Here is a 60,948-nt window from a genome sequence, read left to right on the forward strand (position 1 = left end):
TAATTTGAAATTCCATTCCTATGATTTCTTTTGGTCTGTCTGTTGTTAGAGTTCAAGTCAAGGCCCATCAAGTCAGCTATATTTTTATTCTGCTAGTGGTGTGGTTCTGGGAAAATAAAAGCCATTCTGTGGTCCAGACTGAAATATCTTATCAACGATTTGATCAACCGAAATGAGATTGTGCAGATATTCACGGTCCCCAGAGGATCAGTCTCACTGACTTTAGTTATCCTCTGGCTTTTCATCTAGTGCCACCAGCAGCTCAAAATTCTCACCTACAAAGTTAGGATGCTTTCACATCTGCCCTGTTTGGTTCAGTTCAATTGAACTCAAGTTCGTTTGCCCCCTAAGTGCGGTTCGTTAGGGCAGGTGTGAACACAGCAATCGCACTCAGGTGTGCACCAAAACAACTGGACCAAAGACCTTCTTGAAGAGGTGGTCTCAGTCCAGTTGCAAATGAACTCTGGTGATGTTTGTTTATGGTGAGAACATGTTCTGACTTCAATCTGAACCAACTGCAGTCACAAGGCAAGGCAAGGCAAGGCAAGGCAATTTTATTTATATAGCACCATTCATACACAAGGCAATTCAGTGTGCTTTACAAGAGAAATACGTTAAGATAAAACATTAAAGGAACAATAGATCATTAAAAACAAAAGCTAAAAGCAAGAAAAACAGTGCAGAAAATGTATTTAAAAAGCAAACATAAAGCAAAAGCAACAGCAGACAAATATAAAAACAATAGCTACAGATTATCCTAACAATAAGTTACATATCTAGTTCACTGGTAAGCTGCAGTAAATAGTAATGTTTTAAGCCCTGATTTAAATGAGCTGACAGTTTCAGCCGACCTCAGATATTCTGGAAGTTTGTTCCACAGGCGGGGAGCATAGAAGCTAAAGGCTGCTTCACATTGTTTGGTTTTGATCCTGGGAACACTGAGTAAACCTGTTCCAGATGATCTGAGGGGTCTGGATGCTTCATAACGTACAAGTATATCAGAGATGTATTTAGGCTTGAGACCATTTAGTGCTTTATAGACAAGTAACAAGATTTTAAAGTCTATCCTTTGACACACAGGAAGCCAGTGCAGTGACTTAAGCACTGGTGTAATGTGCTCCACTCTCTTGGTGTTGGTGAGGACTCTGGCAGCAGCGTTCTGGACGAGCTGCAGTTGTCTGATTGATTTTTTACTCAGGCCTGTGAAGACACCGTTACAATAGTCCAGCCTGCTGAAAATGAAAGCATGAACACGTTTTTCTGCATCTTGTTTAGACAGAATTTTTTTTATTCTTGCTATGTTTTTAAGGTGGTAGTAGGCTGATTTAGTAATTGTCTTAATGTGACTATTGAAATTTAGGTCTGAGTCCAGAACTACACCAAGATTTCTGGCTTGATTTGTAGGTTTTAGTGTCATGGCTTCAAGGTGAGCACAGACTATTGATCTTTGTTCTTTGGGGCCACGTGACACATTGTTTGGGTTAAACATGAGCATGTTACAGTCCCGGCATGATGAAAAAAAAATTGTTACTTTCTTCCTCTGAAGCTGTCAGAGTCAGATGTCAGAGTTAGAGTCCATTTCTTGATTGCCTGGTAAGTTATTCATATTCCTCTGGTCCTTAAGGGTGCACTTGTCAAAAGAATGGAAAGGTTAAAGGGTTTTTCATAATTATTAATCCATGTTGTGAATAATGTTTTAACGGGATAAAGTGGTGTTGGGTCGGTATGTCGGGGGCCGTAAGCCTCAAGTGCTGGGAAAAGAGTGTCATAACGCTCTCTCTCTGATGTCCTGTCTGTCGGAGCTAGATTAAATTAATGCTTTGTAATTCATATGTTATGTTATGTTATGTTATGTTGAAGCCTAATTTTTATACAAGTCAGTTAAGCACATAATAGCCCGGGCCATTAAGTTTTTATATATACATATACATTATATCTATTAAGTTTTATGGGTATTCGTCCAAAGCAACTGGCGTTTTTTGGTTGTGATGTCATTATTCAAAAAACCTCTTGAACTATTTGGATACAGTGTTAACCTAGGTAACTTGTATTTGTGTTCTACTTGTTAACAGTCTCAGTCTCAGTTTCTCTTACAAGCAGTGAGTCCCAGTATTGATTGGAACGCTGAAAGTCAAATGGCACAGCTGCCCCCACATGCAGGGGTGAGCATCACAGCATATGGGGGCAAGTATAACAATGCACATAATACCTTTTTATAAATACTAAGAAACACAATTAAATCCCAAGAATGCTGGTGTTCATCCCACATCGTTCATAACCTGTTTGAACTGTTGCCTTCAGGAAGGCATTTCAGGGCCATTAAATCACCGACAGAGTAAAAAACTAATTTTATCCCAAGGCCATTGCTGCACTCAGTATGAACACTAGAACAATACGAACACTGTGTACTCTGTGTGCAATATGATTGTAGCACCCATCAGCATAATGTGCAATATGACATGAACTTCCTTTTCATAGTTATATTTTATTGATCTTATTTTGCAGACATGCTCTTTTATTTTGGCTCTTTGCACCTGCAAGGACAGCCATTCAATTTCATTTTACTTGTGCAATGATAACAAATGCCTATCTATCTGTTTAAACAGTTTGGTATCCATTTACAATTGATTGTGGATCCCCAGATTGAAAGGAGACTCAAGCACTACTTTCTGAGGAAAAGAGTATGCAGGGATTTAAACTGAAGGTAAAACTTTACAATAAGGTACACAACAAATGAATAGTTCCCTCAGTCATTTTCAATTAACAAATCAATAACTAAGGGCACAAGTATACTGGCTGCGTGGCCAAACGTACACGTACATAGTGTGCTGCGCCTGTGTGTATACTTAATGCAGCGCCGTCGTTCATCGACGCAGCCAAAACGCTACTTTGATACTGGTGGTCTCCGCTAGGGGCAGAACACAGCACTCAGACACAGAGGTCGCGAGAAGTGAGGAAGGCAGAGACACTGTATTTCCGGATGTAGTAGGCTATTAGCACATGCATGCTTGTCGCTATGCATGGGCGAGGAGGTATCATACAGATGCCTGTAATTGCGGACAAGTTCCGACAGCCTTTCTTCAAAACTATTGTCCACCATTGTGATGACCTCCAACCTCACGTTCACGGTCTCTAGAAGTCTAGTTCGCACGAGCGCCTCTAGTGTTCATGTCAGTATTGCATCTCGCACACGCGTCACGTTACCTCGCGTCAAAGTGAGTGGCCTACGTGCCAAACGACTGCAAAATACGCATGGCAGCCGTGATGCGTACGTGCATGCGTTGTCAGCAGCAAGTATACTTCTCCTCTAAGGATTAGCTACTCTATCACATTTGATTGGGAGTTACTCAAGAACTGACCATTAACTAATGGTTACTAATTTATTCGTTCCTCATTAGTTCCTTAGCAACTACTTGTTTTTTTGTGTACTTTATTGTAAAGTGTTACTAAAACACTCTTTTTAGATGAATTTTTTATCTTCATGTTGTTACTAACCTGGACACCATTTTGATTGCGTCTGGGTGCATTGTAATACAGCGTTACAGTCACCCCCGACTGTACCACCCATGACACGAGCTATTCTGCTGCCTGGAAGCTAACATTTGACAAAGATATAAAATGTTAGACAATAGTATGGTCATTTAAACTAGACAGATTTATATTACATTAAAGGTCAAGACAGTATGAAGAAAACACGGTAGGTGAAAAAAATTACTTTCATATCTTAAAAATTAGTCTAGGTAGCCAAGTATTACGAGACACCAGTTTGTCCTTTTGCAGCAGTGTTAATTTTAACAGCCATTTTAGATTTAGTCAATTCAATGTTGATCTTTCATCGTTATAGTCTGGTTTTAGTTGATGAAAATTCATGACATTTTAGTCATTACTTTTTGCCAATATGATTTCTATATGTTTTTTAGTCTTTAAACTAATCCAGTGAGGCTAATTCATGTATCAGAAAATCAAATCAAGGTGAGAGGTTGTATAAAATTCAACTCAGACATTTTTTTCTTCAGCTATAAATAATTTCTACAGACTCACAAACTTTCAGCATTTCTCCGGCAGTGTTTGACAGGTTTAAGGGCTGAGCACACACTGACTGATCATCATTTGAAAAAAGCTCAACATCTCTTTATTTATGCTCTCAAAAACTTTGACACCCCACATAACTAATCTGAGACAACTAGGATTTGTTCCCAGGTTCATTGTAAACTCTGACTTATTGATCTCGCTGTTGAGAAGCTGAAAAATAATTAAAGCCTGATTTCCTCCTTAATCCGCAGCATGATAGTCTGGAGGTTTAAATTCATGTCTCACAGAGTTGGTGAAAACTAAACTTTTATCTCTGTCTGAGAAAACTGATCTGAGTTCAGACTGTTCACATACAGCACAGCAACACTCACAGATAACTGAGTCTCCTACCTGCCTGTCCAACAGCATCAACCCATAAACCTTCTTGACTGAGACTAAGTGGAGTCCTGTGATTAGCTGTGAAGTCCGGCAGCTGTTGGCTGCTTGCTCCGCTGCCATTCAGTGGCTAGTGAAACATCCTTGCGCCGACTATTTACTGGAGTTTACCAGCCATTTGGAGAATTACTAGCATGGCAGTTCTTGGCTTTCAGTGTCCAATAGTCCACTGCAAACATTTTCGTCATGTCTCGTCTTGTAAACGATAATGAGATTTCGTCTTAGTTTTTATTAGTATCTATTTTTTTTAGCTCGTCATCATCTTGTTTTTGACATGGAAAAAAGGTTGATGAAAAATTTTCATCATAGTTTTCGTAAACGAAATTAACACTGTTTTGCAGGCAGAGAGAGAGATCATCACAGACCATGTGCATTATTAGTTTCATGCTTCTGTACCACTTCTGATTGGTGCAGTATGTTACAATTGCCCATTGACCCTCCCTACTCTTGAGCTCACCAGTAACTCTTTTCTTTTTGTTATTTCATTCAGTCTCAAAAACAGACTGTATAAAAATAATAGATTTAGCTCCCGTGATGGCACTTTAGAGTCCTGTTTTATAGCTTGAGTTTGGCATTTTGGAATTTTTAGAGCCAGAGGTGACCATATACAGTTGTCATGAAGGGGGATATTAACTAAAGCAACACATTCTCACTCTGACCTTGTCACATATCGACGTTTGGTCATGGACCTTCCACATCCAGATATGATGTGCAAGGTACCCTGGGTGTGTTGGTTGTTGATGTTCTGGGGCGCCGTTGGTACATTGGTCCAACACTGCAAATTGGCAGTTTTTTTCCTTCAACCACATACGCAAGCAGTTAGGTGCTGCCAACACACACGTGATTGGGTTTAGGAAAGAAGAACAGGATTTGGCTTTACAGTCTTACGGGAAGCAAACACTGCCCTCCTGTATAAAAGCCAGTGGTTGTTGGACCCATCCAACACCCCTCCCACCCACTAGCCCTACTTGGACTTTCACCACCTTTCATTCTTGTCCCACCGCGTTTCCGCCTGATGCTGCTGAGTGCCGTTAAAGGTATAATATGTAGTTTTTCCACATAAAAATGCCTAAAAACAACTAAACCAATATTATATATTTTGTTGAGTTGTGTATTTTGATTATCAGAAATGTTTCCAACAATTTTTCAAACCCAGATAAATATGAAATATTAATAAAAGTTACGGACCGTGTCATTAGGTCGCATGTCAATGGCGACATAACTCCAGTTACCATAGCCATTAAATGAAGGAGAAGAAGAAGAAGCAGACCGGATGAGTCGTCAGAGAATGAACGTTACTGTTGCTAGGGTAAGCTAACTCGTCATGGATCATGATTATGCATTGACGGTTGCTGCACCTTCTGACACCAAAGCTGTCCAGGTAAACAAGCCGGTAAAATGGAAACGTACGGGTCAACCAAGTGATCCCAGAAGAATCTGGGATAAGAAGAGAGCTAAATCAAGGATAAATATTGGTGTGGCCTTTCCGAGATGGAGAGAGCTTCGTGAAAATCTAGGACTACAATTTGACACTGACCTCGCGTGTGTTCTACTAGACAGGTAAGCAAACATCTGGCTGATGTTATTGAAATATTAATCATTTCCACCAGTGTATTGCAAGCACTGCTGCCCGCTGGGGCACCAGCACTTCGGCGAGCTGCCTCCGCTGCGGAGCACATATATTATATATATTATATATTATATATATTACATATTGCACGTTTAAACTATAGCGGTGCCCAGAGGCTTATGATGCTGATGTAAAAGGACAGCTTTTTTCATAGATGTCTGACACCAGAAGTGTTCTAGATTGAAGTGCCAGATTTCGATGACTTTGGAGTGAGACTGGGTTGACTAAAAAGACCAAAACTGTTGTTTGTACCAGGCTGTGAAAATTTTTATTATTGTTGTAAAGGTGGACATTTTAACACGGGGGCCAATGGGGATAAACTAACTTCTGGAGCCAGCCTCAAGTGGCCGTCCAAGGAACTGCAGTTTTTGGCACTTTCACGTTGGCTTCCTTTTTTAGCCCCAGAGGTTGCGGTGGGTCTCTCTCCTTTCCCTCACCCTGTATAGATTCTTAAAGCCCCAGGGATAAGTGCAGATCCATCACTGAAGTTGAAACATTTAAATGTGCGTAAATTAGCCTTTGCCTCTGTGTGCGCCACCCTGGGCAAATTTGCCTTTATACATATCTACTCATGTTTCTAGATTGATTCCATATGTAATTGTACGATGCTAAAATTTGCCTCTACTTCTGTGTGAACACACCGTAAAATAGTGAACAGGGTATATAAACACAAGTGACGCTGGCATTTCCTGTAAAGCAACTAAGCACAATACGGCAGAGCTGCACGGCTGTGTTGTATCTTTAAATTGAGCGAAAAGGCACAATATTAAGAGAATAAAAGCCTGTGCTCTCATCTGTCTGCCCTTCTTTAGGTGATCTCAACCTGGTTTGTCGCTCTGTGTGTGTGTGTGTGTGTGTGTGTGTGTGTGTGTGTGTGCTAGCGTGAGTCAGCGAGTGCTGCTGCACTAAAGCTCAGTGGCCTTCCTCGGTCCACAAGCAAAAAATGTGATGTGACCATCTGACTGGATTTACTGTGACCCAGTTAAACTGAATCCTCGGCTGCCGCTTCCACGCAGACAACCTGGCTTTGCTTTACTAAATTCCTTCTTAATTGAAGAGACAGCTTAGCAAGGGAAGACACAACAACTTTCAAAAGGCATTTAGGTAGGTAGTTTATTTTCACTGGAGGTGAGCTTAGTCACCGGCTTAGTCATCAGAAACGAGACTTCGCCCTGCTCCCGTCTGCTCCGAGTGCACTGAGCCTCGGACTGGGATTACTACAACAGTCATTACTGTGGCAGACATATAAATCTAATCTAAGTAATCGACAGTCTGTGTCTTCATCTGCTTATTCATTCTGCTGGTGAATGGCGTTCGGAGAGATGAATAACTTGTGATTTTGAGACATAATTACTACATCTAGCTGAGGTTTTCGGGAGCTGTCCTTGGATATGCCAGTTTCCTCTCAATAATTGGACGCAGGATTCCCGGCTGTGAGATTGCTGTTTGTCCAGTTATGGCAGCTTCTGCTTTCCAACAGTCCCCACAGGCTGAAAAGTGCTGATTCCGACTGCTTTCATAAGAGAACTTATTCTCTCTTAATCGCAAAAACGGTCTCCAGATGCCTTTTTTTTTTTTTGTGCGAGTCAGCCCCAGTTTGATTAATGTGATCGGGGAGCGCTGTAAGTGCTGCCAGGCTCAGAGGTGTCACCCAACACTGCTGAATAAATGAACAGAACTAATTGTTTGTTTATGATTTGAAATATTAATAACATTGAATAGATGAGGCCGTCAGTTGAAATCACCATTTGGGACAAATATGCGCCGTGGCTGGTGTAGCTTCGTATACCCATTAACAGTAACAGCAGCGGCCGCCTTGGCATTAGGGCATTTCATAAAAGAGGCTACATTAGTTGGACTTTGATGTAATTATATTATTCCCTTAAGAAAGAGAAACTGTGTCTATTTATAATTAAAGTAGCTTACATAATGTTTTCGGGAAGTTTTGGGGGGTAAACATTTGAAGGGGAAACTGCTGGAGATGGCAGCAAAGATAGTGGCTTCTGTTAATGAGGTGATGAAATATTCTCCAACAGCTTACTGCACATTGCACATCTTCACTTTACTAATATGTCATTCACAGAGAAAAAAACAACCAAGGGATACGTATCATGGTTATACTGCCATAGGGACCTTGGATGCAAGTGAAAGTGGTCTCGACGATTATCATTAAGTATGATTGCACTTCAAGGATCCTCAAGTTCCAAGCTGACAAGTATTCCCGAGTCACTGATTAATGGACTATTATACAGTATGTTCTGCTCTAGAGCCAGTTAGAGGACGCATCAGGGTTTCTACAGGCGGCAGGATAATGAGTACAGAGACAGTGCATGTGTACGAGCCCTGGAAATCCAAACCGAGTGATTTTGCTCAAATGTTGCCGTTTGGAGCCTCGTCAGGATTTCTGCACTCTGCCTCTCTAATGCTGCGAGTTTAAAGAGGATGACGCTGAATCTGGAGCCTAAATCCCATCTCCCTCGTGGTGCAAACCCCAGGCAAAGTTTTGTTTACGCTGTGCTTTATCAGTGATCTGGGAAGCATTGTAAATCCTTCACATCTCCTCTTTCATCTCCATACAGCACCTTGATCCTCGCTGCGTCATTAGCGCTGCGGCGATAATGAGAGAGTGGGGTGAAGAATTGCAACCTTCTGGTTGCGTTGCTTTTGTACAGAGTGTGTGTGTGTGTATTATATGTGTGTGTGTGTGTGGAGAGGATGGGGGGGGGGGGGCACCGGCAGTACTCATTATAGAAAGACTTTATGTAAATCCAAAAGCCTCTGTTGTTGTTAATCTTGGTGAGGAAGCGATCCCCAGCATTTTATTGTGCAGCACGCAGCTCTCAAAATGAAATAAGATGATGATGTTGATTATGGCTGATGATAGTGGGGAGCAAATAGCCAGGTCTGAATTATTCTGAAGGATCTAATCAGTGACTTCATTTTGTTTTATCGCACAATGGACAATCTTCCAGAGTAGCAAAACAAACCAAAATATTGGTTTGCAGATGTATAGGCTGAATACTTTCCATTTTCTATTAGCATTCGATGTCCTCATTAGAGTTTCCTCCTCTCGAAATTCCCTAAAACCTAAAATGTGTTGAGATAACGTCTGCAATTTGGACCTTATTTAAATACTTATGTCAGATTTCTCCCTGACACTAAACGTCGGGGTTGTCACCCTGCCTTTCCAATTGATTTCATCACTCCATCAGTCTAGGTTATTTTGTGCTATTTATAGAGTCAAAAGATGGTCTAGGGTTGGTGCTGATTGAGAGGATTTTCCACCCTGTCAAGAGTAAAATCCTTCACATCACTACTATTTTTGACAGAAAAATACCCACATTTTATAGACACATTACTGACAGTGTGTCCGCAATGTACAATCTGTAATTATCCGCCACTAGGGGTCTCTCGGTCCAAACAATAATGAAAGACGGAGCAATGCTGTCACTGCAGGTAGTTTATCCTGATAATGATTCCTCCAGTGTTTATTGTTCGGGAGGTTTTTCCCAGGAGCCGAATCATCCGCAGAGGTCTCTTACTCTCCAAAACAAACCGACCAGGTGATTTAAACCGGTATAAATATTGAATAAACAGTTTAATGGTAAAATCAGTGTTTCTCCGTTGCTGTTGGCTCATCATGGGGGGGCTGCTAGCTCAGCTCCTGCTATTCTGTGCTCACCTCTCTTTCTCTGAGAGCTAAAGCTCCAGATGTTCAGGGGTTTTTTATAGGGAGCCTAATTATTCACAGAGGTCTTCTCCTCTCCAAAACAAATGGACCAGGTGATTTGAAGACACTGAATAAAGCACGTTCATGTTAAAAATCAATGTTTCCTAATCACTCTTTGTGGAGAGGTTGTTAGCTTAGCTCCTGCTAATGTGTGCTTACCTTTTTTTCGCTGATAACTTAAGATCCAGACGTGTAGAAGGTCTTCACCAAGAGCGGAATTATTAGCAGAGGTCTGTTCCTCTATTTAACAAATTGATTGGGTGATTTAAACCGGTAAAAACACTGAATAAATTAGTTTGACATTAAAAAAAATCTGGCTTTCTCCAGTGCTGTTCTGCAGGCTGGAGGCTGGAGCCAAGATGCCACTTAGTTTGCTCAGTTTATTTCTCTGATAACTTAAAGAATAATAACACCTATTTTAAAAATTCATACAAGTTATATCTATGGTCTTAGACAGTCTAAAAACATAAGAGTATAAAGCTTGGAGTTGCTTCATAGACAATGAATGGTACATGACACAGAGCACCCAAGAAAATGTTCTGAGTACACAGACACATTTTTTATTTCAAAACTGAGGACACAAAATTAAAATAAAGCTCATTTGGGTATAAAAAAGAAAACAAATATTCTCTGGGTCCACAAAATCAGTCCGATATTTGTCCAAGGAGCAGCTCCAGACTTTTTACCCCATGACATTTACAGGATCTGGTTAGTGCCAACGGTTTCTATTTGGTGACATTTTAAATGAGCCAAGTGATCTTTATGGAAGCGTTCATCAAACATGATGTGTTCAAGGACTGTCAAAAGTGTTAAAATCCAACTATAATTTTTGTGTTCACAATTTCTGGCTTTGGTAAAAGGGCTGACAATGGTGACTTAAAAAAAAAAACCATATCTTTCAAGCCCACTTGCAGGTTTTGAGGTTCTTAGGGCATTTAAAATAAACACAAAATACGACCATTTAAAATTGAATTCCCCCCTCAGCCAAATATTGTGAACATATCCTTGGCAATGGAAATAACACTGGAATTCTTCATTTAGCTGGTGTTACTCTTTGAGATCCAAGATTGATGTCCAATGATTTAAAATTTGTCATACAGTTAAAATATATAGTTAAAAACAAGTAAGAGCTAAAAAGTGTATCGTAAAACTGTGGCTTGAACTGGATAAAAAGTTATTTCTTGACAGATACTAGCAAACAACCACACCTTTGACAAATGCACTAAGGGGATATGATGCCTCTAACAGACGAAGGCGACCAAATGGCATATGGCAAATGGCTGTGTTGATTAAAATTACATTCCTCTCACTTTGAACATTGTTGGAAACATTTGGGATCATGTAAATGCACAAATCAACAAATTGTATAAAATGAGTCTAGTTGTTTAAGACATTTGAATGCAGATAATTTACATATTACATCTACACAAGTGTAGGAATGTCATTATTGCACTGAGAAACCATCAGTCAGCTATTTCTGAATTCTTACCTGGTAAAATAGATAATGGCTTCAGGAAATTGGCAGATAAAGGGCTAATTAGTGTGGATCAGCTTTTCTGTGAGGAAACTTTGAAGTCAGATACAGGTACAGATACAGGTACAGATGATGATTGGGAGCAGATGTGTAAACTGCCCTCTAATTTAGAAAGGATCTTCCTGCTGACTGCGGAGGGAATGATAAAAAATAATCTGATTGTCACTTACACAGAGGACTTCAAGGGTACTTAACAGGAAACACTGTGGAAACGAAACAGATATTGGATTAGAAATGAATATTATTATTACAGATGAAATGTGGAAAAAGACGTGCTGGGAGGGTCACAAGCTAACAAGCAGCCCTACCTGGAGGGAGTCTCAGTGGAGAGCTAAAATGAGAGTATTCGAGACGCTGTGAGATACAGCAGCACTTCTGAATTATGCTGGAGACAATGTGAAAGAATTGGCAACCATACCCATATTTTTGGGGGATTTACCCAAATTAGATAAATATTGGAGAGACATATTGGAGATTAAGACAATCATGGAGGTAGGCTTACCTTTAGAGCCAGCATTCTTTATACTGGGAGAGACTCCAGGGAACACGGACACCAAAAAACAGACGTATTTGCTTGGGGTGTTGCCGTTGATTGCAAAAAAAATAGATCGCAGTATTGTTGAGAAATGTAAAGCCAACTGTCCAATAATGGAGGGAAAGATCGAAGAGGGTATATTTGTAGTATCTAGTTCCTAAAATGTTGAGGCAGAGGGTACTTATTGTAGCTCTGGTTGAGAGTGAGAGGCTGTCAGCAGATAGTTTGTTGGGCACAGGGAAACAGAGATCTGTGTGGGTACATGAGACCCTAAAAAAGAGGGTGGATCATGGGGAGTACCACCAGCTGGTCCAGGAGCTTCACCCCGATTTTAGGATGACTCAGGTGCAGTTTGACAACCTGCTGTCTATCTTCAGGCCGTATAGCTCTGGGTATCCATCAACCTCTACCACCAGTTTCTCCTCCATTGTTTACCAACTGTAAACTTGTTGTCATGACCACCACAGAAGGCCCGCCTCTTAAATCATCTGATTGGACAATGGGGAAAAAGAGATGACGTGGAGCGCTTTTCTGCTCTGATTTGAAGTTATTTCAACTCGAGGAGTTCAGAACGCTGTGGCAAATACGGCAGGTGCTTGGAGCGCAGAAACACAAGGTGCATCACAATGCAAAAATTGCAAGCAAAAAGCTTCATTGTTTTTAAAAACAATTACAAAAAAAACGCCAGCTGCTAAAATGCTTTCTGTGTGATCGAGACCTAACTTATGTTGTTGTCCGGCTGCATTTTCACCTGATACCATTATGCACCATTACACACTGATGTGAAAGGACCTTTTACAGCCTATGGAAAGGATGCCTTTTTTCATTAGTGTCTGATGTGGAAGTGACTGCCCACTATTTAACCACTTCTGAATGAGACTGGGTTGTCAAAGAGTTTGACTGACACTGTCCTCATGTAACTGACACCATAAATACAGGTGTGTTTGTGATTGTGTAACAGTGCAGATATAGTGGTGGTACATTTTTCTGACCTTTCTGTCTCTTCCCTTCAGAGTTTCCCAACTGGTGTTTGAGTGTCTGGTTAAACATATGGATGACTGCATTTGAGAATTAGGTTATCTGTGTGTCTGTATCTGTGTTGCCTCTGTGAACACAGTGTGAACAAGACAGGTCGATGCCAAGCTTACATTTGTTGTGCGATACATCACGTTTGTTCACTGATATATATGATTACATTTGATTGAATCTGAAAAACTCAAGTGCCAAAAAAAAGAAAAGCCATCAGTAAACTCCAACAGAGATCTGATCTCTGGCGATCATAATGTTCAGGTTGGATATCCTCCCAAGCTGTGACACCATATTCAAACAGCGGTGTGTCAGATCTCATTTGATTTGCAAGTGTCGTATTACACTGCTGGATTGGTGTCACATTATTTGATGTCTCATCATTATTCCAGTCTACATTAGACCCCCTATTACCGCTGGCAGAATAGCCCCACTCTTAATTTTCTAAATTAACATGTCCTTATGCTAATTGAATGGGGTTTTAATAGCTCTCAGTAGACTGAATTTAGAGCGAAAGAGAGGAAAGCTATATGAATGCCCCCATTGCCCACCCACATCTCCAGTAGACAGAAGATTTTCTTATTAAGTACTGATGGCACCTGCGGACGTCCATTAGGATATGAAGCAGACAAACGGTGTCCGAGCAGCGGGAGTATTCGCAAGCGTAAAGTGATTTATTTTGTGCATTAAAATACAAATGTGAAACACGTGCCATGATCGAAATCCTGTTTCCTTCTCCTTTGTGTGCTCTGCTTATTGTAAAAAGGTCTAGAAAGAGGCAACACTCCACAGTTAGTTTCCGAGGAAGGTCTCCCTCATGGCTTTTAAAGCAAGCTGTCTGGGTTGTTCTGACGTATCGTCAGCTATTATTCCTGATGCCTCCCATGGGGTCGTCCTCTCCATAAACTCTTCCCCTTCACTGAGCCCCTGCCTCCCTTCACCAGCATGCTTGTTAAACAGACACACACATTAGTCTAACTCATGTTTCCTCCGAGGCCCACAAGCCTGCCAACCCAAAGCTCCTGCTTATCACTCAGCCTCTGCCCCATGTGTGTGCGTGTGTGTAAATAAATGTGTGTGCATAGCTGCTTGAACACATTTATACTCCTGCTCTGCCCTCAGATAAAACCTCTCGAAGTATATGTACTTTCTTTATCCCAACATCCTACCTCTTAATCGCCGAGTGTGTTTGGTTTGTTTGGCTTGAACTGTAGAGGATTTGACCCAGAATCTATTAGCAGAGGAGCACATATGCAAATGTATCCACTTGAGTAAAAATAGAGGTAACCTGCTAAATAAAGTATCGTATAAAAAAATATTTTGATATATGGTTTAACGTATCATCGCAACATATATTCAGACTCATCCGTGCTAAGAGGAATGCTGCCTTTGATGCATAAATCTCTGCAGGTCAAATGGAGTTTGAAGGCTGACACATCGCTGCATCTGCATATGTAGAAGTTCCTCAAAAGTGTTGAGGTCAAGCACATCAGAGCTATTCTCAAGCATCAGATAGAGAAACATACCCCTGGGTAAGCTAAGCAACTGTAAGGAAACCCAAATCAAAACATGAGTGTGGGGAACTTAATCTGCAGAGCCAACAGACCGGATGTGTTACAGGATCCAGGCCTGTGCAGTGGAGCATCCTGTTTCCTATAGGACTATAAAGACATCAAGTCAGCTCCTGCACGAGCACAAACAGTATGCTCCTGCTAAACACCAGCAGCAGGCCATTACATCGCGATTAGTGAGAAAATAAACAGAGCAAGCCCTCACTGTTCAAATCAAATCTTCTAGTAATTTAAACTAAAGATTTTCTTATTAACGTCTCACTTGTGTCCAGTTGTTAGAGCAAGTTCACATTCAGGCTGTTATTTAAAAATCAGCTCTTGTTAGTTGTTTGTCGGCAGGTCATTTTAGGAATAGTCCCCTGGGCATGTTTTCTTATTAATAATTTCCTGACTTCACAAAGAGGATTTTCAAAATTGCACGCTGTGAAAAGCCCATTTGCCGCATTTGTTTCGGGGGAAAGTGGTGACATATGATGGTCATGCAGCTTGTCTAAGCTAAAAATGAAACTCAAATGAAGTATTCCATCTAAGGACAAAATGAAAGGAGAAAGCCATTAAGGTTTCGCAAGCCTCAGTGGTAAGTTTGGCATACACAGGGGAGGACAGGTAAGACAAACAAGCACAACCTAAAAATCATTCATTTAAGCTATAGGGTTTGTGCTGTCTATTTGGATGTAAAAAGAAAACTGGATACAGCACTTTAGATGGGAACTAATTTATTCCTACGGAAGTTGCCCAGAAATGCATGTAGCCAAAAAAGTTTGACTTCCCGTGTGTAAAATTGCCTTTTACTCTGTGGGGCTCACAAAGGAAGCGTACCAGAGACTTCTGCTGGCTGAGCAGCTAGCTTATGGTAAGCGCTCCGCTAACTTGACTGGGGATAAATTGATTTAATCGTGGCCCACCCCTACAAGGTACCCTTGGTGCGTTGGTTGTTGACATTCTGGCATGCCATGTCAAGTTCTGCCTGTTAAATGTCTTGTCTGCTAACCCTAGCAGCCCCTTGGCTAACTTTAGCTTAAAGACTTGAAACAGGGATAACAAAAGCTACAATGACTTTCTAAATGTCACCAAATGTGCCTGCTAACAAGTCTAAAGCTCACTAATTAACAAGTTGTACATCGTAATTGTTTGATTGCTAAAAAAAATTAAAATCTTATAATGACATGTTAGTTTAATCTTTGTGCAACACTGAGCAAACCGCTAAAGCTGCAACAGTTGTCAACTATTAAATTAATCGGCAACTAATTTCATGTATGATTAACTGGTTTAAGCAATTCCTAAGCAAAAAAAAAGTGAAAAATTTTGACTCCAGCTTCTGAAATGTGATTATTTTTTTTTATTCCTATATGACAGTACACTGAGTATCTCTGGGTTGTGGACAAAACAAACATTTAAGGATTGTCGTCTTGGGTTTTGGTAAACACTGACTGACATTTTCACATTATTGTTTTTTTGACATTTTATTGACCAAACAACTAATCGAATAATCAAGACAATAATCAACAGCTGATAATAATCGTTAGTTGCAGCCCTATAAGCATTCCCTAGCTTTATATTCAGCATACAGACATTGGCAAGGAAGTGAATAAGTCCGCTTCCTAAAATGTTGAACTATTGCTTTAATGATGGTGAAGCTTATTTTTTAACCTTGGTTGTAACTTTTTTCTTTGTGCACTTAATCCTTGAGGTTTTAGTGAAGCTTTCAAAAGGTTTGTTTCAGATGCTTTTTGGCCCTAATTAATGGTAACCCTTAAGTGACACTAAAACTTCAGTTTTAAGGTACTTACTTTCTATGTAATTACTTTCGCTAATGTGGCTTCCGTGTTTTATCCAAATCAATTGAAAATAAAGAAATAAAGACACCTCTCTTTAAAGTGTTAAGTCCATTAACCTCTGACAGAAATGCAGTCTAGGATGATGTCTTCTTTATATTAAAAATCCTTTTCAAGCTGATCTTGAGGAGGAACATGCCAAACCAAACCCTGTCTTCTAAACCAGTTCTGCTCATAACAACAATCTCCTTCCTTCTCTTCGCTGTGTCTCACCCCAGAGGTAAACTGGACTGCTTCCAATTACACTGCACCACAGTTTCAGACCCAGATGCAGAATATTTGCTTGTTAAAAAGATTTTAAAATCACACCAGATGCTCACTGTTTAACCACTAGAATTAACCCTTTCTGGGATGGGATCCAGATTCAATATCTTTCTCAAACCTTTCCCCTGCAGTCATTAAAAAAACCCAGTGCAGGTTTGTAGATTTTTGGCATGTTAAATGTTACTACAGCAACTGCTTCCAGTGCATAAACTGCTATAAAGTGAAATAACTTATAAAATGAGAGCATTAGAAAAAAAATGAAAAGGCAGGGTTGCATAAAGGGAATTTAAAGGGTGATTCTAACATGATAACTTGTTAATACTATGCTCTTGTGATGTCTCGGCTCAGTAAAAGACTTGTGTTACAGCCTAGAGACGGCGCAGCTGTGTCTTAAAATTGTTCAATAACATTGTAAAATCAATATTTAAGCTCAAAGGCAGCCCTGTAGAAGATACTTGTAATGAAATTAATGCCTTGAGCACCATTTTAAACTTTGAAAATGTAGCCTGTGCCACATATACTGATTAAACAGATTTTTTACTGTAACACTGCATCATGGTGCATCATACAGTAACCTGAATGACAGCAGGGGCGGTGGTAGTGGTAGTATGCTCAGCACCTCATCTCACAATCACAACGGCATCAACAACCTCTTCGTATTCATTCTGAATGATAGCATCAGAGCAAATTGTGTCTGGCTTTAATCTCAGGAGAAACATGTCAGGTGAATCTTGATGAAGCTACGTCTTTGCTACAAGCTCTTTAGATGCTCGTCTAATCAAAGCCGCACCATGCTGCTAGCCCGCGGCTCTGCTGTCGAAAACCCCTGGGGGATTAAAGTTGATTTCCCTTTTGGTCAGAGTCGCTCTTGTGAGGGTCCAACTCACTCCGGTGCGGGGCGAGAGCACTATCCTTGCCACTGATACCTAGCTTACTGTTGTTTGATGCTGGGCATGTCTCTGCGGCGCCCCAGCTCATCTATCACAGTAACTGTGAATGGCGGACGGGGACGGCAAAGGAACAGAGGCAGGCTGCTCCGACCCTCCCTTCTCTCACTATATACTTAGTAATCTGTGCCGAGGCTATTCCCTCAATGGAGAATGGAGACCTTGTGTTCTGAGGCTCCAGATGGGCAAAAACAACACAGCACACAGCACTGAGACTTTCCAGTGAGATAACTAGGAAGGCTGGGAGGATATTGTGCATGCTACCGTTTTGTGTGAAAATGATTAAATTGTAACGTGATAATATTAACAAGTTATTTTTCTCTTTCTGCTTCTTACTCGGAGCAATGGACTTGTACATGAGTACAATATTTTCTGGAACAGTTTTGGTTATCTCACATGAGAGATCTCTGGATTTGTCATTGTTTCCCTCGCTGATTTCAAGTTGGCAAATTTGGAAAGGATGATGTCACGCATTTCTGTGCCCCACTCAGAGATGAGCAATACTTGTATCAGAACACAGTGACAGTTGGCAGGTTGTTTGCTTGTGTTGTCAGTCCACTGTCAGTCAGATCTGATCAAAACACACCCACACTGTCGTGATGAAGCAGATTATCATATGTTGAACTATGAGGCAGAAAACATGCCAAGCAGTGGAAATAGTCATATTTTGCTGTGGCTGGGTGGTGTGTCAGTGTCTCTCAGGCAGGAAGAAATTCTGTCACATAGGTCAATGTGTCACAGGAGTTGTAGGACCCTGTTTACTGTATCCCAACTTAAAGTTTGACAGCATACAGGCAATTGCACAACAGCTCGCCGTAGGTCACATCTCGCTACTGCTATGTGTGTTTTTGCCGTTAAAGCTGTAGTTGGTAACCTTTATGAAATTAGCTTTTTGTCATATTTGCTGAAACTGTTACTGTAATCACAAGGTACATATCAAAGTTGCTCTTGGAAAAAATCCTATTCTTCTGCCCTCTAGAATTGTTTCTAATGGTATTACTACATGTTAATGAAAACAGCCATTCAGAGCAAAGTCGTTTATGATGTAGCATTTATCATGGCAATCACTGCTCGTAAACTGCGGTCAAACTGTTAAACTAGGCAGTGCTGATCAAATATGAATTCAGATTCTGTAACTGCAATACCTCAAATGTTTTTGAAAACAAATTTTAGTGTACTGTTTAGCTGTAAAATGAGGACGTTGGTCCGGGCGGTGGGCGGTGCGGTTACCAGCCAACCCTACCATTTTTCCCGGGAGAATCCTGTTTATCATTGCCCTTTCCCGGTTTGCTCCTGGGGTCACAGTTCTCCCATACTTCTCCTGATTTGGCAAATTTTCTCACCTTTTTTTCCTCAATGATATCACAACCTGTTTTTGACACTGCACAGAATGTATAGGCCCTGCGACTCTAAAAGTCTACTGTTTTTGCCCCTTTGGTGCTCCCCCCTCTCTACCTCCTTCTTTGGCCCTCCAGGACTGCAGAGGGGCACCCGTTGGGCCTGCATGAGTCTGATGTGGCTGCCAGTGGACACCTCGTCTTTGTGTTGACTGTGTTACGCATAAGGGGCGGGGCACTTTTTCAGGGGCTTTGAAGGGTGTCTTAGGGGTTGGGAGGATCCTGCTTTGCCCTCCAAAGTGGGGTACCCAGCTGTCTTCCAGAGCTGGGCCTCCCATTTGCCTAGCTCAGGCATCTACAGTAGGCTGTGGGTCCCTGGCCTTGTCTAAAGGCCTTTGCACACTGAGGGCCTAATTCACAAAGAATGAACTGCGGCCGCTGATAGCACCTTGAATTGCACTTCACTTGCACCCGCAGTTTGCTCCGTTTTAACGTCCTATTCACAAAGGATATTGCGCTAATGATATACCAGCGCAAACACGCCCACAAAGTTTGGCAGCTGAGTGCAGTTTGCCCCTGATTTGCCCCTACTGCAATTAGCCACATGGCATGGTAAGTGTAGTACTGTATACCCTCATGTAGTGATGTCTGCTGGTGAGTCAGTCTAACAGTGCCGGATGGGTTGAGGCTGTGGATTTGACCAAGTTTGACCATTTTGTCACTATTCCCTCTCAATTGTAGCTGTTTTTTGTTATCTTTTGAATTTAATATGAATTATGGAACCGTTTTTGTTCACGTTTGTTTCCCCCGTTTCGTAAAAGAAATTATTGAAAGTTGCTTTTGAAGTGCATGACAGAAGTGCGTTTTGAGAACGACCGCAGACTGTCACCTGTTCAAAGCAACAATATCTTCGGATGCCATTAAAGTAATAATGATTAGAATAATAATGTCAAAATATTATTTACAGACTGATTTAACAGATGATCACTGCTGCCATGATCACTGGAAAGTCTGGGCTTCCACAGAGGAGCGCCGAGTTTGCAACAGCTTTCTAAAGACATTATTTACTTCACTCAAACTGCGTGTGGCTATTAGCGCTGGTGTTAGTGAATTAGACGTTTATCAATGAGGCTCATTTGCATAGAGAGGGGCAATTTTTTTTTAAATACGTGCAAATAACACCGGAGCATCGAGATGCAATCTGCTTGGCAGTGCAGTTAGTGGAGCATTTCACCCTCTGCGCGTGCTTTGTGAATTAGACGGTATCTGTTTGCTCCATTTTTACCGGTTTAGCGGCCGCAAAAGCCACTCAATCCTTTTGTGAATTTGGCCCTGAGTCTTAAATAGCTAAAAATAAGTAGAATCTCACATTGTGTCCGCCATGTTTGCACATTGAGTCCGAAACTTTTATCCGCCATAAAAAATTTTAGGAACAGGTTCGATTTTCTGTTTTTGTTTTTTTTTTTTTTTTGCCTAGATTGACCGCAGTTCACGAGCAGAGATTGACATTAGATAACACGATAATACCGGCACGTCATCAGTATTGGCCGATACTGGCTTTAAAATTAACTATTAGAATCGGCCAACATGCTTTGTCTTATTTTGCACAATGAATGAATATTGCATACATTCTAAAGCATTGTATTTCATGTCTTCATCTGCTGGTGGACCATCATGCATATTATGATGTTAATTCCACTACAGAAGAGACTTGATGATCACTAAAATTAGGTGGTGAAAAAGTAGATATATCAATATTGGTATTGGTTATTGGACAAATAAGTTACATATTGGCATACTGGAATATGGCAAAAAAAATCCAGTGTTGTGCATCCCTTTTACATGGGCCATGGTAGATCTAAAAAATGCCACTAGAGGCAATAGGAGGAGGAGGGAAATTTCTTGTTTTTTTGTATCTGTCTCAGGTACTACTGTGTGTATGAAGTGACAATTTCAATGTTGCTTATTTTGTCACAAATTTTTAATATTAAAGTGAAATACTTAAGATCTGAAACCAAGTTTTTAGGGGCTTTAATCCATAAAACTACACTGAAATTATGAAAACATCAAATTTAATTGCACATAGTGTATGTACAACAAAGCCTTGAACAACAAACCACACACTTGACACAAATGGATCCAGCTGACAAAGGATACAGGCCTGTCTGTGGCAAGGAAATAGTACAAAACATCAAATAGTGGCCTTTAACTACACAGTTTGTTTGCCTCGTACTCCACGTAGTTTGGTTGTCTGGCACTGAAAGCTTGCAGGGCAGTGAGTATCCTGGTCACGTCTGCACTGGACAGTTTGAGTCTGTGGCGCAGCAGACAGGCGAACAGATCCACGTGAGGGGCCCCTGGAGGCGAGAGGCGGTTAACCCTGTAGCGCAGCTCCACCAGCTGCAGCAGGGCCGAGTCCTGTGATCCCTGAGTGTACGGGTAGTCTATCTGCAGAATCAGGTCCTGGATCGCCTCGGGGTCAAAGTGCACGCTGTATCCGAACAGCTGCATGCTGTTCACTTTCATGTAGCCGATGTTGTTAGACGGCTCTGTTGCCTCCAGAGGCTCATAGTACACCGTCATGTTCTTGTTTCCTCCTGTCACTCCCACGGGGTCCCTGATACGACTCCTCAGGTAGAAATGAACTGTCTCAAAAAAGCTTTTCCATCTGTTTCCTAGAGTTAAAGTCCAATTATAGCAGTCCAGGGGGATATCCAGCTTGGTTCGCTCCCAGTCTGGGTATCCGTGCTGACCTATAGGCATGGTCCAGCTCTCTGAATGGCTGCCCCCGAAGGGATTCACAAACAGAGACAACGCCGGCTCCAAAGTGCTGTTTCTGGTGAGGCAAAACTGAAGGGCGAGTCCAAGGAGCATATGAACGCGATTGGACTTCACTCGATTGCTCTTGAGGGTGAGCAGCATTCTTTTCCTCCAGGACGGGTCAAACCAAGTGTTTACACGCACATCATTGCTCACAAACACAGCATGCAGAGCGATGCGTGGGTCTCGCCGCTGGAGCAGGTAGCGCAGCTCCAGATCCTGCAGGTCTCGGTCACTCTCTAAGCCCAGGTAGGGGTCCGTAGGGTCGGGAACAGCGGGCCGACAGGCTCCCTGGGTCAGGGTGAAACCGAGGTTGCAGCTGGAGCATCGTGTCCTGTTCTCTGTGGAACAGGAGGCGCAGCGGACACCGTCGCCCACAGAGCAGGGAATGAGGCCTTGACAAGGTGGATGGTTGTAGGGGCAGGAGCAGCTGCGGCTCTCATCACTGTAAGCACCAACCTGGTTGTTCTCACTGCAGTATAAAATGGAGAGGGCGTAGCTCAGCCAGAAGTGCAGAGGCCTGAGGACGAGATGACAGCTGTGTTAAACACTTCAGGTTTACAGACACGACGCTTCTGTATTGGCTATTACAGAGTGATTCATATTTGTTTCTTTGAGTGTTTGTCATTGTTTTTTGTGAATATGCAATGAAGGAAATATTTTGACCATGAAGATTAATCCTGTCTTTCACAAAAAATATGTGTTGTTTTGATGTGCGGCAAAAACAATTTTAGTCAAACTCCGACTCAGCTGGAGTTCCAGAAGAAAAAAATCAGATCAAAATGAATATTTTAATCTACTGAATTCCCCCTCTGTAGTGCAGATGGGTGGGGATGACACACATACAAAAAGATGCACATATATACTTATTTTCTTCTTACTGTGTCTTCTTTTGTTTCAGGTTTATACTAATTTTACAGCAGATACAGCCCAATGAAATCATAGTCAAGGTGCTCTATGTAACTCTGGAGTTTCATTCTCATGTTGTCAAATACCGGTGCTTTGGGTCAGGTTGTTCTCATGCACTATTTGCATATACAGTACAGGCCAAAAGTTTGGACACACCTTCTCATTCAATGTGTTTTCTTTATTTTCATGACTATTTACATTGTAGATTCTCACTGAAGGCATCAAAACTATGAATGAACACATGTGGAGTTATGTACTTAACAAAAAAAGGTGAAATAACTGAAAACATGTTTTATATTCTAGTTTCTTCAAAATAGCCACCCTTTGCTCTGATTACTGCTTTGCACACTCTTGGCATTCTCTCCATGAGCTTCAAGAGGTAGTCACCTGAAATGGTTTTCCAACAGTCTTGAAGGAGTTCCCAGAGGTGTTTAGCACTTGTTGGCCCCTTTGCCTTCACTCTGCGGTCCAGCTCACCCCAAACCATCTCGATTGGGTTCAGGTCCGGTGACTGTGGAGGCCAGGTCATCTGCCGCAGCACTCCATCACTCTCCTTCTTGGTCAAATAGCCCTTACACAGCCTGGAGGTGTGTTTGGGGTCATTGTCCTGTTGAAAAATAAATGATCGTCCAACTAAACGCAAACCGGATGGGGTGGCATGTCGCTGCAGGATGCTGTGATAGCCATGCTGGTTCAGTGTGCCTTCAATTTTGAATAAATCCCCAACAGTGTCACCAGCAAAACACCCCCACACCATCACACCTCCTCCTCCATGCTTCACAGTGGGCACCAGGCATGTGGAATCCATCCGTTCACCTTTTCTGCGTCTCACAAAGACACGGCGGTTGGAACCAAAGATCTCAAATTTGGACTCATCAGACCAAAGCACAGATTTCCACTGGTCTAATGTCCATTCCTTGTGTTTCTTGGCCCAAACAAATCTCTTCTGCTTGTTGCCTCTCCTTAGCAGTGGTTTCCTAGCAGCTATTTGACCATGAAGGCCTGATTCGCGCAGTCTCCTCTTAACAGTTGTTCTAGAGATGGGTCTGCTGCTAGAACTCTGTGTGGCATTCATCTGGTCTCTGATCTGAGCTGCTGTTAACTTGCGATTTCTGAGGCTGGTGACTCGGATGAACTTATCCTCAGAAGCAGAGGTGACTCTTGGTCTTCCTTTCCTGGCTCGGTCCTCATGTGTGCCAGTTTCATTGTAGCGCTTGATGGTTTTTGCGACTCCACTTGGGGACACATTTAAAGTTTTTGCAATTTTCCGGACTGACTGACCTTCATTTCTTAAAGTAATGATGGCCACTCGTTTTTCTTTAGTTAGCTGATTGGTTCTTGCCATAATATGAATTTTAACAGTTGTCCAATAGGGCTGTCGGCTGTGTATTAACCTGACTTCTGCACAACACAACTGATGGTCCCAACCCCATTGATAAAGCAAGAAATTCCGCTAATTAACCCTGATAAGGCACACCTGTGAAGTGGAAACCATTTCAGGTGACTACCTCTTGAAGCTCATGGAGAGAATGCCAAGAGTGTGCAAAGCAGTAATCAGAGCAAAGGGTGGCTATTTTGAAGAAACTAGAATATAAAACATGTTTTCAGTTATTTCACCTTTTTTTGTTAAGTACATAACTCCACATGTGTTCATTCATAGTTTTGATGCCTTCAGTGAGAATCTACAATGTAAATAGTCATGAAAATAAAGAAAACGCATTGAATGAGAAGGTGTGTCCAAACTTTTGGCCTGTACTGTATAACTATGAAAAGTAATGCACCACAATTCGTAAATAATGTAATCATGAGCCAGTAATGTGTGTATAACCCACTAATCGGGAAGGCTGTGATCACATGACCAATGTACTGGCAAGAGTAAAGAGGAAAGTAATATAAAGAGCAAAAGTCTTCCTAATGAGGCAGGTTGGGGTGGATGGGTCAAACAAGAACATGACTTTGCCCCAGGAGACTAGTGTTCATGTGCCATGTGAAACCTTTGAGTTATTTTAGGCTACATTGTCACCATGTTTCTTTTCCTTAACCCAACATACACAACTTAACTTTAAACCCAGCCTACGTAACCTTACTTGCCTAGACCTAACCTATGAAATCTTCAGTTCATACGTTGACGTGATGACGCCATTCTTGGGATGGTAATTCGTGGGATGCTTATTTGTAAGGATATCATATGAAAAACAGACAATTTTTTTCCAGGAAATCAGTGCTCAATAACCATGTGAAACCAAGTGAACTGAGTTATTTTAAGGGACCCATTTTCTTTTCCTGAACCTAACCCACATATCTTTATTTGCCTAAACCTTACTGTACGTAATGTGTGTAATTTTATGTGAAGTACATAACGCAACAACACCCAACCTAAACCATCTAAACCTAACCTATGTAACTTTACTTGCCTAAACTTAACCTACATAACTTTACGCCAAGTATGTAACTTTATGTTAAGTACGTAACATGACAACTAGGGCTGTCCCCACTAAGTGGAAGATTTGAAACATCAGGCGAAGACCCCTCAGTCGACTGAAATTCCTTCAAGTTGAGCAGTCCTTTCCCTTTTTTTTAATGTATTTTTTGATCATTTAGTGTGCAGTGTACTTCTGGAGACACTTTGGTCCCCAAATTCAGCTGCAGAGTGAGCGCTCCTCACTTTCACGCTGCTCTTTGATACAGACAGCTGCAGACACAGAGGCAAGCTGCCCGTAGGAGGAGAGGTTATCTTCCGCCTTCTGTGTAGAAGTGGTGAATTTACACCTCACAGATACCGCCCCTGGCTTTTGTTTGATATCTAGTGTTGGCAAAAGATGTTGTTGCCATTGATGTAATAAGAGACCTGGATACAGCATTGGCGGTGGGCCTTGTTCATTCTTCTGAAAGTTGCTCAGTGGCACATGAAGCCAAAATTGCTCTATTTCTGCAGTATGAAATTACCCAGATAATCGGCACTGCTATCACATCATTGGGGCCATAGAGCAGGCGCCTGAGGGACTTACGGCAGCTGAGTGTGGCTTCGAGGCCAGCTTCTGTCGGCCGAACGGCTGACTTCCAGTTTCTGGCTTCGCTAACTTGTATGGGGGCAAAATAAATCAATTTCGCAGCTCTTTTAAACTTTAGAAATGTTCTCGGACCAAACAGATTAAATCTTGACAGTGGAATGAGTCATGTTGATGGGGTTGTGACACTCAAAAAAACGTATCCACGGATTTATAGATGTCTCTTTCTTTATGTAAGTCTTTGGGAAGAAGTCTTTCTGGGCCCAGTGGCATCACATGACAGACCCCGGAAATTGTAGTACCATTGTTTGGCCACTATAGAAATTGGCTTCAAAGCCCGGCACAGTTCCTGGGGGCCTGGTTGTTCCACATTTCTGATCAGTCGTTAGCGTAGAAAGCTTGTTTATTATATTACGTGAAGGTCACTGTCACATTGAACATTCTGCTGAACCCTGTTTAAACTCTCAAACACTATATGGGAAAAAAATAACGAATAATCGAATTTTGGTTTTGAACAGCCAAATCTGATTCGACTGGCTTAATTCTGAGTCAGGTACAGCCATAGTGATGATGACATTCATGGGGCGCTAATTTATTGGATAATATACGACCCACTGTATGAGGACACTTTGTGTATGGTAGTCAGATCAAATCACCAAACCAAAGTGTCAGTATTTGACGACCTGGGAATGAGACTTAACAATCAACTCCCTTTCTCCAGGGTTACATACCACGCTTTAAAAATACAATTACGATGAGAAAATGAAAACCACAAATACTCAGTTTTATATGGACAAAAAAAACAAACAAAAAAACAGACTTAACCACTGACCCTAAACCGCTATTGAATTCTTTTTTACAAGCAGAGGGGGTGTGATAAAGACGTGTAATTGGATTGTGGACTGAGGAGGCAGTGCCTGCACTTGACTAGTGAGCTGATGGATTGTGTCATTTAGTTAATTTCCCTGCCAGAAATAGCTATCAACATAGAGTGCACATGAGAGAGACATAAATCTGAGTGAAGTTATGACCACAGTGGTCTCTGATAGACTGCTAAAATAGAGTATCCAGGTGGGAGTGCTGCTGAAGCAGCAGCTGTAACAGTAAAAAAAAAAATACAGTCATAAATATAAGCAAAGTCGTCATGTATTACTGGCCACGGCAGCTTAAATTCCTGGATGTGATTCGGTTAAAATAAATGGATTATTATATGAGGATTTTTAAGGCGCTGGATTGATTGTGATGCTGTTCAAACCTGCAGACAGTGAAATGCGTCTCTTTGGCCAAACATGATCCCGTTTGTCTTTCCCCCGGGTGGAACAGAGGAGCAGCTTTGCTCCTGTCAGCACTTTTCACCTCACTCCACAACTACTTTTCCTCAAGTGCCTTCTAATAAGTACCGTCCCGCTCTGCTGCTTTCTCCCAGCGCCCGGCGCATAAATCATTTTCATAATTATAAGTTTTGGGGAGCACCTTGGGTTAACAGGCTGCAGTATAAATATTCTCCTCTCTTGTTCTCGCCTTGCCTCTTACCTCGGCCTCTGCAGGACTATTTTGGGCTGTTTCCGGCACCTCTTGCTGAGGCCGAAGAGCTTGTTAGCGGTGCGGCGAGCTTTGGTGAAAAGCTGGGCGCTACTGGTCTCAAGCTGCTTGTAGCGCTGGAGCAGGCTGGCATCCGTCCTCCACATGTGTTCCACGACAGATGTGTTTACAGCGTAATGGGTTGGCAGTTTCCCAACAAAGCTTTGGAACTCCTCTGGTAGGGAAAAAGAACATGAATAAGTAAACTCTGCCTGTGGCTATGAGCCGCAGGGTAACAATATCCCAAAAAACTGTCGACTCCTCATTGTTTGTCCCAGAAAAGCAAACAGCTCAAGAGGAGAAATAACAGCTGCAACATGCCAAGAAAGCCTGTTTTGATTTTCTTTGGAGGAAGGAATGCTGATCTCATGAGCATGTCAGAAAACAAACTCCTTTCATATTTTGTTTCTGTGAAAAGAAATATATGTTAATCACCACCTGTTACCTGCTTGCAGTACTATACACCATCAAAGCAACTGGTCTCTAATTAGGCATGAGTGACACTGAAAGCAAAATTGCTATTCCTGCTTTCAAAAATGTGAAGTAGGGAGGGACAGGCACAGTGACTTAAATCACATGTGTCAAACATAACAAAAAATGATGTGAGTCTGAAAAGTTGCCTGACATTTTCTGATACAAGAGGAAACTTTTCTAACGGTGACACATCTGTGTTTCATCCGGTACAAATTATTTCACATACGTGCACACATTAAAGCATTCCAGTCTCTGTCACTATCTTCATACATTCCTTTTAATTTGAACAGGCTGAATTAAAGGGAAGAGCCTTCCTTCGAATATAATGAAACGAGATGCCACATGGCTTGGGGTGCTCAAAGCATCAAAAACACACTTAACAGCAATGTCTCTTTGCAGAAATCATGACCCAGTTACTCAAGATAATCTATAGGAACCAGAGTTCATGTTAACCAAATATTTTCCAGAACAAAAGAGTACTTCACACATCTATTTCATAACAGCTGCATAGGAGAGGGATGAGGGATGGCCTTTCGATGTTTCCGTCATTATGTATTTATTTATTTTTTTAGCTCACATTTTGGCCTTTTTTTTTTGCCTTCATTGGATTTGATATGATAGTCTAAGTGTGATGGGGGAGAGAGGGGGGATGACATGCAGCAAAGGGCCGCAACCTGGAAATAAACCTGCGGCTGCTGTAGCAAGGACATAACCTTCACATATGGATGCCTGCTCTATCTGCTATTAAAAGAAATTTAGTCAGCGACAAAAAACATTTTGTTGCAACTTGTTGACAAACTCCCGCTAATTGTCTGACTTGCAAAAACAATAAATTCATTGCGACATTTCAGTAACTAGACCCTCATCCCTCCTGCCAGTGTGGCACGTCCCACTGGTAGGAGGGATGAGGGTCTAGTTACTGAGCCCTCCTGAGAGAATTGCCACCTTAACCTGGTGGAGGGGTTTGCAAGTCCCCATGGGAGATGTGTTGTCCAGGGCTAATATCCTCTGGTAGGGTCTCCTAAGGCAAAGTGGTCCCAGGGGAAGGGCCAGACATTGAGCGATTCATTAAGACCCTGATGACTTTCGGACACTGAGTACCTTGTCCGGTGTGGGGATACCGGGGCGCCACCCTGGAGCCAGACCTGGGGGTGGAACTTGCCAGCGACTGACTGGTGGCCGGGCCGGGCCGGGCTTAGCCAGAACAAGTTACCTGTTGCCACTAGCCTATGGGCCCACCACCCACAGGGACAGGAATCAGGGTCGTTCCTATATCAGGAACCGTTGTTACATAACCTTCAGAATGAGCCACAACTTGCATGCATGCACATGCCTCATAGGTGCGCTCCAGTATTCAAACAAATCACACCACTCCATATAAATGGACAATTTAATAGCTTGTTCTACATATTAATTATTACAAATTAAAAATGAATGATTGATAATTAAATGCTGTTAAATATGTCTCATTATCATTAAAAATGGAAATTAAAGTGACTGGTAATGATAGACTATGATGCAATTATACAACCCTGTCTGTCAAAATGATGGGCAGCGAGGAAGTCTAACACAACCGTATTAATGTGCAGAAGCAAGTATGCAACTAGCTAAGGTTACAGTTCAGCTGAGGAGGACGCCATTAATAATAACATCTCATTCTGTCACAGGCAGGAGCTTTTCATCTGTGAATAGATGCACACTTTCTTCTACGTGGTGATACAGTTGGCAGGTATAGTTTGGTAGACAGAAAATAGTTCCTACATGAAACTGCTCACAACTAGGTCTGTGGATTATCTTGAGTAACCAGGTCATGATTTCTGGAAAGAGACATTGCTGTTGAGTTTTTCAAATGTATTTTTTGGCACTTTGAGCTCCACAAGCTGAGTGCCATCTAGTTCCATTATATTGTAGAGAAGGCAGACATCTCTACGGCTGATATCTCCAACACTCTGCAACTCGCACTAAAATAATCTAGATTGATAATCAGCACTACAGGTAAGAGAGGAAAATGTGTAGTTTTGAGTTTGGGGTGAACTGCCCCTTTAAAATAAAAAACTGACACAAACCTGAAACACTCAGTATGAGCACCACAGGGGTTTGTGTCACAGGAGCTTTCTACAAACATCAATACATCCTGCCATGATACTGTAATAGTATAGCCATACAAACTTTGCCTCTTCTAACAGCAGGTTCCTCTTCCCGATTTGTGCCACAAACAATCAATCAGAGCTGCAATATCTGCGTAAATTGCTGTGTAAATGCCAGTCGGGGCGACTAATCTCCTGGTATGGTGTGTTTATGGTAATTATAGCACTGTCTCAAAATTAATGCAATAATATATTATTAGATGCTTGGATGCAGTCCAGCCTTTGTGTAACTGTTGGTCCATTTAAGTGTGTAGACGCCCTTTTCAAGAGCGCAGAGCTGAAATGACTATAAGAGCCATGAATGAGGGGAATACAGTGTGCTCTTATACACCAGGCCTCTCAATCAATGACATACAATCAATGAAAGAGCTCCACAGTGGTGCAGAGTTACATTCACCATCCATGATGATAAGCTCAGTGGTGCTCCAGCTGTAGTGGTTAGCTCAATACTGAAGTGGAGTAGTTCAACATCATTATGATTTCATATTCATATTTTTTCCCTTTTATCATCTTTTTTCATTTATTTTTTGTATGTTTCATACCCTTTTATGTAGACAGCATATTTGCAGAATACATTATTATAAGTATATATTAAAGATATTATTTTAGAGATATACGATGCAAGATACAAAAAAACAATCTATAGACTCATACAAAAGTAATCAATTATCAGATATGACCAAGTGTCTGGTGGTGTATTTAGCTGCACAGACTCTGCCCTCTGCCAACCAACATTACAGAACTAGTGACGACAAAGGCTGACTGTTGCAACGTTTCACATCCCCTAATGTTGTGTTCACACCACGCTGATTGGCTATTGCAGCGCAAATTCATCACTGAAGTTCAGATTTTTTAACTCTCGCGAATAAGTGTATGATGCAAAATGGCGCTACTTGTTTCATTCAGACCATTTAATTCATGTATTTCGCGTCATTCTTGTGCAGTCCATAGCGCTGCCTGGCAGGAATTTGGGTCTACTGACATCTTTACATTGACTTTACATGCAGCCCACTCACGCAAAGTGTCTTATTCGCATCTGGTGTGAACACAATATAAGTCTCAGCCAAAATGTTGCACTTGAACACACTGCAAAGACAGCCAACACCCAACTCGCATGTACATTTTGCGCCTGTATGAGAGGAAATAACTCTCCATACCAGCAGGTGGCAGTAGTCTGTACTAATTGGTTTGTCAAGGGAAACAGACAGGATAGATTCAAGATGCTAGCTAGCCACTTAGCACATTAACAAAAAGGAGAAGACAAAGAGCAACGTTTGTTCTCTGTTTGACTCTTAACAGAGGGGTAACGCAAAAATGGAATGAAACGAGCAGTTCTGTTGATATCATCCACAACTTTTAACAATTGAAACAGCAAAATAACTGTTCTAATGTGTAATGACCTGAACTGAACCAGACTCCTGGGTGGAAACAAGGCTGTAGGTGCCAGTGGTTTGCTTATAACCCTTTTACATCCAAATTAGCGCGCATATGCAGGTTTTTAAATACAGAAAAACTCACTAAAAATAGGCTACAGACTCGTTTTTCATTGCCAATAGACTAGAGTAATGTACATGGCTCTGCAGTAGACAAGCATGCTTGCCTGTGTCACGTACAGACCAGAAAACAGGTTAATAAACAGTAGAAAGTAGCATGGAGGTCAGGGAAAATGTTACGCTGGTTACTTTTTTTTATATATCTTTTATTTATCCAGTCTCTCCTTCAAACTCAGCGCAAACTAGTTTGAAACAATGGAGAACGAGGTAATGGTGTGCTCGAGGGCTGTTTGTGTCATATGAAACTCAAGAAAAACACAAGAGCTCTTGAAGAAAAGTGTCGGCATATGGGAAGGACAAATGAACTTCAGGCACTCATGCATGGAGCAGGAACAAATGCACTTGAATTAAGTTAAAAAGCCATTGAAAAGCACCCTGATGAAAACCTGTTTTTTAATATAAGCACCATGTTTTTGAATAAAGGCTTTTTAACTTAATTCAAATGCATTTGTTCCTGCTCCATCTATAAATGCCTGAAGTTCATTTTTTCCTCCAATATTTGAAACTTGGAATGCATGAGAATATCGGCATGTCATCGTTATTGGCTTGTATCTGCTTTAAAATTAACCATCAGTATCGGCCAAAATGGTATTTCTTAATTTGCACAATGGCTGAATATTAAATACACTGAAAAGTATTGTATTTCAGGTCTCCATCTGCTAGTGGGCCATCACGATAACAGTTATTGGTCAAATGAGTTGTTACATATCAGCATATTGGATATCGGCAAAATCCAATATCGTACATTCCTATTTGAAACAATGTTTGAGCGCTGCTTGGGTGGAGACAGATCTCACCAGTAAAGGGGCTAAAATTAGTGCCTTCACCCAGGTGTTGTATTTCCATCATTGCCAGTTGGAGCCAGAGCTGATAAATACACGTGACTACAGCAGAGTCATTTGACTTGTGTGTGAATACTGATCGTAACCTTTCCCATTACATACAAAAGCCAGATTTTTGCGAGTGTCAGTGGTTTTTTTTGTGTAGTGGGAGAGGGGCTGTTGTTAGCCTCCTAAAGTATTGGCTTTTCATTCATATGTACAAGCAGTGTAGGCAGGGGGGTCCAAGTATGAATGTTGTGATTACAAACAGTTACCAACAATTTCTGCATAGTATACCTTTAAATTACTGACAGTACTTCAAAGTAACAGTCTAAGATTTGGGGGAATAAATCCCATATCCGAGTGAGATGAGGCAAATATGCGTATTTTTGGATAATGTTGAACTGTGTATTTAATTCCACTTTCTATTGTGATTCTTCACAGCACTTTGGTGAGAACAGATGGACTCTTTAAAAATATCTGTGTATTTTCACACACTGCAGCCCTGAGCACCTAGAGAGCACCAGAAGCCTCATTTGATTTGACACAATGACTGACAGGTCTCTTGATTCAGCGCCTGGCAGCTGGCAGTGTTCAACAGCCAAGAATGCATTTAGAACAAAAACAAAACATGTTTTTCTTCACGCTGGCTCTTAAGTCCAAGTTTGAATTTATTCTTTTTTTATTATTCAGAAATATCCCTGAATTCTGAAGTCCAGCATTCTGAGAATTTTAGAAGTGTGGGTTTTTGAAAGCGCCATTCAAGCTGACATTTTCAGGCTCCATTTTGGTGTGTCACAGTGAATTAAAATCCCTGACTCACCGGATTCCTCAAACTCCTGGTTGGTCAGTCTCCAGGTGTCTCTGATGCGCAGCAGGTTGCTTTCCAGAGTGTCCAGGTCAGAGAGAGGACAGTTACACTGAGGGAAGTCCGCGCTGCACTCACACCAGCAGTCCCTGCTCTGGCACACAAACTGGCCCTCAGATTTACAGCCGATGTAGTCGAGAGCTGCCTGAATGAAGCGGCTCTGCAAGTAGCCAGGTAGGATGACCTGCAGCCCTGGGAAGGGAATGCACACTGAATGAAGATGGGCTGAGATCCTGTGAAAATAAATTTTGTGAAATTATTAGCCAGTTTTACCTTGTAGCTGAACCTTGTTTTCTGGACTGTGAACCAGTACGGAGCTGACTGTGTCCAGATTGTCATAGTTGCTGCATCCAAGTGGCCCAGTTCTGGTTTCAGTCACCTGCGAGGAAATCAACAGAATGTCAATGTTTTTTTCTGTAATTGTCAGCTCTTGAGTTTGGATGCCTCCTCTCTTTAAATACACAGAACAAGACAGCCAGCCTTACACCAAACCACCTTTCAAGTGATTTCATTAACACAGACATATTTCCAATTCTGGAATAAAATAATGTGAGTTTTACTTCAGTTGGTGCGCCATCCCTTGACTCTACTGTTGGTGTAAGGTGGTTATAAAATTGATCTGAGCTTTCTGAAGTCAGTCTTTATCTCGTCTTGATATGACAACAAAGTTTTAGTATTGACTCATGCAAATAGTGAAACTGAATAGCTGCGCTCCCTCTAGCACCAAACAAGAAGCAGCAAACTAGGTAGACAGAAAACATTATGGATGGGGGAAAAATCGATACAGCATTGTATCGCGATATTTTGCGTGGGGATATTGTATCAATACATTTCGATACTTTTATTATATACATTATTAATTTTTGCAAACACGTTTTAATAGAACTTTTGTATTTTTAAGTTGCTTTATCAGTCCACTAGATGGTGCTAATGTTTTTTTTCCTGGTGAGGTAAGCAGACGTCTCAGTCAGTGGCATTTGGCAGGAAGTTAATCAAAACAAAGATGGAGGAACTGGAGAAAGAAATCAGAATATTTGTTTAAATCAAACATCTGGACTTACATATAATGGATTTTGACATGGGAGGAAAGGAGGACTTGGATATGACGCACGCCGTTTGCAAGCTGTGTCATGTGAGACTAAAATACTCTGGGAATACTGAGGGCTCACCTCACACTCCACCATCCAGAGATAGTGTTAGCTGCTGATGGTCAAGCTAATGCTAAACCCGTTTTGCTGAAAATCAACCTACCATCCAACTCAGAGAGTGAAGAAAATAACACAGTCTATCATCTACTTCATGTGCAAAGATCTGCGTCCATACAGAGCTGTTGAAAACAAAGGCTTTTGTTACATGCTAAAAACACTGGAGCCTAGGTATGCGACTCCGTCCCAATGGTTTGGGACAGTACAGCAGGACGGGTGGCATTAACTTTTGACGCCTGGGCTTCAAGGTCACTGGATTCATACGTGACTATAACGGCACATTATCTCACAGAGTAACTGCCGACCGCTGTCTCATGTTGTTCAAACTAGAGCAGTACACGAAAGTCACACTGGAGCACACATCACCGACCTCCTGCAAAATGCAGCACGAGAATGTAACAGACAATACTTTTAACATGGATGTTGCCACGCTACATGCATGTAAAATGTTTGGCTCGCGCTTAATCTGGCCTCGCAGATGGCGTTAAATCTGCCAACAGTTCAGTTTGTCAGGTGTATGCAGCATTTCTGACAGGTTTTGTGATGGTGTTGGTCAGTCTGTCTACTTTGTGTCACATTTTGCTGCAATAAAAATGACTGAAGTCAGATGAACAGACTGAAAACTGTTCTTATGAAGTAAAACGTTGACGAAGTTTTCCTTGGGGAAATCGCAGTTGGAAAAAAGTAATAAATTGCAATATATTGTATCGCAATACTCAACATATCGTGATAATATCGTATCGTGACCTAAGTATCGGGATATATCGTATTGTAGGTCCTCTGTAAACATGGACGGGACTCTGGGGAGGCACAAGACCATGAACAAGACCATCTTGGTTCTCTTGGACTATGGAAAATGGGGAGAACTGGTGGAGTCAGTGTTTCATTTGGCGTGTATCTGATCCACCAATCAGAACTTATTTTAGTGAGGAATCTTAATCTTAATTGCCTCCCATTCCCAAAATCTCCTCCAACTAAAATAGTGCACCTAAACAACAGAGGGTGGTAGTAAGTTGAGGCGACAAAATCCAAAAGTTTATCTTTATGGATTGTACTGATGGTGAATTGTCAAGAATACTGTCGACATATGATGTCTTTTATCTGTGTTTCTGGAGTTATGTGTTTTTGCAGAGGAACTGTTAATATGTCATATTTCCTGAAGGGAGATTGGTGTAATATTTTCCACCAGGAGAAGAAAAGGAAATAATCTCAAAAGGAATTGTAGTCTTGAAAATATTGACGCCGCAAGATCTCCAGTCTTTACAAAATCTTTGTCTGTGACTAAAATTTACTTTGTCTTTAGATGTGAGCAGGTGTCAGACTTTTGTCTTTTAAAGGTCTTCCCAAAGTCTTGTAGTGTTTGGTAGGCATTATTTTAGTCTGTGGGGACAGTCATCTGTCATGCCACATTGACATGACCTATATTGACTCATCTCTCTTGTGTATTTTCAAATAGAGAAGGACAGTAGAACATAAAAAGACTCATCAAAGGCTTTTTATGCCTCAAATGAAATTTGAATGCAGCGAGTCACCGAGGTAATATTAAAAAGGTCTTCAATTAGAAAGCTTTCTCAGACAGATAAATTTGCTCTGATCTGAGAGAAGAAATCAACCTCTCTGCGACTGGAAAACTTGAAACTGATTCGCTCCTCGGCTTATTTCGAACAGTAATTTATTTTGATGTTAAACTTTGAAATTCTGACAAACACAAAAACACATAACTTACTGCATATTAGCATAAGTTTGTGCTCAGCATCCCGTTCCATTTCTCACTGAACCCTCAATATTGTGTGTGATTTTAATGAATGGCCGTGTATCGCAGGTGCTGCTTTACATCTCTCATAAAACGTAGGATTCATCTCTCCCTCTCTTTCTCTCTCTCTTATCTTCAATCTGCCTGAACTCCACACACACCGCAAAGTGGCAAATGAATGGAAGTCCGCCTTGCTGGAAATTAATGGAATGATATTTCTAATCCATCAAGCTGATGCATAACCAGAGGAGCACGTTCTCAGTTCTGGAAGAGGGGGGGGGTATGGGGCACTTGTCTTCATCAGCGGCTACTCACTTTAGCATCTACGTTTGCCCCTCAGGCTGATTAATGTGTACACTCTAATGGCCACTTCAGATGATAAAATGGATGATTGGTGTTTTATAGTACAGGACGCACGGCTGCTGCTCCGCTCTGCTTCTTCACTCTCCTCTTTAAAGCTTGACACCGGGGAGGCGGTGGCTCGGAGACCTTGTATCTTGTAATATTGTTTTCCACTGCTTTAAAACAGTCAGTCAATTAGTCTGTAATGGGTGATTGGCAAAGACACGTTTGACCATCTTGCTTCAACAAATACATTTGCATCAGACTGATAAATGTATTTGCTTCAACAAATACATTTATCAGTCTGATGCAAATCAAATGGTCCCTGGTCCTTCTGCGCACATGAGTTTTATGCAACAATAAGCTGCGAGAGGAAGAGAGCAAAACAGGAGAGCTAGATGTGCGGCACCCCTGCAGCTACAACAGGTGAATCTCCTGGTGTCAGGCCAATTCTGCAAATAAGCATTTGTTCTTAATCCCACCTGATTAAAGAAGTTATGGAAGTAAATTCCCTGAGCTGGAATTAAAGGATTTATTAGTGCATGTTATCTTAAAGTTGAGCTACCAAAGTGTCATGAATTTAAACTTTGCTCGGCTAACGTGCTGTGACTGAATCTCAGGAAGTGGTGGAAAGAAGCACTGAACCTCACCATTACTTTAAGGTACATGTACTTTCCTTAAGTATATATATTTTATGCTCTTCTACCCACTTTCTGGGAGAAATGTTGCACGTTTGCTCCATAGAGTGCTTAAGGGATGATGTTTTTCTGTTGGCCGACATGGAAGTTAGCAGTTCCCAAGTCCAAATGCCAATGGGATTTTTCATTAGATTTCAAATTAGTGTAGAAAATAAGCTCTGTGGCAACAAACGCTTACGATACTTATTTGTTTTGTTCAGCAAGATAATCCTCAGAAATAACCACCACTCTGAGTTTTTAAGCCTTAATGCAATTGCCAGAAATGAAAAGCTAACCTTAGGCTATAAACAAACTACACTACAGTTGCATGACTTAAAATCTGTCGCACAATGAGACTGTAAAGCTCAGTCTCATTTAGCTACTTGTTAGCATCCGCCTTTTTAAGACACATGAAAGCTTCAAAACTAAGGAGTGGGGTATTTACTGACGTATGTTATGTTGCAGGACAAAATGTGAAAATCCCAGTGAAACCACAGACCTTATTTCAGGCATCTAACCATTCAATAAACCCACTGACTTCAAGATTAGGGAACAGAGAGTGCTAACATGCTGACTCATGTCTGGGTTTTAGGACTCATTCCTGGAGCACTCCATTACATTTATTCTAAAGCTACAATCAAGCCCTACTAGCAGGGATGTCAACGGTTAATCAATGAATGGTCAATCCTGGAGAATATTTTTGACTGGTTATGCATATATGTATGTTTACTGTACTGCGCACCACTTGGGTTGGGTTGGAGCTAGCTAGCGCCGCCTCAGTTATAATTATATTTTATAATTTTATAATATTTTAAACTATATTTTGATGCCAAACATGTAACATTTACAACATAAGCAATGAAATGAAAAAGTTGTGGTGTAGTGTGGTGTAGTGCAGTGGTTCCAAACTCGTGGGTTGCGGTCCAAAAGTGTGTCGCGTTTCCACTCTGAATGGACTGCAAGTGACTCGTGAACGTGTCAAGTTTGTAAAAAAAACACACTTTATTGTGAAGTAAGTGAATTTCTGGCGCATAGCTTTTATTTTGAAGTCTAAGTTCCTGCGAAAGGTTGAATGACTAATGGACAGCTACTTGACAGAGACAGCAAACTAGCTCGACGACATGGCCAAACGCAAGTATGACGCTGAAGATATTAAACTGTGTGGACCTAATTACAAGGAGAAATCTGGACTCTGTGGCTGGACCAGTTGGGAACCACTCATATCGGCTAGGAAACTAAAAAAGAAGGAAGGGTCGTTATGTCAGTGTGTAGTGCTTGAACACACTTTGATGAATGAAGCTTTTTGCTCGTAATTTTTGTGTTGCGATGCCCCTTGTGTTTCTGCACTCTAGGCTGGTGGCATTTTTGCCGGAGCGCTCTGAACTCCTCCTGTTGAAAAAACTTCAACTCAAAGCGGAGAAACATTTTTTTCATCATCTTTTTTCCCATTGTCCAATCGAATGATTTGAGAGGCGGGCCTTCTGTGGTGGTCACGACAACAAGTTAACAGTTTGAATCAATAGAGGAGATAGTGGTAGCGGTTGTTGGATACCCAGAGCTATACAGCCCGACGATAGACAGCAGGTTGTCAAACTGCCTCTGAGTCGTCCTAAATATGCCTGGAAACGGCCGCCATCGAGGAGAAGCTCCTGGACTGACTGGTGGTACTCCCTATGATCCAACCTCTATTGTAGGGTCTCATGTACCCACACAGATCTCCGTTTCCCTGTGCCAAACAAATTATTTACTTAACCAGAGCTACAGTAAGTACCCTTTGCCGCACCATTTTAGGAACTAGATACTAATTACTATCAATAACTAAAATACATAAACAGTAGATCGATTACACGGGTAGGTTATTATAAGGAGGTTTGTCTGAGGTTGCCTGGCAACAATAAAAAAAGGTGCAGCAACCGTTTTTTTCCCCCACTCATTAAAAAGAATTTTAAAAAACCTTGTCCAATTATACCTACGGGTATAATTAAAGTAACCTGAACCTGAACCTAGTGGCATCTAATAAAACAAAAAAAGGCAGTACGGCATGCCCAGAGATTTGCAACCTGCAAAACGCTTTCCGTCTGATCGGGGCCTTTCTCAGTTTGCGTTTGAATGCCTGTTCGAGTGGGGCTTGATGAGTCTGGCTGCTAGCTCTAACATCAGAGGTTGTGCTAACTCAGACCTCAGGGTTTGCTGCTAAACGTTTTTGTGTTGAGGTGATATTTCAGGCTCGAAGTACTCTGATAGTATGAAAATTCCTTACTGCAGAAATTGCAGAGAACGGTGCTCCTATCAACGGTTAAATCTGGGCCTTTTTGTCAATGTAAATGTTCGATTCACGGGGTCAAGCAGCATCTTCTCATCTGCCTCCATCATGTGACAAAGCCACTGTGGCCTTCAATAACACACCAGGTCAAAGGGCACCACAGAACGCGATTGATCAGCGTTATTTATTGAACGCGTTATTATTCTGTGATTAATTAATTGAAGTTAACGCATTATTTTGACAGCCCTAATAAATACATACATTTTGCTTATCTCTAAAGTTATGTGGGCATGTACATATGTTCATACTTAAAATAACCCAGTATGTCATTGGGGTGCTGTACTGACTCATATTGAACCACATTCAACTTTGTGATATGTGTCTGCATTTATTGGTCAGGACTGAAATAACTTCCTCCCCTGACGACTGAATAAGTTATTAAAAACATGTTCAGTAACTTCAGCTGAACCCAAAAACGAGCCAGTCCACCTTGCTGCTTCATATCTCCCCATGTATAAATGCTGGAGGCTAAAAAACCCCAAGCCAGGGAAACTACACAGCTGCCTTCGGGCAGACGCTGCACAGTGTTTCATCTGCCAACAGATTGCTGCTGTATTTACAGTTTCCCTTGACTTCCACATACCCGTATGGCGGTTGATGCGATCTGGAGGTGGTGCAGCCTGCGCAGGGTGCTCTCTCTGTCAGTGAAGTAGGAAGCAGCCAGCTGGTGGAGGGCCTCCAGGGTCACCATCCCCGTAGTGTTTGAGCTCTTGCTGCTGCCGCTATGGCTGCCATCGGCCCCCGCGGGCGAAGACTCCTGGCTGAGCTTCCGTTTGTCCACAAATATTGTCAAAGACTCCTCCCCTGGTAACAGTCAGGCAGAGGGAAGGAGAGCTTCATTAGCTCTGACAGAGCAGCACTAATCACCTTTCATTAGTATCTTTTCAGATCGGATAAAAAAGCACAGTAGTGATTAAGTGCTGTGGGGGAACTGATGGTTTGGATGATTGGAGGAAAAGGCACAGGCAAGGTCTCTGCATCTATTAAACTCATCAGGAACGCAGAGCTTATCCAAGATCATTGATCAGCTTCCCCTAATTGTTCTAATTATCTTAATTACATCGGCCAAAAATTACTTTAAAGACAAATCAGATCTCAGGTCTTCTCTGGTAAATAAGTATATAATACACTTGATAACATCTCTAACAATTACAGATATTGCAGGTATATACAAAGCAGCCAGTAAAACTAAACTTATACAACAGATTCATTAAGTCTTTTCACAAAGGCACAAAAACTCTGCATGCACCATTTCCCCACACATAACCTGGTATTTATAAAAGAAGAATGTGCTGTGAGAGTGTGAGACTTCAGACCAGCGTACTCACAGTTTTTAAAATAGCTATATGATAAGATGTGAGTGGTGAGAAGTGTTTAGGTTGTTTACCAATTTAATTTGATCATTCTTTTTTATTTACATTAGTGCCATGATTTCTTTCTTTTCTCCTGTATCTTAAAACACTTTGTAAAGTTTGTCTTGACATGAGCTCAATATATTAACTACTGATCTTCTCTCTGATGCTTAATAATGATGATTGAGCTGGTTTACAGGCTCGTGTGATGAATAAGTGGTATGGGCGCTATAAATAGCCACAGCTGTGTGTAATGGCTGTATGTAATGACAGCTGTTCTGGTGCTGTTGGAGAACTTGGCCGATGAGTCAGAACTGGCGAAACGGCACTGCTTCTTTGCTGTTCTTCACACTGACAGGACTCGTGAGTGGGGCAGCGGGTACAACCAGTGCTGTGTGCGTTCACAGATTGTTAGGTCAGTTCATAGAGATTAAAATGATCTCATTCACCATCATAGTTTGCAAGTTGAATTTTGAACTAAGATTACAGAACCAACTAGAATTACCTCTTTGTGGTTGTATACCTGTCAACCAGTCAAGTTGTGCTTACAGTTTTTATCCATTTTGGTGAAAACATGGATGCTTCACACGCACCTTACCCTCGTCAGCAAAGATCATCTATACAATCAGATTAGTGTCACCAATTTAGTGTCTGACTGTTTCTGAGTTATGATGCTGAGTAATGGCCAGAAAAGTTTTTTTGCAGAACATAATGTCGTCACAATGAAGTTGACCTTTGACCTTTATAATCTAAACTGTCACCACTTCATCAGTTTATCCAATTTGTGTGAAATTTTGTCATAATTAGCATGTGAATTCTTAAGTTATGGCCAAAAAATGTGTTCTGGGAGGTCGCAGTGACTTTTACCTTTGACCTTCAGCCATCACATTCTAATCAGTTCATTCTTGAGGAAACTCCCTCAAGGCCTTCTTGAGATACATGTTCACGAGAATGAGATGGTCAAAGTGACCTTGATGTTTGACCCCAAATTGTAATCAGTTCTTATTTGAGAAGTGAACGTTTGTGCCAAAGTTGAAGGCATTCCTTCCAGATATTCTTAAGATCCTGTGTCAAGAAACACAGACAGCCTGAAAACATCTTCAATTTTTGCAGCCTAAGTGTGACCATATATTTTCAGCGTACTACTTAAAAATTGTTTTTTTTAATAGGTTGGTGAAGTTATTTGTAATGTCAATAATATAGGCTATATTTGAGTAGCTATGTTTGATGACTTCTTCCCTCCTGTGCTGAGTGTGTGTGCCTTCCTTTTTTCATCATTCACTTGCAAATATTTCCCAATACCAGTTGGATGCTTCAACTCAGTGTGTTTTTTCAGATTCATTGTGGATGTGGCTGACATTGTAGTTTTTCAGAACTGGCGGAATTTGCATAAAAATGTGAGATTTGTTTTCCGTTGGAATCTGTTCCGATTTTTCATAAAAGTCCTCAAATATCCAAAAGAAAGTTATGAACTGGCTTCAGCAGCACAGGTAGCTTTGTTGTCTGAAGGAACATTAGCACAAGCCATGGCCGTGTTGTGTATTGTTTCATGCCAGGTGCTGTAAATCCTCTGTTGCCTTATAACGAGCGTCACCTGTTTGCATTTTAATGAGGCTTAAAGTTACACATATTTAAGGGTGGACTGCTTTGAGTCAGAGGCTGTCTGCTGATAGTGTCCTCGGCTAATCAGTCAGATCCGCTCCTCGACAGCACCACCCTCTCGCTCACATATGGCCACTTCTGGTTCCCAAAAAAACATGACCGAAATGCTTAACTCAAGGCTTCAAAACGGGAGACCACAAACCTGTGGATGATGTCACGGTAGCTACGTGCATTATTTTATACAGCCTGTGACTTTTAACATCATAAATGTTGACTTTAACATTATTAACTAACCTGTAATGAAGTGTTTACCACACATGTACATGTATGGACTGGCTGCGTCCAACAGTATAGACCTTTGTAGGACTGTTTTCCTAATCCTGCTCCTTCCTGCTCCCACTGGATTTCTGACCATTACTGCCTGCTCCTGAAGAGTGTGTTATCTATTCCCGCCCATTCCCACAGGATATGTGTCAGCCCCCAAACATTCTGACCATACATGCCCACACAATAGATTGATAATCAGTAGAGTGAGTCTCCTCCTATCCTGCAGGGAGAGCACATGATTTACTGTAGCATTAAGTGATATATGAATACCTGCCAGTAAAGAGAATTTAATTGTGCATAATTACATTTAAAATTACAGTTATTGTGCTATCTCTGAGATTCAGTGTAATAATCTTGAGATATTCCTCCAAATATACAACTTGCCTTCCTTTTCTTTTTTATTGTGATGTCTTATCTTCTTTCTGCTTCACATGTTGACGTCTCTATCCTTCATGTAAGTGCTGCTTAAAAATGTTTAGTTTAAAATGTGCACGACGCAAAACCAAGTTCCTAACTCAATAAATACATGGATAAATAATTTAGTTCATTAAGGATAAAATGTAAGGGTCAGTCCCAATTCCCAATTCTTCCCTTTACCTTACCCCTTGATTTCAAGTGCACTCGCCAGATAGATTCCCCTCAACGATGAAGGGGTAGTGTTGAGGGGTAGGGAATTTTACCCAGGAATTGGGACACCACTTCATGCAAATTAGCGTAACAGACGTGTTCACCTACGTCACGCGTATCGTCAACGTAGGCTTCAAGGAGAACTCTGTAGATATTCATGTTGGCTACATCGTGAATTAGCGATTTCCAAGCATTCGTATTCTAACTCAGCGCTTACAGTTAACAATGCATATGCAGAAACCTAACATGTTCTGACATATTTTGGAATTTTTGCATGTTTATTTGCGAAAATGGTACTTATAATTGTGCGTTGGCTTTCTTATTAAGGCTGCCATCTTCCTGGAAAACTCACCTGGCTGGATAGTTTCGCAATGCATCCTGGGAAATTCAGTCTTCCCCTCAGTTGAGATGGGTTTGTAAGCCCTTCAAATTAAGTGGGGATTTTAAGGACTAAAAAGCACTTCCCTAAAGTTTGGGATGCCCTAGCCCTTTGCGGGAACGTGCAAAAACAAGGGCTAGGGCCAATTTTGAGGGGAAGTGTGAGTATTGGGATGGACCATGTGATCGAGTTGATGTGCAATTACTTTGTTTCCATTGTTTCCTCGTCGGTATTTCTGTGGCGATCTCGCTAGGCTCGACTTTTGTTTCGTAAATGTCTGAGGCTGAAGCTGGTGGTCGTTAAGACGGTCTGAGAGACGTATGAAGGACTTTAAGAGCTTTGGGAAACTCTTTTCATGACAAGCAGCCAACGAGGTATTTTATTTAACTGTGTTTCTCATTTTCGCGCTGACGGCCATTTTGTCTTCATTTCTGTCATACTACACTTTGTACACTGTATTGATGCATTTTCTATTATGTTCTTAAAAATAGTTTTCACCATGTGAGAAGGAGGAGATGCTTCAGAGAGACAGGAGTGAAAGTAGCTGCACTTCATGTTAATTAATCTCTGGGACCTGCATGTTTATTTATTTTGTGACCGCCTGCTCCCATGGCAAAGACAAAACTGCCTGTTCCTGTGAGATTTGTGTTAGGATCTGCTGGATCCCAATCCCAGTGCAGTCCTCTATCCCACAGTTTACCATTTTCATCTTCTCTGCAAATGGCTTAAAGCCATGTGTCTCTTCTTTTACTGTCCTTCACTCTTTGGGGAATTAAAGGAAACCATTAACTGTATTTTTTTGTGTGTGTTTTTTGACGTGCAAAACACAACGCTCAGCTTTTAGGCATGGTGACACTTCTTTTGTCAAATTGGCATTGGCACTTAAAGCGCTTGTTTTCACCCAAAGGGGGACATGATCGTGCTGTCATCAGGAAATTGACACGTGCCTGCTCTAAAGAAGTAGGATTCAGGTGAACATGCTACTTGTATATTGAAAAGAATGTGTATGCACATTTTTGTCTTTGTGAGTGCACCAAGTTTTCGTCATAAGTTTTATGTAGCTGGCCCCGGGACGTTTTTGTGATGAAGTGATGCAATTTACTTTTTTTGTTTGGTGTTGTTGCTGACATTTCTTCTCAAACTGCCTCATCTACTGTGCCTCTATTGCAATAGTTGATTTCTTCACATTTCTCAGTGTAACTTTCAATGTGTGCCCTGGAGAAATTGTGTGAAATTGCTACATTCAGCTGTGGGTTATTACATTTGCAGGTAAAAAGCAAAAGCGTAGTGTTTACTCTATGACCTACATAACTAACAGGTCATTAATAAGAGCAATGTTTGTTTTTTAACGGCTGTTTTTTTTTTTTTTTTCGGGAAAATACAGCCAGTATCTTGGATTTCAGTGAACAGAGTGTTGAGTGCAGTCTGAATTACAGAGTGTGTTCACAGTGGGTGCTCTTTAGAAAACCTTAACAACATTAAATCCTCTCTTAACTCCAACAGCGTGTCGAGGCCATTTAGTCAATGCAAGTTTCATTGGCCCTTTTCCCAAACTAGTCCCCTGCCACATTTACAGAATGTCACTCCATATAAGGTGACAGTTGTAGCTGCAATGCTCATGCTAATGCTCTCTATTTAATTGATTCAAGGAATTAACAGTAATATCCACTTGCAGACATGTTCCAATCAATCAAACAAGGGTCAATACCTGAAATCCTGTGTTGTAATAAGCTGTCAATAAGCCGAAGGTTTCTGGTTTTCTTCATATGTTAGTTTCATTAGCAAAAATTCTAACTAGGAAGTGCCCAGATCTGACTCATCCAAAGCTTCCAAATTTGACCACACAAATAAATGTATGACCCATTGCTCGATGGTGTGTCATTATGAAAAGTTTCTCAAACTAAATGAAACTAAAATAAAGTTTCCTTCCAAAGTAAAGCATAAGCACTTACTGACCCATGCCATTGGTTGTCGATGCTTTTTATAACTGTTACATGTGACGATTACAGAAATGACTCATATGACTGTTCTGTTCTGCTACTGCTTTGGCTGATGTTGCTTAGGCTGAGTCACTAAAACAGCATGCAGGAAAAAAAAATAACAGTCATGGTTACAGGAAAACAACACTGATTTTCGGGTAAGAACACTGTGTGACTTTGATGTGGAGAGAGCTTGTCATTTCCCATTTCCTACTAACTGGCAACATTTTTAACCATGAATTCTGTTGTTTTATGGGGGACTGCCTTTTGTTCTGAGGGGTCGTAATCCCGAAGCCCCAGTAGTCCAAAATATGTGCCACTGGACCAAAAGCCCATTTGTCCAACAACATGCTACCCTCCGAAAGTCTGTTCCTCCAACAGCACTCTCCCAAACAGAAACATAAGGCTGGTTATTATGCAGAATGACTCATCTGACCTTTGACTAAGGTGAAGGCATGACCTGCCCTAGGCTCTGATCACACAGACAGAATTTTGGAGGTTGCAAAACGCAAGGCGCATTGCACTGCCTTTTTTTTTTAAAAAATTGAATACCACTGTGCCTTTTTATTGTTGCCAGGCAACCATCCCATCATGTCCTTACACTAACCTCCCCGTGTAAATAATATACTGCTTTTTTGTTTTGTTTTTTTCACACTGATTAGTGGCTAGTTCCTAAAATGTTGAGGCAGAGGGTACTCGCTGTAGCTCTGGTTGAGGGTGAGAGGCTGTCAGCAAATAGTTTGTTGGTCACAGGGAAACAGAGATCTGTGTGGGTACATGAGACCCTAAGAAAGAGGGTGGATCATGGGGAGTACCACCAGTTGGTCCAGGAGCTTCACCCCGATTTTAGGATGACTCAGGGGCAGTTTGACAACCTGCTGTCTATTGTCGGGCTGTATAGCTCTGGGTATCAAGCAACCGCTACCACCAGTTTCTCCTCCATTGTTTACCAACTGTAAACTTGTTGTTGTTACAGCCACAGAAGACCCACCTCTCAAATCATCCAATTGAACAATGGGAAAAAGATGATGATAAAAGAGATTACGTGGGGCACTTTTCTGCCCCGAGTTGAAGTTATTTCAACTAAAGGAGTTCGGAGTGCTGCAGAGCGCAGAAACGCAAGGCCTTATTCTGCTTCAGAGAGTGCTGCTGTCCTTTGTTGGTTGGATTGGTCAGGTTTAGGCATGAGGACTGCAATTGGTTAAGGTTAGGATAAGAATATTATGGTAAGCCAATCAGAGGCAGAGTAGGGTGGATAATGCCATAGTACGAAGATTGGGAGACATCATTCTGCGTAATAATTAGTCGTGCTTCTCTCTGGGAAATCAGATCGGTCATGATCATGTCAGCACAGAGCAGCTGATGTTGTTACCAAGCAACAGTAAACATTCTAGCCCTTGAGGCTAACGTTAGCTAGCATACTACTGATGACAGATATTAAAACTGACTCTTTGAGTCATTAAAATCTGTTTTTGTCCCCTTGCAAACTTTTGTAAAGTTTCTCCTTATGTGCGTGACGCAACCCAACTTCAAAATCAGGTAGTATTTTAAAACTCTGACAGTCTGAGCCCGGCCTAAACCAATCCAGACCTTGATCATGGTGATGGCAGATCATAAAACATTCACATGAAAATGTTTGCCTATTGGCAAGATGACATCACTTGTCAGTAGAGTTATCCACGGATCAAAAAAACTAAAATCTGAACTGAGCTGACCCGAGTAAGTTGTAGCCTGACACCGGCCTATCTGAGATCATCACATGAAAAACTGAGCCTGAGCCCCCCCTCAGGCTCCCTCTCCTTCTCTTCATGCAAAGAGAGAAGGAGAGGGAGCTGCCACCTGGGAGATGACCTTATATCCACCTTTGGCTAACTTCAACTTAATTATCACCACCTCCATCTTCTCACATTTTCTTCTCTCTGACCTGGTTAACAGTAACACTGACACTGACAGCTCTCTAACGCCATCCCCTCTATTTGTTTGACTAGACTGATCATTGGTCAAAAGCCACCAGGCTACAGCAAAAGAAACAAGAGATATAAAACAATCAATGTATAATATCTATAATATATGTTGAATTTACATTTTACATAAATATTAATAAAATACATTAAGGGTAGTAAAGTGCTCCCTCACCAACCCGCCCGCACATTTTCGGCCCGAACACGGTCTGACCTTTCAGGCTTTTTGGGACCCCTTGGGCTTGGGATGAGATTAAGAGCTCTACGGCCCCGTTTCCACCAAACACTTCAGACATGTTACTTAGATTCTAGGTCCGTTAAGTGTTTCCACTGCAAACAGTACTCTTAAATGTGGGCGGTGTTGTTGTCACTCACTGCTCTATCCAGCACTCACTGTATTTCCTCATCACCGGTGACACAGAGGGAAGTCTGCACGTCGTTTATCGTCCACGGAACTCGGCTGCATGCCGACATTTTCAGAACAAAATAGAACAGGCTGCAGTGAGAGTCTCTTTCTATGGGATATTTAAAAATAGCGGGTTTGTGCATTTAGTCCTTCTCAGGCAAGCTCAGGGGTTTAGTGTTGCCGGAGCCCACAGGACTAATGCTCCACGATGCTTTTCTTTCTTCATGTGAGGATAAGAATATATGCAGTTCACATCGAAGCTAATGTATATATTTTAAACACTTGAAGATACACTCATTATTAAAAGTGTATCTCATCCAAGAGAGAATAAAAACTAACGTAATGGTCAAGGTTGTCATATTGAAATTTAAAGTGTGCTGATGGATTCACGTCGTCCTACCTTAAAAGTTGCCGGCAGTCGGCCCACTGAATTGAGTTTTTTTCTCTGTCTACAGCTGCTGTGAGAGGCAGCAAAACATCATTTCATATATTTATAGCTATAGTTTGCCAATGTAGAACTTGCCAAGGTATGAACAGTGGTTACATGAGCCTCGAAACCATCCACAGCTCAGCCCTGAGCAGAGTGACCGTCCTCTATTGACCAATCAGCAGACTGCAGTGTTCACAGCTTCACCTTTTAGTACCAGATCTGTGTGCTAGGTACCCCAACAGAGGGGGGACCAAAAATGGGGACGATACGGAACGGTCCCATTGGTACCATCCACAACTTTTCACAGTGGAATTGCACTGCTTGGTGGAAACAGGGCTTACTTGTCAGTGCCTTTGAAAACTGTCACAAAAGAGGCTTATAAAAATGATTTTGATAACTACTTACTGGAAACAGCTTCAACCAACCAGAAACAAAGTGTGATTTATATGTGGGCACACAGAAGTTACACCCTTTGTTGAAGTATCCATCCACCTCAACTCGCTCCCTATGATGTGTCACTGCTTTATAAAACAGTCACCTAACTTTTGCCTTCGTCTCAGGCAGACAGAAGTCATGATTCTCAGGGCTGCTGGAGGTTCTTGTCAGGTAAACTTTAACACAGGTCATATCAGACATTTGAGCAAACAGCTTTCTTAAAAGTGATAAAGTGATACCAAATTCCCCCAAACACTTGAACTGACTGCTCAAAACTTTTGCTTGCGGTAGACTTCTACTTCAAGTGGATCAAGTTTTACCACCTACAGCATCAGCTATCTGTCAGTCAAAGTCTGAACGTCTTGTATCAAGAGCTGTTTCAGGTGGAACACAAGAGTTATTAAAAAATTTCTCTGTTGTGTGCTGAGTCCACTGTCAGAGGAGCCGATTGTATCTTTGTCTTTCCTATGATGGATTTCTGCCTGAGAGATTTTTGAACACTGGTATGAAATGTTTAAACTATAAAGAATTGTTTTTTGTCCTCAGTTCTGAGATACTGACAGCCAAACCGTATGTTTACTGTTGATTTTTTTTTTTTTTTGGCCAGTTGCTGTATTTGTGGGAATATGATAAAAGCGATTCGAAACATCAAAAATAATCCTGGATTTCAAGGTACATCGCCAATAGCTGTTCTTGACAAAATCTGCATTTGGATAGCTCCCTCATATTTTCTTCAAGCAGACACTTCTCACACCCACATTTTCACCTTGCCTAATAAGGGATAATTTCTGATATTGATTTATTAAAGAAAGGAAAGATAAGCCAGATGAATACAAATGATAGTGCTGCACAAAAGTGTTGACGCTCCGTAAAGGGAAACATGCAATTTTTAAAGCCAAACATAAATATAAAATCTGCCTTTCACTGCCTTCTCCAATTTAGTTTTTGTACAATAAACCAGAGCAATTTGATGTTTTCCCTGAGCCAAAAAAACACTGATCCAGAAAAATTATTATATGCTTTGTTGTTTAGAAAGCAACAGACGGTAAAAACGGTGCCCCATGTGCTGAAGGAAAATAAAAAAAATCACATTAAAAACAGTGTGAATCAGGCTTGCTTTGAAGCTCTGCGTACTCCACTGTACCTCCCAGAGTGGCAGAGAGGAGGAGGTGGGTGCCATATTTCTTGATTAGACTCTCTGTAATCGTCTGGAGGGTTGGCCGCCTCCCCAGCTGGCGGATGGTGTGCATGAAGTCGGGGTCGAGGGGCAGAGCCAGGCCACCGCTGCCACCAAAACCGTCCCGCTTCTCCACCGCCAGGCTGTTGACCTTCCATCGACCAAACTCCCTGGAGACACAACAACACACACACATGCACAGAGACATTTGCTCACTTGGTTTTCAGCCTTTAGTGGTGTGTGAGGCCCCAGGTGGCTTTTTAACAAGCTGTGTAGAAAGCAAAGGATGAGGTGAGTCTGTGTTACATACATCACAACATTATATATAATCCTGTACAGTCTATTGACCACACACACATGCACATAAATCATTAACACGCGATGAAGCTGTAATGTTTCCCCCGGGGAGCTCTAATAACATGCCTTTGAAAATGCCTATATATAAGAAAACAACTACCTTCTTGTATTTTTTCTTTACCAGAGGGAGTACAAGATAAGTGTTGGTAAACAGGTTGTGGCCACTTTTTTTATCCACTGTTAGATTTTTATTTTTCCCCTGAGAATCACATTCAGTCTATTAAGGCAACGATGTGTTCATTCGCATTCATTGATATAGGATGTTATTTAACACCGTTGATACGTTATACAAGTGGGTTGTTGTTGTTGTTGTTGTTGTTGAGGCTTGACATCGTTTGCTTTGGTGCACTCAAATCTGCTTTTGTACTGCTACGACTTGGAGCAGAAGTTCAGCATTTTAGTCATTTATCCAGCACTTTATCTTTTCATTTCAATTGTCTGTTCACTTGATAACGCTTTTTGATGCACTCTTAACCATAGCTAAGGCACTGAGGTCATGTCCTTGTTATTTTGTCAGAAAATCTGGGGGTTTTATAGCAACCTGGAGGGAGTGTTACATTCCTGAGGGACACTGTGGCTCAGGAAGCTCCAGCACGCATGTCGAAGTATTCTTGAGCAAAATACTGAACCCCAATTTGCTCCCGATGGCTGTTTCATTGGTGTGCAAATGTGTTTAAACTGAGTCGCAGGTGGCACCTTGTATGGTAGCTTCGGCCACCAATGTATGAATGTACGTGTGAATGGATGAATGTGACTCGTAGTGTAAGAAGCACCTTGAGTGGTTGGAAGACTAGAAAGGTGCTACAAGTGCAGGTCCATGTATCATGCAGATCCACATTCTCAGTCACTCCCAGGATGTCAGAATTCACCGCTTGGCTGCCATTAAGCATCTGTGTGAGATGCACAGGGCTTTCCACCAACTCCAATGTAAACCCATCCGTGTCATTATTAGACGCTCAGAGCAGCAGATGTAGTTTAAAGAGCGTCAAAGTCCGCTCTGGTTGGGAGGGTCCAGCAAAAATAGGACTTTGACCCAGGAGACTGGTGTTCGGGACCAACACACAACAACATTGTTTGAGACATTTGGGCCACTCATAGTCAGATGTTTTGTAGCGACACACTGCTGCCTCTCCAGCCACGTTGGTGACACTCAAAGCTGGATGTGTTTATGCAACATCTGCAATCGTTTCCTAACCATAACCAGGTAGTTTTGTGCCTAAACCTAGCTGCAGACCCCTTCTGTGTCAAGATACAACACAAAAGGCTGCCCCCAGTGTCATTTTAGTAACACCTGGGGCTTCTGCCCAACACCAGCTCCAGGTCCAGGAGCTTCGCATTTCCAGGTATGTTATCGGATGACTCGGGGCAGTTTGTCTATCGTTGGGCTGTATAGCTCTGAATATCCAGCAACTGCCACCACCAGTTGTCGTGACCACCACAGAAGGCCCGCCTCTCAAATTGATTTATGACGAAGATAACGAAAGATCATATGGGCCACTTAGAGCTGAAGTTATTTTTGAGGAGTTCAGAGCACTCCGGCAAAAACCCCAGGGGCCTAGAGCACAGAAACTGCACTGTCTTTTTCTAACCTCAAATATTAATGTTATTATGAAATGTTTTAGTGCACTGTTTAGCTGTAAAATGATAGTTTGTGCAGGAGTTGCCATTTTGAAAACAGTTGAGCCAAAACCAAGCACCGCCATCCAGCCGGAACAAGCCGGACCATTTAGGGTATTTCCATCATAAAGCTGAAAACACACTGGCACCGCCTCCACACATAATATCAGTTAAGAGACTCGAGAGCTCGTCAAGAGACAACCACACAAAATGATTGTTACTGAAAGATCTATACCTCTTCCACCTTTATACTGATGGGATTGTGAGTCGTTTAAGATCAGGATATTTCTCGATCTCAACAAGTCTCTCCTCATCCAATCTTCGTTAAAAACAAAAAAGAGTAGGGCTGCCATAGGAGCAGAGAAAAAGAGCTGTGGTATGTACAATGCATTTAATTCTAGGGGCAGTAAGGTTGGAAATATGACAGTGGCGCGAAGTGCAGCAGGGCGGTGCATCTAAGAGCGCCGAGCGTGTCTAGCTGCAGGTGTGGCATAATACAATGAAAATAACAGTGGTGTAGTTTTTGACACGCCGCTCGCCGGCGGTGTGTTTTGGCCTTAATTTAACTTCCATCATATGATGCCTTTGGGTCCAAAAAGACTTTTTCCTTATAGACTTACACTGTAAAAGAGCAAGTATAAAATTAGGGGATACATTTCTTTCATCATAACAACCCCTGCTAAATAACTTGTTTTAATATCAGGCTTTAATCCACTCAGCTTATTCAGTTCTCTTTATGAATTAATGATCTAACTCAAGACAAATGAGCGAATTTCCCAAAATATCAAATGTCAATTTGAAGAGCTCCTCGTTAAATAAGACTAGTGGTGCTCTGGTGTTAAAACTGACTCGGGCTGCCTGTCATAGCCAGACACACATGCGGATATATATACTTTTCAACCAAATTATAATTCCTTCTTTTTCAAATTAGCTGAGCTACTCCTCAATACCTCCACGTACCCCCTGGTTGGGAACCTCTTGTTATCTGTCACCGTTGTCTGAACAAGCTTGTCACAGCTTTAAATAACTCCTGCACGGATAAAACAGAACTTATTGTAATGCAGTGCTGCAACTCCCACAGCAACAGAAAGACGTAAAACCAAAATATAGTCTCACATCATCAGCTGCCATCATTTGTTATCTTGTGCCCTTTGGACACAAGTCTCGCTGAACTCTAGCTATTCACAAACCGTCTGGGAGATATCGCTGCTCCTCACTCTGTCTATCCCTGCCTCCCTCCATAGCATCAGTTAATGTCTACCTCTCCCACCGTGCTGCCTGCTGCTCTGTGTACCTCCCTTTCCTTCTGGGAGGCAATCAAATCACTGCCACGAGAAAAATGATCGGCAGCGAAATAATTGGGGAACCGGGACAGTGTGGAGTGTGTCATTACAGCCAATCATTATAACGAGGGGACAGGCTGAGTGTCCGTCCCCGGTGGACAGATGGGCGTTGTGGTTCCAGCCCAGGGTTTAGCCTACAGCTATTCCATCAGCATTCACATATGACAATCACAAGGGTGCTTGCCGTAGGACTGCACTCAGCAATTCAAATACGAAGGCTTACTGTACGTACTGGAAGCAATCAATAGTGATAAAAACATCTACTATGATTGAAAACAATATAAGAGGAGCAAATGGACAGCTTAATCACATGCTGCTGCTTCATGAGTGACGGCCATGTGACACTCATGGTGGTGTTTCAGTTATTACAGAGGTCAGAGGCAGAATAGGAGTTTAGACTCCAGGCTATGTAGAAAAATACTGAGCATCTGCAACTCTGGGTGTGTGGAAATTACATTTAGGACATATTTCTAGGAGTAAACGCCTTCTTATTATTTACCTGATACCATCTCCACAAGACATTATATGATAGGGCAAAAGGGGCAAATGAACAGGTTAAAATTGACTGACAAATTGACATCTTGTTGCAGTGGTTGTTCGACCAAAATTTGGTCTGATTTTGGAGTCTTGCTCGAAACCCTTAATCCCTAATTATTAAAGGAGCTGTGTGCAGGATTTAGTGGCATCTAGTGATGATAACTGCAGATTGCAACCAGCTGAAACTTCTCACGTGTGCCAAGCGTGAACTCCAGGTTAGAATTCCTTATAGTGTTCATCGTTCAGGAGCCCTGTTACCAGGAGCCAAATTATACACAGAGGTCCAATGCAAACAGACTGGGCAATGAAAACTGGTAAAACACTGAAAAGGGCTCATTTATGCTTTAACATTAGATATGTATATGGACACGGACGGACCTGTCTGTCCATACTCTGCATTCATTTCATATGTATATGAAAGATATTTCATTCCCCAGAGATCATGGGGGCAGTGAAGCATAGTTTAAGCGAGATACGACTGTAGGGGATGCCGAAGACATTTTAAAAATGGCAGAACGGGACAAATTGGCAATATAGTGAAAATAATTCTTCATCCATGTCACAATGTGGACGGAATCTACAATGCTGTCTCCATTAACAGGTGTATAATTAAGACTTTCTCCACTGTCACTTCATTTGTTGTTGTCAGAAACTCCAGCTCCATCTATTGGCCATATCTATGAGGGCAGTGACGTTTACAACATTTGAAAAAGCGCATCTATTTACACATGTAAAGGGAGTATAAATGTGCCTTAAAGCAGTTTCACGTTGCCAATCGGTGTTTCTCCGATGCTGTTTGGCTCATCACAGTTGTACCGCTAGCTCAGCTCCTGCACTGTATGCTCCACCTTTTTTTTCACCTCTGATACATTAAGATCCAGACATTTAGGAGGTTTTAACCAGGAGCTGAATTATCCATAGAGGTCTCCTCCTTGCCAAAACAAACTGATCTGGGGCCTTGTTTATAAAAGAATGCGTAGGATCCATACTAAAAATGTTCGTCCGAACAAAAGCCAAAAATGGCGTGCACCAAAAAGTATTCAACAACTTCTACAATCAGGCTTCCACCTCACCATCTGCGTCGCCAATTACTTGTCTCCAAAATGTTCGTGAGCATGGGTCAAAGTTTCACCCATCAAGTTTTTTTTTTTTTTTTTTTTAATAGATCAGAACTTTTGCATGGGAAGTGGCGTACGCCTCTTTCAGGCCTCATTATGTGGGTACCCACACTGATTGAAGCATTTTCATGTTAAAAGTTGATGTTTTGCCGATGCTGTTTGGCTCATCGCAGAGGTGCTGCGAACTACAGTGGCTGAAGCGAAAACGTGAATGGCCCTGTCTACAGCCAGTGATTGGTTTGTCTTTTTTGGGTTACTATAGAAACATGGCTGTGCAACATGGCAGAAGTAGATGTAAATTGTAGGACTGAGCAAGTACACCATTATCTGTATATGTTCACTCAACTACATAATTTCTATCCGCATCTGCAATCGGGGGAGTGTGGGTGGGCGCCTAACCAGGAGTTGTTGTTATGATTGATAGGCTGATTAGAACTTGCTATATTTATGGTTAATTATCAGAAAACTAACACTACAGAACAATCTCAGAATTAGGCTTCAGATTATTTTTCATCACAAGAGTAAAGAGATTGAACACAGCTGCCCAAATGAAGATTTTCCTTCATCACAAGTATGGACATTGACACATTTTACTTGGATGATACTCATCCTCAATGCTCATCCAAGAGTACAGCTCAAGCCTAATAAACGGCTCTTTCGAAGGTAACAAAAACACAAAAGTTCTAATTTTCAGGTGGTTATACACCAAAGAAAACATGCTTGTTATACTGTATTCCATTTCTGACAACATATCCCCCTTAATCCTACATACTGAACCTTTAAAACAGCCTTTTGGTTCGAAATGCGAGCAGGCACCTTACAGGTTGAAGGATCAACTGCTTCAGGGTAAAAGACCCTCGAGCTGTAAGCCAGCCAGTACAGACGGTGGCCCGCCTTTGACAATCAGAGCTGTCCCATCCTTTGTCACTTTCAATGATTTTCACTAAATATGGAAGAGGTTTGGAAGAGAAGCAGCCTCAATTCCGGGAGGGGGGCTATTGGGACATTTATGCAGCAGGTCTATTGAAAAAAAATGCAGCTGTCACTGAGAGATAAACACCATAGCCTATAAGATTCCTGAGAGGAGATAACAGACCAGTTGATTCATGCACCTACAGATGCACACAAAGTATATTTTTTCGAAAGAGGAAACTTGGGCCTCAAGGCACTGATAAGTCACCTAAATGCTAAATATAATGAAAACTGCCCCAATAAACAGACTTCACAAGAATGTCTTCTTCACAGCAAGACCTGAAAACCTCAAATATGTACAGCCTAAAAACAGCAAATATCAACAAAGACATTCAACAAAATAATAGACCCAAATATGTAACGACAATAGTGCGCTTAGCAGATTACAGATCTCCACCACCTGAGCTGATTGCTGCAACTCTAGACAGTTCTTGTAATTCCAGCAGACATGGCACAGCACATTTCAGAAGCGTTCCAGAAACTAATAAAAATACATGCTTGTCTGTTTTTGACGGAGCTGCAGTGTGTTGCACAGAGCAGATCAAATTCTCCTGCTAACAGGCACTCTGTATGAAATATAGATACAGTATCATTATGAGGATGAACATCTTAAACACAGCCGCAAATCTTTGATCCAAGTTGTTCATGACTGGAATCTTAAGGATATTAACTTTGTTTGTAGGCTGCAGCACAATAAAGTGGGAAATGACAACAATAAACAAAATGAAAGATAAAAAAAAAAAACAAACCCTCATTGAACTACATAGCCTACTTACTCTGCAAAATCCGCAAGTCTACAACTGGACAGGCAAAAGCCCCACCTCTGAAACATTCACAGTGTGGCATGATGCTGTGCAAAGGACGAAGCAAAACTGGATTGCAGGCTGACAGTGTAGAGCTACGCCCGGTGGACTTGTCCCTCCTGGCTCCCTTACAGTTAGGATGACGGCGAAGATAACAAAATAGAAGGGATTTATTAATTTCATATCAAGCCTAACTTAAGTAGATCATAACATATTGAGTATGGAGTTAATCTGCAGACGCTTCAGCTCAAAATGAGACCAAGCTTTTAAATGGATGTCAGTTTTTGAGGCATGACGAAGGCCAAAATGTGGCTTGTAGTTTTTAGCCGAGATGATTTTCGCAAAACTAGCGGCCCCTACCGGATGGTTAAGAGGAGTGGCGGGTCAGCTAGGCTTGGATAGTATTTAGAAATCCTTACAGTATGATTTACAATATTTTCGAAAATGCAGACGCCTTCTCGCAACAGTGGAGAGGTCCTAACTATCTAACTTGGTGAATTAAAGTTTTATTGAGAACAAACCAGAGGTGGTGACTGTTGGAATAGTGGACTAACTAAACAAATAACAAGAGTAACTAAGACTGTTTTGGTGAGTTATATTTTGTATTTTGTTGCATTTGAGTGAAGTATGTTTTGTGATAAGTTAGCGCGTCTTAGATCAGTAAAAGAAGAACATGAATTCAGATGGTCAGTGGTTGTATTTCTATGTTTAATAAGGAAATAGGTGTAAGAATGTTACTTTTCTCAATATTTTGTGACTGTATTGTTTATTTATAAGAATGAAAATCCAATCCAAGAGAGCTTGAAACTTCAGAAAGGTATGAAAAAATAGATACTGCCCAAGCCTAGAGTCAGCAGTTAAAAGGATGCTTTGCCAGTTTTCAGCATAATTTTTTTACATCCTCTGGCAGAGTTTTGTTGTCTCTTGAGGATGTTGCTGGAACTACAGGCTGCAACTCTGCACGTTCGTATTGCCCGCCACCGATGCCGCTAACGTGGACACAAAGAGAATAGAAGCAGATGAAGAGACAAGTCTGCATGGGACACCAATGAGCTCACCTGGTATAGCAGGCGCCACAAGTACAAAAGGCTATGTCCTTGATGCAGTGGCGCGACGGCACCTTAATGTATGTCATCCCCCCCTCTTTCTCCCTCTTTTACACTATAGCTGTCGTATCAAATAAAGGAAGAAAAGCCCCCAAAAATATCTTAAAAGATCCCAAACTCAGACTGAAATCCAATCAAACGGTAAAACTAGTGCTTATGGAATATATATCAAGATTGTGTGTTACTGCATTGCCTTTTCTCGCCTACGGTGTTTAATTTTCAGCTGTAATAGCAAGAGTTTGTGAGCAGGAAGTGGGCACCATACTATTTCCTGAAAACAGGCTGAAAAAACCGAGATCAAATGGTATGGTCAAATTTGAACTAAGACTCTGTTACTGCGTTGCCTTTTTCTCAACTAAAATGATTTCAGAAACATATTTTAGACTACTGTTAAACTGTAATTCGAGATTGTGTCTTACCAGCTGGCCACCATTGTTTCAAACAGACATGTTCGCATTACATCACCCACCAGCAGGTGCATTTATCGGTGTAGTATAGCGCAGTGCATTCTGGTAGGTGTAGCCTACAAAAAAGCGTCCCTTTCTATGGTCACGTAGCAGCAATTTCAAAAGTATTTGCGTCCGTCTTCTGCATAGACATCCCAGTTTTATTATTAAAAGGCCATCTTTCCAGCAGTGAAATACTTCTTTAATGATGGCTTTACTCACTGCAAACACAAGAGATTCCTGAGCACACAGTCATACAAGTGCACGCAAAATATTAGGCAGATAGCTCCAGTAGTTTGCAGCTCTAGCTGTGGACAGACAGACACACACGGCCAAACACATGATTCCCTCAAGGCCACAGGAGGGCCTTGTTCCACAGGAACAGCTGGCAGAGATAATAACCAGATAATGTCCTTTTCTCAGCAAGATCTAACATTTGAACGTATATACACCCTAACAACTGTATTAGACAACAAAATAAAAACAAAGCCGTCTGACAAAAGCACGTATGTAATAATATATCCAATTCAGACCCATCTTATTGCATGTGTGTGTAATTTAACCACAAACAGTGATGCATCCGTCCACATAATAGATTACTAACAGCTGCACAAAAGCAAAGATACAGTTCACTGCCTCTTAAGAATGCTGGTGAGGAACATTTAGACAAAGGCAGCAGCAAAGTGCAGCTCAACGACACTGCAGGAAGTCGCTGAAAGCATGGAACTGTTCACACAGTGTCAGGGAATTAACTCCCGCCTGATAATCAAACGTCAAACCCTGAAGCAGAAAGTCATATTTTTTTCAGTCCGAATACTTAAAGGCAGGAGCAAAGGGCGCGCTCTGCATTGCTACAGTGATTCTTCAGATTTGCTCATCAGCCTGCAACTAATTCGGTGCAGGTGTTGATACCTGTGAGGGCAATCCTGAGAGTGCGCAGGTTTTCAATCCAAACACTACAGCAGCTGCTTTCACTGATTAGTTCCTCTCCGGCTCAAAGTGCTCATCAGTGAAATTATCCGGTGGCATGTTGGGTGAAATGAAAACCTGCAAAAACACTCGCAGCTCGAAACACCTGAAAGAAACATAAATACATAGAGCGCACACAGAGAGAGAGAAAGCTCTCTATCTGCCTCACCTGTAGATCTTGTATCTGGTGGTGAAGCCCTGCTGGTACCTCTCCGCAGCCTCCGTGAACTCCAGTGACTGGTGGAAGGGCCCTTTATCGGACAGCAGCCAGCCCAGGGTGCCCGGGGCGCCGTCGCCTTGTCCGGCGGCGGATGCGGCTCCAGCGGCCCCGGAGGTCCAGCAGCAGCAGCAGCAGAGCCAGAGGCTGAGAGCCGCCCCCTCCCATAGCAGAGACAGCCGCTTATGACTGATTCTCTGACAGCTCATGCTTCACCCAGCGACACCTCATTCTCTCCGGACTGTGGATGAGAGGACAGAACAGTTTCACACATTTTAATGGATGGAGAAAGTAGTGCGTCGCGCATATTTTGGAGCGCAGGACGCGCACAAAATAACCCGATATGAAAGAGTAAAACAGTGCCAATATTTTTTGTAAACACTTACCTGATTTTGCAATAGAGATCAAACGATGCGCTCTCAGCAATAAGTGAACTCTGTCTTGCGAGAGCTGCGAATAAAACCTCTCCAGCTGAGTGATCCGGCCAAATTCATTAAGTCGTGATGAGTGCTTTCTTTGAAGCGCTACTCCAACTTGATTTCGGCTCTCGTTCAACTTTATTTCTGGAGACGATCCTCCCGCATCCGTGCACCATCCACCCGCTCCCGAAGTTGCAGCAGCAGCAGCAGCAGTGGAGGAGGCACGAGCACAGAGGAGTTCATCCCGTCCGCGCGGTCACACATATTTCCAGAATGCAAAATTTCTCCATCCTGTGCAGAAATCCCTTTTACGCACCGTATGATCCTTAAAGTTGCTGCTAAATTCTTGCTAAACGTTGCGTGTGAGCTGGTCTCCCCCCTCCTCCTCCTCCTCTTCCTCCTCCGCTGCAGAGTGAGCTGCTGGATGAATGAGCGCCTGCTTCCACACAGAGAGCTTTTTCTTCCCCAGGTTTTTTTTTTTTTTTTTTTTTTTTTACAAGTGAGAAAGCAAGAGGGCGAGCAAGTGCATCATGATGAGGGTGAACATACAGTCAGAGTGTATTCAAGTTCTGAGGTGATGATGATGATAGTAGTCCATCTGCCTCCTCCATCACTCACCACCACCATTACACCTTCCTATAATTCATCCACATTATTTGCCATCACAGCGTGTTCCTCTCTGTGTGAACGTGCCACATTAAAAGTGTTCAAATGAGCTTGATAATAGGCTAATTATCCCCCAGTGTTGTTTTTTTTCTGCCTTTATTGTCCTGTGCCATTGCTTCAGAGCCTGCAGCTTTGCATGACTAAATGGTCCACCTTTCCTATGGTGACATGCTGGATTTACCAGTGAGAATAATTACAGGCCATTATCAGGAAACAGGTTTCTTGGATGATTCAAGTTCAAGAGTGCATTGTCATTTTGCCATCTCCATGCATTATAATTTGCATTTCTAAAAAAAAAAAAAAGAAGAAGAAAGAAACCTGAGTGTAAAAGGAAATTCATAATTAC

The 60,948-nt window shown here is 41.7% G+C and overlaps 1 protein-coding gene across 1 annotated transcript; it reads right to left on the bottom strand.

Annotated features, from left to right (window-relative positions):
• Positions 1-20,911: 20,911 nt before the first annotated feature.
• LOC125902129 (BMP/retinoic acid-inducible neural-specific protein 3-like) lies at positions 20,912-60,370 on the bottom strand. Its single transcript, XM_049598273.1, has 8 exons — positions 59,904-60,370; positions 59,470-59,758; positions 50,000-50,202; positions 39,941-40,161; positions 33,331-33,436; positions 33,013-33,249; positions 27,147-27,369; positions 20,912-22,216 (listed from the first exon to the last, which is right to left on the bottom strand). The coding sequence occupies exons 2-8, from the start codon at positions 59,724-59,726 to the stop codon at positions 21,082-21,084; spliced, it is 2,382 nt and encodes a 793-aa protein (XP_049454230.1). The 5' UTR covers positions 59,727-59,758; positions 59,904-60,370; the 3' UTR covers positions 20,912-21,081.
• Positions 60,371-60,948: the final 578 nt, after the last annotated feature.

Source organism: Epinephelus fuscoguttatus, linkage group LG15 (genome assembly GCF_011397635.1).
Source record: "Epinephelus fuscoguttatus linkage group LG15, E.fuscoguttatus.final_Chr_v1".
Lineage (NCBI taxonomy): Eukaryota > Metazoa > Chordata > Actinopteri > Perciformes > Serranidae > Epinephelus > Epinephelus fuscoguttatus.

What these genes read in the sequence shown, in the direction of transcription:
- LOC125902129 (XM_049598273.1), bottom strand. Translation starts at nt 59,726, where the DNA reads ATGAGCTGTCAGAGAATCAGTCATAAGCGGCTGTCTCTGCTATGGGAG. An exon ending in CCTCTCTGCCACTCTGGGAG is followed by an intron (nt 40,162 to 49,999) that starts GTACAGTGGAGT and finishes GACTGTTACCAG; the next exon opens with GGGAGGAGTCTTTGACAATA. An exon ending in CCAGGAGTTTGAGGAATCCG is followed by an intron (nt 27,370 to 33,012) that starts GTGAGTCAGGGA and finishes TTTCCCTACCAG; the next exon opens with AGGAGTTCCAAAGCTTTGTT.